This window comes from Ptychodera flava, chromosome 12 (assembly GCF_041260155.1).
Source record: "Ptychodera flava strain L36383 chromosome 12, AS_Pfla_20210202, whole genome shotgun sequence".
Taxonomy (NCBI): Eukaryota; Metazoa; Hemichordata; class Enteropneusta; family Ptychoderidae; genus Ptychodera; species Ptychodera flava.
Genome location: NC_091939.1, coordinates 42,768,144 through 42,840,232, shown reverse-complemented (window position 1 = coordinate 42,840,232; position 72,089 = coordinate 42,768,144). Strand labels below are relative to the sequence as shown.

Genomic DNA, 72,089 nt, shown 5'->3' with positions numbered 1-72,089 from the left:
ATACATGAAATTCCATCTTTTTTATCTACACACAGGAAGAGAACATATTAAATATAATTACAAACTGTTGTTGACTGCACACAGAAGGTCGTTCCTGAATTAGCGGACAAAGCAATCATCATCAGTGTTTTGCCCAGAGTGCGTTCTTGCGTCTTTTGACGCAAAATTAGCAACAATGTCCCGCAAAAATACCGGACATGGGTCACAGGGACGCACTAAAATCAGGGCTAGAATTGTAAGTCCAGCGTCCACAGAGAGACTACTTTTTTAGCTACCAAATTACACACTTGATAGCCCGTACAGTTATTGCTTCTCTATTGAGACAATGAAACATTTAAAATTTAGTCTATTTTTTTCGTCACAATGTAAACACTATTGGAAAATCAGTTCGTTTGTTACAGTTTACGATTCAGGGTATGAGCAAGGCGATGTGCGTCCACTGAGCCCTGCAGCCTTGGGGACAGACTCAAATACCAGGCCACGTACGATCCCGATAACCAGGCAATGATTTCGGAAGCGGAAGGCTTGTAAAAAGAACAACAAACTTTTCACAAAGCAAATTTTATTGACCACCAACTTTGAATGAAACTTTAACTTGTAAATACATGTATATGCTAGTACAGTGAAGTACGGAGAATCAAATTTTCAGTCACTATACTAGCCCGGGCACATGGCATCAAACGGAATTGACTGTACGTGTATTTTGGTGTACTGGAAGCTCATGACTTCACCTAAAAATATCATCAACCCCACAATTTTGTTGAAAAACTATATCCCTGACTTTCAAAGTAGTACTTTGCCTTAAATTTCCCCAGAAGGAATCTCATACAACTCTCCGATCGTCTGCAGGCAAGAGAGATCGAGGTCACCATGCTGAATTCCTTATATAGTCAAGACCCCCTAGCTCGATTGTAGCTGATCTTAACAAGAACCACCTAGCTTGTCAAAACAGCATTATGGCAATGTGCTGTTGCCATCATGAGGATCAAGGAGTTCTCTCAGATATTTGTGTTTTCAAACTTTATTTTTTGCAATTTTCAGGGAAAATTGTCAGTCATTGGAGCAATTATAAAAAAGAAGAGAACTTTATAGCAGTAATGATAAAAACCCAGGTTACAATGTGCATCAAACAATTGTCTTCAACCACTTCTAGTGTTCTGGAGTCATAAGCGTAATGAAACATCTTCTTTATTTCTGTTAAACACATGTAATGCAGTCACTGGCAAGAATCACCATAAAGAAAAATGTGCAGAAATTGATTTTATCATGATAATGTTTTTTACAATTCGAAACTGTAAATACAACGACTTTAAAATGACTTTGCCACAAACCATTATAGGAGACGTCCAGCAATATTAATTTTAAAATGAATGTATACCTTTCTGCCTTGGTGACTTGACTTTGCTTGCGTTCTTCGCTCACACATTGACCCCTGTTGTAACTGAGTGTCCCCCTATTTTGACAATCATGGGACACAGTGTCCCACCTTTACAATTCCTGGGCAAAACACTGATCATTAGGGATAAATATAAACCTTTATTCTCTTTGTTTGCTGCGTGTCACAACATATATTCTTTGTCATTAGGAAACTCAGTGACAAAGAAATCCATCTTCTTGGTGAATGATCAAATAATTTCTCTCTTTTGCCTTTAATAGGGATTCATACTGATAATATTTGACTAACCATGTTGCATGTTCATGTTCTTAATTTCATTTCTGTTCAATCAATGTTTTGTTCATGTTCTAGTTTCTATTCGTTATTACAGATGAAGAGTTCAATGACAGAGTTTATAATGTCAGCAAGTCACTGTGTTGTTGTCAGCTGAAACATGTTATACAATATAAGTATACTTTTTGATTATTTATTTTCAAGAGTTTGGACTCTATGTTATTATACTTCACAAAATACTTCATCACAGCTCTGACATGTTCATGTTATAAATTACACTCTGTGTCAAACTGAAAGGGGACAGTTCTCCATCACAAAAGATAGACACATTTCACTCAGTAACCATATATATAAAATTTAGGTATGAAATTTTAGAATGATAGGGAACGATCGACGGTTGCATGATAGATGAACTTGCTAATTTTCACAGTGAAATTGGACACGGAATGTGACATGGCGTGGTTTTTATAGCCATTCTGTTTCCAGACTTGGGTTGTTTCTTGCTTCTGTACACTCGTTTATGGGGCGAATAGTCCCGGAGCTGAATAGCCCACGAGGGACTGTGATTGAGTCGAACGCCTGTGATAGCTATGGCCAGAGACAGTAGAAAAACGTTTCTCTACTCTCTATGTTACGGCCAACAACATACACATAGCTGAGCTCCGATCTGCACTTACAATTAGAGCGCGGGGTACTAGTCGTCGCATTCTCGCGAGCCAGAGCAACAATTTCCGCTCCGCTGACCCACGCTAACGGGTAGGCTAAGCTGTTGCCGTAAAGAGGCACGTGTTTTACGACGATGTAGTCGTCGGAACTCTGCGCAAAGATTGCCACGGACACATGACCAATGTAAACACTGTACGTTGGGTACGTTGGCGATTGATGAAAGTTAAAACATGTTTGTTAACTATAAATATCGTAAAATGTAAATTTTGCAGTCATGTTGACGCGATGCATCTCCATATCATGCGTAAAATACACCGTTTGTAAAGTCGCACGCGCAGTTCCACAGCATCTTCCTAATAATATAAGCAACAGTCATGGGGCCATGTTCCTGCGAAAACGAGCCCTGCCACTCCTTGACGTGTTCTGCTGGGAGTGGGGGCTGCGATGTGAAGAACTGAAATGTCGCACAGGATAGTATTACACATGCACTATGCCGATGCGCACGGAATTTTGAACGGCGCGAATTTGAACGCAAATTTCCGATCTTTACAGAAATAATGTCCATACACTTGGTCCACAGTCCATTTAGCATCTATCCATTGGAAGATGTCTAGGTATTCCTCAAGTTTACCTACTTTTAACGGGGTTTTTCAACTGTAACCGACGATTGCCTTGAAATCACCGCCATCTTGAATTTTAGCTGCTTGACCCATGACGTCATGCAAGTCTCGCACATTCCCGTTCTAGTTCATTTGCATTCAGACGTAAACAAAAACATGTGCGCCCCACCATCGTCTTTCACTCTTCGCATTGTTGACTATGTTGTGCGAATTTTCGCCAAAAAAAACGGAAACCGACCTGCAAACTGTATTTTTAAATGTAAATATTGTAAATAAAAGAAATTATTATACATCTACCATCGAGAACAATAGAATTTAGCGTGCGCTAAAAAAGCCGTACGGAACGCGCGTCCGTTCCGTAACACGTACGGTTTCAAGGCGCCCCATTCCCTGCGGCTGTATCTGCGCGTTCACTGTAGAACGGTTTCAAGGGACCCCTTGGACGAGTGCCAGAACAAGTCTCGCGCGCGCTCTGTACGTACGTGTATAGTGCACACACTCCAAAACTTACAGAAGCGCGTCCGAGGTAGCGTTCCACACTTGCGCTATAAATCGGAAGAGAAATTGTTGACATTGCAAGAAAACGGTCACTACTCCGACATTTTGATGCCCCGATCAGGAATGTAAGATGTATAATAATAAGGTTATTACGAAAATACCGCAAAGGATGCACTCGGACATTGGCGCCGCGCATCGCCCGACGCGAACGCTGCGCCAATGTCCTCGTGCATCCTTTGCGGTATTTTCGTAATAACCTCATAATAACAGAAAAGAAACTGGGAATGAGTTGTGTTTTTGCACTTTTTTTATTTTTTATTTTTTTTTAAATTTGGCAGGGGGAGGGGATATTTGACATGCATATTATAAAAGAGTCTTTTGTTTTATAAATAAACATAGTTGTATAAAAATAGTTGTATAATGCAGGCGCATATAACATCTTAAGCGGTCCTTCATTTGAAATTTAGTAAGGAGTTAGGGTGTTGGTTCAGTTCAAGTTAAGAAACATGGAGGCCAAATGTATGAACTGTGGAGAAGCCTTTGAGGAGAGAGCAAAAGGTTATAGACGAGTCTCCATTGGAAGGCAGATTCATAAAACAGAAAATGTGAAAGATGCACTTTCTGATATTTTCTGCCCACTTACTCCATTGGGAGTAAAACGGGTAGAGAAGCAGTCTCGCTTTCTCTGTCAAGTATGTTTTAACTTGCTCCAAAAAGCACGCAACAAGAAAAGAGAAAGTGAGGATGCAGAACAAGAGTTTTGTGTCCGCACTTCTGAAGATGCGTTGATGTTTGGAAAACGCAAAAGAAGTACCACTACACAAACGCAGACACCAAGAGCAGTTAAAAAGACCAGAGAAAAGGAATCTCCAAAAATTGTGAAGGTAAAATATTTACATTAACTGGTTAATATACTTAAGTCACATGATCTGATCACGTGATCTATTGTAAACTTTCTACTCATGTATTGAAAGCCCCACTAGCTCTATCTTGAGTATCTTTTAACATTATTTATGGCTTGTCCTGAGAAATTATATAAGTTTGTGAGAATCTTCTCATTGAGGGGTATGCACACACATAGCATTAACTACTTGTTGGGACTAAATGTGCAATTTTTAACAAGGTCAACATTAAAATAGTGCTCAATAGTTAAATGGCATCCCCCATATAAGTAATATAAGTCATGGTACATATCTCCTCAAGATTTTCATGAAATTCACGATTTTAAATTTACTCATCAAGTCTTTCACTGAGAAATGTTTACTAATGTAGTGAATCATAAATCCCTTCACTTGATAGAATTCAAAGAAAACCAGAACAAATAGGAAGATATTTTGAGGTCAATGACATCCCAAAGTTACTGCTAGTAGAGTTTCAATGTTTTGTTTCCTTGCCTTTTATTTCTCTCACTATTAAAAACCTCTATTTCTTACTTTTTACAGAAAGTTACATTTCTTGCAAAGGCAGTTGCTGCAATTAAGCGGTATGATTATATAACTGCTCTGAATATTCTGTACAAAAACAGTGTTTTGCCCAGGAATTGTAAAGGTGGGACACAGTGTCCCATGATGGTTAAATAGGGGGACACTTAGTTACAATGGGGGTCAATGTGTGAGCGAAGAACGCAAAGCAAAGTCACCAAGGCAGAAGGTATTGTAAACATGTAGGGCTAGTGTTTTCCATAAAAAAAAATGATATCATGAATACATACATTCATTGTAAAATTAAGATTGCTGGACGTCTCCTATAATGGTTTGTGACAAAGTCATTTTAACTGGTTATATTTACAGTTTTGAATCGTAAAAAAGACATCATCATGATAAAATCAATTTCATGCGCATTTTTCTTTTACGGGATCCTGCATTACATGTGTTTAACAGAATAAAGAAGAATATGTTTCATTACACTTATGACTCCAGAACTAGAAGTGGTTGAAGACAATAGTTTGATGCACATTGTAACCTGGGTTTTTTATTACTGCTATAAAGTTCTCTTCTTTTTTATAATTGCTCCAATGACTGACATTTTCCCCTGAAAATTGCAAAAATATAGTTTGAAAACAAATATGTGGGAAAACTCCTTGATCATCATGATAGCAATAGCACATAGCCATAACGCTGTTTTGAAAGCTAGGCGGTTCTTGTTAAGATCAGCTACAATCGAGCTAGGGGGTCTTGACTATATATATATATATATAACGAATTCAGCGTGACCTCGATCTCTAGGTAGGCTGGCTTGCAGACGATCGGAGAGTTTTATGAGACTCCTTCTGGGGAAATTTAAGGCAAATTACTACTTTGAAAGTCAGGGATATAGTGTTTCAACACAAAAATGGGGGGTTGATGATATTAAGTCACGAGCTTCCAGAACACCAAATACACGTGCACTTTGCAGTCAATTCCGTGTGATGCCATGTGCCCGGGCTAGTATAGTGACTGAAAATTTGATTCTCCGTACTTCACTGTACTAGCATATATTACATGCAAACGTTTCATTTCAAGTTGTTGGTCAATAAAATTTGCTTTGTGAAAAGTTAGTTGTTCTTTATACAAGCCTTCCGCTTCCGAAATCATTGTGGTTATCGGGATCGTACGTGGCCCGGCATTTGATTTTTGTCCCCAAGGCTGCAGGGCCGAGTGGACGCACATCGCCTTGCTCATACCATGAATCGTAGACTGTAACAGACTAACTGATTTTTCAAAAGTGTTTACATTGTGACGAAAAAAATAGACTAAATTTTAAATGTTTCATTTTCTCAATAGAGAAGCAATAACTGTACGGGCTATCAAGTGTGTAATTTAATAGCTAAAAATGTAGTCTGTCTGTGGACGCTGGACTTACAATTCTAGCCCTGATTTTAGTGCGTCCCTGTGACCCATGTCCGGTATTTTTGCGGGACATTGTTGCTAATTTTGCGTCAAAAGACGCAAGAACGCACTCTGGGCAAAACACTGCAAAAAGAGTTTACAGGCAAGAAAATGCCTTTTCAATCTCGTGTATAAAAAGGTAAGTATTTCAAAAGCAGACATTACTGCTCATTTCATATTATAATCTCCAACTGATAATTTCTTGCAATATCTTCTTTTGATGGAAGAAGTCTTTAGTTGATTATCAGCTTTAGACTTTGGAAAATATAGAATCAACACTGTGATAAAATCAATGAAATCATAATACCATGTTAATATACACACAAAGATAAATGCAAGGATAGTGACAAGTGTTATTGGTTAATATTTCTATACAATAAATATATGAATATGTTAAGTACCCTTTATTAGCACAGACTGCATATGAGGAATGTTGTGCTCCACAGTTTGAAAGTCACTAGGGGTGCAATTGACATAACTATTTTTTCATTTATAAATTCTTTCGTTATGACACCGTATCTTTTTTGGTTTGTTAGCATATGAATAGATTCCTCAAAAACACAAGGGTGACCCGCACCTCACATTCCCTTGAGGAGAACACTGATTAATACCTTTGTAATTGTAGAAAAGTGAATGCTAGTCCAAGTTTGAGTTCCAGTTTCAATAATAATGCTGAATGTACACGTATAGCTGTGATACTAGGTATTCTATCTACATTCAGAAAAATGCTGCTGATACACAGAAAAAATTCTGAAAAAGAAACGTCAATATAATTGCAGCTTTAAAGTGATATGATAAGGCCGTATCCTGTGCGATATTTGCGTATTACTGCAGGGGTTTCATTAAGTTTTGAAGTAGGGGGCTAGAATAGAAAAGTAGGCGGCTTGCAGCTGCCATGACCACAAAGCGGTCGCCGTCGGGGGAGGGTCCGGGAGGGGGTGTTCCCTAAATATGATAATTCATAATTAAAAATGATGAAAATGTGGTAATGTTGACGATAATTTGAACAAAGAAAACAAGTCTTTAGAGCCTCTATGCTTTAAGGAGGTAAACTATAATAATTCACTATTATTAATGATATAAATTTGATATGTAGATAATATTATACAGTGTTACATCTAGACAGGGGGATAGGGGATTCCCCCTCTGTTGAAATGTTGGCACCCCAATTAATTTGTCTAGGGGACCACTCCCCCTTCCATGAAATGGTGCCAGTCACACCTTAGAGGTTCAAGTACAACACATGAACTGGTGAAATGCCCCCGAAATTTTCTGATTAAGGGGGAAAATCCCCCTTATTGATGCCATCCTGGATGAAACACTCATAATTATATGCTTAAAATTAAGAACTCTGATGTTTGGTGTGGAAATCTGTAGATGAAGAACTTTGATACCACTGGAGAGGTAAAAAGGATAATTTATATAGCGAATAATGATAAAAAATGACAATCATTACCATATTTCGCAAATAGAATCAAAGATCCTCAAGGTTATTTGAATATATGGGTATGCAAAGTAAGAACCTTGATATAGGATATGGAAATTTGTACGTTCAGAAGCGCAAATTTGGATTTAACCTGACGATCGCTTTTGAAGTGAATTTAGAGGTCTGATCGTATTATAACCACTCTGGGCGACGTTCTTAAGTGTTGGCGTCGATAGACCGAAGAGCAGTACATATCATACATCCAGCTGGTTATATTTCTTCACAATTACGCCTACCGTAGTGCAACGCACATCGGCTTACTAAAATTCCAACTGTAATCGGAAAGTTTTTTCGTGAGAAAAAAATCAGGTCATTGCCTTCGAAAACAGTTTAAATCCACGTAATTATCCTTCTCTTGTTTCTTGGTCCACTTCAAAACCGAGGATCGTACAGCGAAGCTTGACCTTGCGATCACTTCCGTCTTCATTTGTTCATCGACCATTTTGAGTTGAGCTAACGACGGCCGACATGTGTAGTATGCACGTTTTCATTAGCGTATATAAGTGTCACCAAATAGGAATCAGCCAATAGAATCGTCAATTGCAATTCCGATTTTTATTGAGGCAGTATACGCAAAACCGTATTGCATCGTAGTACAAGGCGATCGTAGTAGTCGCTCGTCTTCTAAATTTTGTTTCACATAAAAGCCGTTGAAAAGTTTGATTACACAGCTTGTGAAACTTGTCCGTATCATTTCAGAAGGTAAAAAATATTTTAGCTATGAAAGAGTTCAAATTTCCAAAAAAGTAGCCGGCGAAATCGTGAGAGTAACCGGTCAATTTCGCCGGCTGCCGGCTCTTAATGAAACCCCTGATTACACATCGTAGCCCTACCAGTGTCACTCTAATGACCAACCTACCCGAGTGGCAGAGGCTACGGATTCGCAGCAAGGGGCCGTGTACTTGCTTTTGCTCAGTGTCGTGCAATCGTGTCGTCTGTTGTTGCGTCGTCCGCGGCCCAAAGGCATTGGCATTTGGCAAGCCCATCAATGGCTGACACGAAAGAAGCCAGTGCACGGCCCCAGCAAGGCCCCTCTTTGATATCATTTTCCAAGGCACAGCTGTTTGTTGAGGTTTTGAAAGCACTGCGTCAGTATCACAGTCCCTCTATCCTATAGTACACTTACTCAGGAGCTTCTGTTGCGTCAAAATATTGTATTAAAGTATTGTATAAAGAAGGCCTACATACCGAGTTCCAGCTCCAAAATTTACGATTCCTTGAAAACGAAATGATAACACGACTATTAAAGTAGCACACCGTGCCGGTCCACGGTAGACCAGGAACTTGAAACTTTCACAGTAGACCAGGGAGCTTTGCACTAAAATACTTGTAACGGAACAGTCGAAAGGCTGGGAACTCTTTCAATGTAAATTCACTGAAGAATCGACAATTAACATTCTCAGTCCTCCAATCTTGGATAGCGGATTGGGATAGCGGTGACGCTCTTCTTCCTATATTATAGGTGTGCGACGTGATAATGAGACATTCACACTTCTGAAATCGAAACGGACGATTCAATGACTAGAGAGTTTGTTAATGTTAGTGTACCAGCAAACAGTGTGGCGCATGCGCTTTCAGCATTCTTTGGTCCCTAACCACTTTTTGTGAACGCAGCCTTCACAAAAATGGTTGGGGATGGGGGGATGGGGGTGGAAGAGGGCCGCTGGAGGAATTCAGGGCGAGGGGGACTCGAAAACTTTGGAGGTAGTAGAGGGGGGACTTGAAACTTTTATTCTGCCTGTAAGGGGGACTTCAAAATTTTTTGGTTCCCTTTTACGTTTTAGATTTTCAAATTCCAAGTTTTTGAAGGTAATTAAGTGAAAAATGAATACCATTTTTCTACCATTTTTAATGTTTGTAATAGTTTAACAAAATTTAGAACCATTTTGTCACATTTCATTACTTTTATCTTGAAAAAATCTATGTATGATTTGTCGTAAAAAAACAAACTTGAGCCTAGTAATAGGGCAGAAGCTGCAACTGTTGATGATTTTTGCAATATTTCTGTGCAATATATCAACTACAGTTTCTTGCTGTTTCCCTACAGCATCCTCAAACACACAATATTCAGTTTGTCGACAAAGCCTGTATATACAAATATGTGAGTGATAATTTAATTAGAGTCCAGACTGACAGTCAGTTCTTAGTGATGCAAATGCATGGTAGGCTACACATACACAGGCTGTGATAGCAAGCTGAATATGGGCAGTTCAACATGCTGCAGGGAGTAGGACAAGAACACAGTTGTATAAACTGAAAAAACATTGTCAAAATAATCAAAGTTAATACAGCTACTGCCTACGAGCAACATCACTATCAGGCACTGCCCTGCTACTGCAGTGTCACTGTTACTGTCACTGCATACACAAGATCAGGCCAGATAGAAACACATGGAAGGCAAGGAGACTTGAAAAGTTATCGGGGAATTTTGAATTCTGGCATATGAGAATAATCAAATATTAAAGAAATAAGATAGGGTCACCATGCTTGATTTTCTGAATTTTCACATTCTCATCATAAAATGATAAAAAAGAAAAACTTTGAACAGTAAAAACAAAATGAAAATATGTCACTAAATGGAATTGTGTATTTATTTATGAACCAAATTTGCCATTATTACACCCAAGATTTCAGAGATGAAAACATTATTATTTGATGGAATATTTTAACCTTCCAATATTGTCAATTTTGAGTAGTATCTAATTCTTATATGTCTTGTACTTTTGAAACAAATTTTTGGTGGGTCACTGTGCTGAACTTTTTACAATATGACAATTAGCCAGAATTCACGACTTGCCCACGCTCTCATGATCGTCATTTTGTGTGCTCTTCGGCAGGAGCAATTGACCTAGCCAGAGTTGGATTAACTCAAGTTGGCTTAGGCTGATAAATCCAAAAAGTTCACTGATGAAATGAATCAATTTAAGAACTTGCCTTGGGAATATGACTTTACAAACTGCTAACAACGTTAAGGTAGGCCTAGTGTTGAACATTTGCGAGCAGAACGGCGAGATACGTGTATATTTTTTTCTGCGCGCACACACTTTACTGATATACGGGCTTGTGATAGTTGGACGGGGGTGGACTTGAAAAGTTTTAACCATATAGAGGAGGGATTTGAATTTTTTTTATGTTATTGAGGGGGGATCTGAAAAAAATGAAGATTCCATCCCGATTCCCTCAATCCCCCCCCAATCGTTATTTGTGAACGCAGCATAACTTTTCCTAGAAGTAGGAGCAGAAGGTGGCAATATAAATCGATATTGACTTTGGGACTTCCCTGCTCACATGTTAATATACCGATGGTAATATACCGTACGAATTCAACACATATGAGCAACCGGATTTGAATGGGATCACTCCAACAATGTTTCTATGGTGATTTTGATCTGCACATTTAACTTTTCAAGGACCTCTCCGCAATTATGCTACGCTTCGGTGGGACCGTAGAATAGAGTGTGGAGAAAATAATGCTTCATCAGCAGTGATTGGTTTGAAAACTTAAAAATTTCGAGTAATAGGCCTTCTCAAGAAGTACACCTTTCTGTACGTTGGTGCGCATTTTCAGCATAACATTAACAAGAACATCAGGATCTTGTATTGTCAACTTTTTCTACGATACGAAACGACTTTAGAATCTATTTGCCGAACTCAGAGGTTGTAAATTGATGTGGTTAAAATATAAAACATTCACTTAGTTCCTGCCATCAAAGGGCCAAAACGAGTTACTAATTATAACAAATGTGTAAAACTGATTTTGTTGTGAGTGAGGTGGACATCATGATTTGTGTTGTGTTTTCATATAAAACGTGTGAGTAAGGTGACGTGACCGCTATTAGGCCTATATATAATGCCTGAGCGCGATACAGGGGAGTTTCACCCGGAATCAGTACTGCGCAGACTCAAAGGTAACGCGTCCGGCGACTCTCAGATTGATTCTACTTCTTCGGAGTTCTTTTTCTCTCACTACTTAAATATAAGACCAACTGCTGAATGAGAATTTCTGCAAATGAGCCATCAAAATTATCTTTTGTCCTCATATATGGATTAATATTTCACGGCATAGAAAGCATCTATCCGTTCGGGAGGACATAGACAACACATCAGCATGACGGAAGACATGGCGCCTAGAAGCGTAAATAACTTTGAGACTTTAAAGATCCACTCGACTCATTGTTCGTTTTCATTAAGTCATTTTCGGCGAACAGGAAACGTTCTTACTTGATAATCATAACCGTTTTAACAGCTTTCGCCGTATAAATATGCCTTAACAGCTTTATTAACTTCTAAAGTGAAGTAAAACTTACTGACAGATATGCTCGAGCCTTGTAACGTCGTCATGGTAGTACAGCGATACATATACTTTCTTTCTGATTTTGTTCGTCAGTTAATCGACATTATTTCATTTCTTTTTATCGTCTTTGTCTCTCTGTCTTCATCGATTGATCAAAGTATTTTCATCTTCGATGTCCTGTCCTAATTTGTCCGATCACTGCACGGCATAGCCTCTTGTGACGTGTTCAGACCAACGCACACACAGACAGGTAAGGCTGATGTATTGCACACCAAAGTAGACAATTTTTAACCTTTAACCACTAGCTAATAATTTACATGTTAATAATTTATATATTTCATAATTTCAAATAAAACCTTGAATTTATAATACAAAGTTCCCCTAAATAAGATATGCCGTCATTCACTCATTTTGGTTCCTTATTCACGTCAACTTTGCGAGAAATTCAATTGCAGAGTTCAAAATGTCGAAGTTATCTTGTATTTATTCAAAAAATACGTATACATCACTCAGTGTAAGTTACCATGACGTAAGAACCCGGGCCTTATATCGATATCCGTCGTACTTTTCTGTCATTTGACGCATTTGAATTGACAGTTTGACTAGACACGTATCAATTTGCCCCAACAGCTTCATTTTTACTTGGAAAAATTGGCCCTGACAGAATATATTATTACATTGAAGGCAATGTGCGATGTTTGTGTCTTGGAGAATTAAAAAAAAAAGAATCATAAAATGTGCAACTGTCGAAGTCACATGAAAACCATTTCAAACCATTCTGTTACAGGAGAGTGAAAAAGATGTTAAAAAAAGCAAGCTGTTGATGTTCGTATCGCGACGTGTCTCGTGCGTGTGCTTATGACCGTATGCTTCATCTTGTTGATTCATTTCTAGCCACTACCTGGACGAGATGCTCACTAATAGCAACCAAAAATGTAACTTTTGTCAAACACAATCCATCGACCAATAAAGTGTATATCCTTCTTCTTCAGGTAGTATGCGCCTCGAAAGTGAAAGACTTACAATCCTGGGCTTGAACAATTGTTGTCTTACTTTAATATTTATAGCTACGCTTCGACAAAGATGTTTAAAAACATCGTAATGATCTACCAAGGAAACTAGCAAGTTAAAAGGCAAGGATGGTTTGACTTTTTTCTTATTCGATCACCCCTTGCTTCCCTAATAAGCTGTCATCGGAGTGCACTGCTGTACCGAAAACATTAGGGCCTACACGTTGGTCATCATTCGTGTATGCCGCTAGACAACCGTCAGACCTACTCGATGTATTAATCTTTTCGAACACAGCCTGTGTGCAATATGTTTATTTTCATTGTTGATATGTGAAAGGGACAGTAACTGCAATTTTTGATGTTTTTCAATATATTTGTGTTTAAAGAGATTCTTGTTTTTACTCTTTAAAATGAAGTAAGCTTATTTGACTTTTCAACAATCGGTATGTTATATGGTTAGCACCAGCCTGGACAGCAATTAAGTTGTTGAAATAACATTACATTATACCAGTATATTGATGGCGCAAATACTACAATCTGATTCGTCGAGACGTGAAAATAACCGTGCTATATTAGCAATATGGCACGGTTTGAGTAGCCACGAACTCAGCTGGAGAAAAATTACCTTTCTGTTGTTTTCATGAAAGAATTGCAATTTAACATAATGATATTGATATATAATTGCAATAAACCGCCTAAGCAAGGGTTTTACAACTGGCTTTTGACCAGTTCACTCCATATAAACACTCGCTATCGCTTGTGCACATATGTCGTTAACTGGTCAAAATCTGAAGGGTGGTATCGGTGTTGTTTCAATCTTATTTTCTGACGAAGTTAGAAATACATTTTGCAAAATTTGTTCAACATACATATTTAGTTGCTTTCAAATTAATTTGTTCATAGATCTCACCTTGGTCGCAAAAGTAACATCTCTATACAGAAATACAGACTGTTTGTCTTTGTCTGTGCCTCTATAGGTAATTCTGCGGCCAAGGAAAGCACCGTCAACTGTACACCTGATAACAGCTTGAAGGTATATTTTGAAATACCGGTATACGGCGGGTGCACAGTCGTTTGTGGTTAGGCACACGATGAAGGCTCCTGCTGCATGTCAGGGACCTTTGCCATGTTCTCACAACCACGGTCCCTCCACAAGACCGTTTTGTGGAGAGACCGTGCCACAACCTACTGTGATTGATGCACGCATAGTTAGCTTCGAAGCCGACAGTTTATTCCTGCAGGAACACTCCCGGCGCTGAATTATAGCCAAGCTGTGCGGACCGGATGGTGTATATTCAACGCTATACATACAACGACAACGAAAGTAAAGCTCATAGATATAGTTAATATCTGCACTATCCGTAAGACAATCTTGCCATGTTCGGGTTTATCCAAACAAGACAAGATTGTCTTACAGACTTAAAAGTTAAATTCAGCGTCTTCAAGCCCTACATTTATTTCGAAGCCCGTTTAACGATGCATGACAAACTATGGTGAGATCCTCGATAACAGTACTGGCTATTTTTTATCGACTCTGCTGAGTTTTGGTTGAAAAGCTCCCAATTTAACTTACGGTAGAATGTGCCTTGGCGACAGATATTCACACTCTCAAACTTTTACAATTCTTTTCTGGTCTACCACTCGTGGGGGCTCATTTTAAATCATTTTCACCGTCTTTAATTGTTTTTCGAAAAGTTGAAAATTTTTATTTTTCTCAACAGAGTTAACACGGGGATGGCGGCCATTTCTCTAAAGCCAAAATTTGATAGTTGACGCCCGATTTTATCCTTTATTTTGAAAGAGAATTGTTAAAGTTTGAGTGCAAGTTTAAATCTTTCATTTTCGAGGTGCATACTACCTTACAATGGGACCCGTTGCCCATTGGTATAGACTGACAGAAGGCTTTGCTAATTCATTTCACTCAAATTATCCATTCCTGAGCAGTGAATTAATGCTTTAAGACATCAATGTCAAGTTCCAGTCACGGTCTCGCGAGCTCGAGCTCCTTGTAAGGAGATCAAGTGGATGGTCAGACAAATATGAAGGTAGTTGGGTGAATGGAGTTAGACAGACAGACAGAATTTCACAGACAAACAATAAGAGAGAGAGAGAGAGAGAGAGAGAGAGAGAGAGAGAGAGATGTATACATCACATAACTCACATATCACGCCTTGAATTTAACATAAAGAAATAACTCGGGAATGGGGAATGATTTCATACTCACTCGCAGGCAACTTTTTCAAGGTCAAATCCAAAGTTGCTGATTTTTTTAAAGATGATGACAGGCATCTTTATTTATGCTACGTTTGTAAGTCGATATTTACAGTGTTGCTCCATTGTGAACACTCCTTGTTCAGCTTATTCAAAAGGATACATTAAATGCTGACGTAACGGACCTTGTATGTGGAAAAGGTGAAATTTGGTATGTCCATTTCTGTGCAGATTACGGGCATGGCTTCCGTTCTACCTTTGTCCATCCGAGTTTCAGGACGCATGACTTTTTTCATCAGGATAGAGGTTGTGAAACAACCCTTTTTTGAAGGGAGAGCTCGATGTACGAATATTCAGCTCACATGTAGCTTTCATGATGTAATGATCTGTGCCAAAATGCTGTGAGCAAATGATCAAGGTCATACGATGCTACGGTCCTGTATCGTTCGCTAGCAGTCATATCATAAGACTTAGACTCAGAAAGAAGCAGTGGCTGCTGTTAAAGGCGCAAATTGTACATGACAAAGAATATAAACTTTAAACATGTAGAAGGAAAAGAACGGATTAGCACTACATAAACAGTATTTGTAAACAAGAACTGAATGCAATATTAATGCGAAAACCAGGGATTAGGAAATGCAGCTTTAAAATCTGTTGAATAATGAATGAGCAAACAGTTTCGTTTAAAAAACTGTCGTCATTTGAGAAGTCTTTACCTCAGTTGCTCGAAAGAATAAATTCGTGTTGTTGTTTTTCCTTCGTATTGTGAATCTCAAACTTAATCGATGACAATTTATTTAGTTTGTTATTCAGAAGCAGTCCCGATACTATAGGCCCTAACAGAAATTATACAACAGTAGGCCCTATACACTTTTTTCATGTGCAAAATTTTACAGAAGCTCGTCGCTAAATAAGTTCAAGTCATGAATTTTGTAAAACAAAGCAAATTAGGCAAGTATTTACGCATTAACGTTATACGTTTCATGCTTACGTTAGTAAACAGTCTTTACCTATAGTCATATGAGGGCGTGCCATCTGCCCACGTGTTGGTTGAAGCGACTGCTAAGTTTCAGCCCGCAATAACTCCACTATAGGTGCACTATATTGTGACAACTTTACTGTACATCCATTACAACATAGGTTTATTTAAAGACTTGCAATAAGTCTAAAAAAGAAACCACCTGGCACTAGCAAAAACAAGGCATTCAGATATATTTCATGGAAGCTTGGAGACGAGTTTAAATATTATTTTATCGTTAATTCTATGAATAAACAAAACGTGAATAATAAATAAAAAGGGCAAGCCTAAGCCTTGACTGTTGACAAATTGCCTTTAGCCCTCTTCATAAGAAAACACAGTCTTCTCAAGTAACGAAGGTGAGGGCTGACTTCAGCAGTGTCAAGTGACAATGAATTGTCACTTATGTGAACTATACGATTCTTGCCAAGGGAACTGATGACAGGATACGTAAGGTGATTGGCAAAATATGCAACCCAGATCACTGTGGTTTCATTCCTGAACGGGAGCTCGGTGATAGCGCTGTCTTCACAACCTATTTATTGCATACGTGAAAATCACCAATAAACCCCCTCTATTATCAGTCTACACCAAAAACGAAAGCTTTTTACAGACTCAACAGAAATTCCCCTTTCCAAGTCGTTGACAAATTCAGCTGTGCCACTGACTTCATCCGGTAGATAAATAATACAGGTAAAGTAATAAAGAAAGTGCAATGACTTTCTATCTGGCAGTATTTAAGTTGATAAGGGTGTGAGATAAAGCTGCCCTCTATCAACATTATGGCAGCAGAAGTGGTTAAGTGCTAGAAAATATTCGAAATGATGACAGTATTAGGTTTCATATCCTGCGAGAGAAACAAGTTTTGCAAATGATACAAGTTTCCTATTTTTTTCTGGAAATCCGTGATGATGGTGTCGATGTTACTTTTCTAGCCATAAGTGGCGAGCCAGTGAAGGGGTTGACAGGGCACGGGTTTACTCCTTTGTCCGCCGGTTTTCCTTTTCTTGCCATAAGTGGCGAGCCGGTGAAGGGGTTGACGGGGCAAAGGTTTGCTCCTTTGTGCGCTGGTGACCCTGATGAAGGGTTTTTGACAAAATCACCCTGTTGACACCTGCTGTCATATCCGACAGAAAAGGGGTTAGTCTCGTCAAATTCGTCATAACCGACAGAAAAGGGGTTGGTCTTATCGAATTGTATTTCATCAGCTTCTACTCGTCTACATTTCAGTAACTTTTCTTCTTCGTCTTTGTCACTGAAGAACGGATTGTAATGACCGGACGCGGAGGGCACTACTGGTTTAACATCAGTGGCGGTGCCTTTAAGGCCGGAACTTTCACCTTGCTCACATCTGTCGTCGTAGCCGACAGAAAAAGGATTCGATTCCTCGAATTCTGTCTCTTTCTTTATGTCATGTTCTCCTTCTCCGTCAATAGACAATGACTTGATGTAGTGGGTTGGTTTCTCTGTTGTAGAAGTGTCAACATTAACAGATTTTATTCCGCCTACCAAGTTGTCCTGTACAGATGACTCTGGTAAACTGGCACAAGGCCTTTCATCTGTCCATGGACTGACCTGTCAAACAAACATATTCATTCACTCTATAAGTCGTATGCCTTTCTTCCATTTCGTATCTATCTTTTATGAAATGCAAAGTCATTTACGGTAGAATACTCCTCGGGGACAGATATTGGACTCGCAAATTATTACTAACAGTTTTTTTCTGATCTACAAGTTGTGGGGTTCATCTGGAAGCCTTCCAAGAAAGACATATTTAATTTCACCCTTTAAATTTTTCGAAAATCGACAATTTGATTTTCTCCCTAATGAATTTCGAATATCAGTAAATGTTACGTAATTTGTTTCTATAAAACCAGATTTTGAGCAGTGACCCATGATTTTTATTGTTGATTCGGTGAGAATGGTTGAAAGTTTCATCGAGGCACGTACAACCCCCGGCGGTGGCAGTCTCTGGATGGATGGGTACCCACGCTCGTTAGCAGAGTTTGAAATGTACCCCTTTTCCCAGAATTTTTCTCTGAAAAACACCCCCTTTTTGGGAAAATCTGGGAGAAAATCACTGCGAAAACACCCCCCCCCCCCTTTTTCCGATATCTGGAAGATTTTACCTAAATATTTGCCAAGACATTTGAATACCATAATTTACCAATTTCAAAGCAAGTGTGCTGACTCTTGGTGAAAAAGAAACACATAATACACTAGCTTAGCATGGGTTGACTTTGTGTTTGATGTGCACAGTAACAGACTGCCTTGTTCAATGTATGCTTAGTAACATAATGAAAACTTGAAATACAGTGATCGTTCAATGTTTTGTCTTCACCATATGTTCATCAGTCACACTCATGACAATCACTTTTCTGATCCGTTTTGATCTTGTATTAGTTGATGGCTCTTGAGTTATTAGACATCGTCCGTCATCTGTAGCTGCAACAGATACATGTGGGGTACGCTTTTTCTTTGGTCTGATTCTCGGAGGGTGATCTGAAAAAGTACCCCTTTTTCTCGATTTCACGGACCTAGATGTCTCCGTGATGTCTGACGAAAATCACCCCCTTTTCCGCGAAATTTCTAACGAGCGTGCGTACCCGGCTGCTCGAAGACTGCCACCACCGGGGTACAACCGAAAGACAAGATCATGACAAACGAATTACTACATAACATCAGGCTTAAATGACGATATACGTCTCTGTGTGGCTATATGTCCCTGTGTGTCTATATATGTATCTGTGTGTTGACACTGATAATCCCTTCCTACCTCATCTTCAACATCATCATCAAGGGTAGGCCCAGCACAGCACCATATCAATTTAAACAACTGTCTGAGTAGTATCCTCTGACGTGCACTAAAAAATGAACAAAAATCAATGGTTCGTTACTCATTCTTTTTATTTGATTCCAATGGGCGAGTAAAACTAGGTAATCTAATGTACCTTGTCTTTTCGTTTTGTTTTGTTTTGTTTTGTTTGTTTCAAAAGAAGGAAGTGTAAGAAACATGTCATTTTTATTTTCCTATCTAATATTGCCGTTCAGCGGTTGGGTTTTCCATTCTTTCGTTTTAGCTATTAGTTGCTGATCATGGCAGATCTTATCAATAGATTGTACGCATTACCACGGTATCTTGACAATGCATTACGATTCCATACTTACGGTGTTTCTGTTAAGACTTCAGTGGTATTATTCATCTTCTTTTCATCTACTGTATTCATCTTGAATTATTCCTTGAAAAAAATACATTCAAATAAAAAAATGCCGTACAATCTTTCCAATGATTCTTGCCTTGATAGTCAATGCGTGTTCGTGCCTAAAACTGACAGCCCCCGAAAAAGATCTTGAAACTTTTTGCTTAAGTTATACACTGTTGAGAGCCGCACAATCATGATCTATGCCTTGTATTCCAAGCAGTACCCACAGATGCTGTCATGTTCGAAACGTATAACACTCATACAACATTTGTTACGGCAAAACATTAAAATGCTTCTGCGCGATACATAAAGGTAAGATGCTTGACTCCTGAATCATTACAACAATAGTTTTCAAAATTCAGAGACAGCAAAATCATTATGAGAGAGATATTCATCGAAAGAACAGCTGATAAATTTTAGTTGCTTCTGTGACATTCTTAGAGTGGCTTTCTTCCGACAACCGTTTTATGCCAAAAATTATTACCATGTGAGATTAAAGCAATATATTGCATTACAACAAGTTATGTCCAACTTAAATCAATAAAGTCGGCTGTTTCCATTTTTAAATAAATTCGATTGTTTTGCCATAATAAAGAAAATACTTACTGACGCGTTTCCAGCACTGTTCACTGTATGGAAGAACCAAGCAAACTGAATGTTCTCGTCAGCGTCTGTGACGTAAGTTTGTATGACAATCCACGGTAACTATGGTTCCCGCGACTTTTTGCCGAATCACCATTGTTTACTGATCGCGCAGTAGAAGTTCCTTTTTACGAGATCCCGCGCGAATGAAGCCCGTTTTGTTCCTTTGGAGTCAAAGTTACCGTGAAATTTGATGATGGCATATATCAAGACCGACCCTGGGATCTTCTGATTCATATTGCAGACGAAATTCGAAATTGTTAAAACCACTTTCACAATCAAGATAGGATATGAAAAATCGTAGGCCTAACAGTAATTAATATTTGAAAGTTGATCATTATTATTCTGAATTAATGAAATGACTGAAAGACATAAATACACCATAGTTGGAACTAACAGTACAATCCTTAAATTTATTTCTACGATATTTTATTTGCCCTTACAGTACAATGACAAGATTTGTCAACTTTTAACAAATTTCAGGGTTTTCTTCCCGACAAAAGTTCAATCAAATGTTAGTTTGAAAGGTTTATAATAAAATTTCATTTGGAAATGTTTGTCACCATACGTTTGCCACAAACGTCGGTTTGGAAATCAACATAACCAGGTCCGAGAAAGTAGCCAAAGGGACTGTACTGGAAATTACTACTCTTTTGAAAGTTTGTGGTAGATTACTAACGAGCGTCTTCCCACCGTACGAATTTCTGTTGGTTTTCAGTGCAAAAATAATGCTCACCACATTTATTCCCCTTTATCTTATACTTTTGTTTACAGATTCCCTGGAAATGTTTCAATTCCGATTACAGAGGCCTATATCATGACAGAACTAGCAGTATTGCCTTTTAAAGTTTGCATTCACAAACACCGGATGGATCATGAGCGACTGAGGATTCATACATGTTCAAATCACCCACTATATCGCATGGCCAAACATTTATTACGCCAACAACGTTTATAACATTCCGTTGTTCCAGTAATGATTCAGTTTTCTCTGTTGTTTTGATAAGAATGATTACGGATACTTGTTTTGTGAAACAATTACACAGCATTAAAATGTTGTTTGAGAACATTCTGGACACAAATCATACTTAAACAGAAGTACTTGCTATGCTTCCCCATCATGAAAACTTATCTTTCTCGAGGGACACTTGAACTTTATTTTGTAATCTCTACTGAAATCAGGCAATGGTGATACAGGTGTTATACTGTTAAGAGTGGTCATCGCGTAATTGAAATATACGTGATATGTCCCCCTAGAAAAATTGTAGCAAAATCAGGGGAAATGCACAACTAAAGTGATATCAAAAGTCAGTTTGGAGACATACACGTACCGTATACCACTACGTAGCTGCGGGTCCTTAGCTGTCGTGTTTTCAGACGGGATTTCTGCCGTTTACGGGTCGTTTTGTTTTGGAGGGATTAGAAGTCGTAGAAGCAGATAAGGCAGAAAGTTCCCTCTGAAAACACCATAGCTAAGGACCCACTGCTAGTAGTAACCCCTATGCCATTCGACGTGCGAGTAATGCAGCAGTCATGTAATCCCCGAGGGGACCCCACCTCGGGCAATATGGGACAAATGTGGGGATTAGACCGTGTTTGCAATGAAACTATGCCCAAGGGTGAGGCAATTTCTTCATATTCTTTCACCAACAAGTGCGGAATTTAAGAATGCCCCACCCGTTGGGCTGGCGATTTACTTGTTTTAGGTGGGAATTTTCCAGATTGTCTTGTCAAGGGGGTGGGATATTTGACAAATTTCATAAAGACTAATTTCCAAATCCCCCGCTATGCCCCGAGGTGGGATGGGGGGGGGGGACATTGACTGCCCCACAGTACTTCATCGAAACCTCTCTTCCCCACCTACATATCAACAGATGTTGCAGCTATCGGATAGATACTATGGGACGTTTCAAGAAGGCCACACATCGATCAGAAACAGAGACCAATACATGGGCCACACTTTAAATTAAGTTCTTATGGAGTCCGGGCCACAAATTTCCCGGGAGGCGTTTCCTAGCCTGTGATCCGGAATATTTTCCAGTTAATGTAGTTCATGCCTCGAAAGTGAAAGACTTAAACATTTGTTCAAACTTTCTTCAAGAAATCTTCCAACCATTCTCTAAAATCAAGATTAAAAATCGGGGGTTACCGTGCAAATTTTAGTACTGGAGAAACAAATAACCCAAGATCTACCGATATTTGAAATTCAAATTGGCTTCCATCCCTGAGTTACCTCTAAGGAAAAAATAAAATTTTCGAATTTCGAAAAAAACTAAGCCGATGAAAAGTTTTCTTACTCAAAGAGATTTAAAATGAACCCCTACAAGTGGTATATCACAAAATAATTACAAAAATTTGAGCGTCCGAATATCTACCCACGGGCGCATTCTACCGTAATCAACATATTCTGGTAAGCTTTAGTGTTCTCGACGCCCCAATTGTAGCACCGTCTGAAACTATGGCAAGGGCAAGTATATATAAACTGACTGGTGTGTTCGTTGTTGAAATTTGTCTGTGTTCATACGGTGATAATCTGGTGACAGCGTCCACATATGAGTCACGTTACTGTTGCTTTGGCACATTTGGAAATCAATCACAGTGACGGAGAAAAAAATCTTTGCAACACCAGTGTTAAACCTAAGACCAAGACACAAAAAGGTTGGTAGTACAAATCTTTGTTGGCAATGAATATGACAGTCAACATACTAAAATTAAATAATAGCAACAAGAAACCTGTGCTGAGACCAGGACACCTGTAATCCCACCCCTGAGGATGGCAATATAAACTGTCCCCTACGGCCTATGGTACGGATAGAAAATGAAGAGATTGCTGTCTAGCGCCCTCTACGGGCAGCCTGAAATACCGTGCACTTCCTGATCATGTATTTTCCGGTTTTTTTCCCACAGTTCTTGACTTTTTATCTCTCAAATTCGGAGACCATTGCATAAGTATGCGTGGTGTCTTTGGTCACTTCCCTCAAATTCCATGATATTTTGATAAACTTAAAGAGTAGCTTTGAAAAACATACAAAGAACCAACACAAATACTTCCTCCCATGTTACAAAGCTTTTATTGAAAATATGCTCTATATTAATGATGGTCATTCTTACAAGAGAGATTTCAGTAGTACATCTTGAACAATACGTTTACAATCAACAAGACTATGCTTTGAAGATGATCTTACTTTTATAGTTTCTGTCACAGTCCGTGTGGAGGGACTATGTTTCTGTCAAGTTGAACTCTCCTCATAAAATGTACAAACCTTCAAATAAACATTTGCAATTCATCAAGGATGGGGTAGACAAATGATTTTTTATTTCCAACATTGAAATGTTGAAAAAGGGAATTGTGTGACATCAAAATTACTGAGTTTCTAGTTATTTTTAATAATCAGTATTTAGTTTAACTTATGATGTAACCATACATTAATATCCTGAAATTTGAACTTCAATGATATACTTTAATAGAAAGGAAAGTCTAAAATGTATACATGTAATTAAATCAGGGAATAATTCCATATTTCACACACTGATGAGTGTGGAGACATTGAAAATATTCACAACATGCAGGGAGGATATCTGAACAAATCATAAGACTGAAAGAAGACTCAGAAATCAAATTGATGGACACATTGTGTTACTGAAACTTCTGATTGAAATCAAACAAAAATGAATTCCACAAATGAACCAGAGAAAAGTTGTGTTTTCATAGCAACAATTATGAAAAAATGGCAAATTCTTTCATGATGGAAAGTGGTAAAGTTTGTTGTGAAAATTCATATCCACATACACTGTAAGATGAGTCCTCTACAAATAATCTTTTCAGTGTCATAAGAACGAAGATGACGATGGAAGAGAATCAACCTAACACAAATCAACTAGTACAAATATCTTAATAAATAGTTGATATTACTGATAGTATACAAGACAAGACTGGCAGAATAAATTTCCCATTGTTTTATCACACTGTCACTGTACTTGAATGATGTAGACTACAGTATCTGCAGAAAACAAATAAACTTTATGCTCCTTAGAGCATTTGAAAAAGTACAGGTAAGTTTTGTGAAATGATGCTTGACTTCTAAATGATAATTTTTCACTGTATTTGTTAATTGAAATGATAATTTTTCACTGTATTTGTTAGATTAAATGATGATTTTACACAGCTTATGTCTCTGTGTTATTACTTTCTTCAGTTAATCAAAGCTTACAGGAGGAAAGAAAGCAAACAAACATCAAGTTAAATTCTGAGTACTGTACTAGTTTATCTACATTATTTAGCCAAACCTTTCTTGTAGTCACAAACTGCTTTACTTTTGAAGATCTCTGCTCCACAAAACAGTTTTATACAACAGTAATGTTACACTGCAGTGTACGTGTACAACTTACTTCTCCCAGTGACTATATTTACATTATTGTCCAAAGAGATAAACGTGACATTTTGTGTAAAATTTGTCTCATGTTTGACCAATGTAGTCCGTTCCTCAGATAATTACACGGAGATACCCAAAACCAATCACTCTGTACGTTTTTCATGTTTACTTCTTCAGACTTTTTGATGAATTCCTGGGTCAAGATATTGTTCTTCTGTGTAGATATTTGAACGCTTTACAGCTGTTGCAACTTCAGGTCTGGTGTCCATTGGTCTTTGTGCATCTCCCACTGACTTATCTCCCCTTGTACCTGGTTCAGAAGTAAATATAAATTTTAAGAATGCCAGTTACATCAAAATCAGTGCACCATCAAAGCTTATTTACTCAACAAAGAAAATTTCACACATACTGCTACAATAATGCAATGATATTTCCAATTGACATTCAGAGTTTCATAAATGTTGCTAGTGGCAACGCTGACTGCAAAATAAAACATGTACTAACACAGAAAACACATGATAAGTCTTTCAACTGACAACTTTCAAATAAGACCACAGTATACCTGCTGTACAACATGGTTACAATAAACTTTTTATTAACCTAGCCAAAGTAAGAGTAACATAATTTTCAAATTGTTACTTTCTAAGTTATTAAATATCAAGTAAAACCAATCATATTATTTCAGGCACATATAAGAAATTTCACATCTCCTGAGAATCTCATGAATATATTTGACAAAACCAATACACTACAAGTCAGTCTGAGTGGTTGGTTAAGACACAAATTTGCATTGGCCAAAATTGTGTGTGTTAACTGTTTAGTTCAGCCCAACTGACGCAGTACCAGTTGTAGAGTGGGGTGGATCAGTGACTGAGAGATGGGAGACTCAAATGCAGTGTAAATGCTAACCAAATTTTTTTCCTGTCACAGTTTTGGTATGCCAAGAGGCAGCCCTGGGCCTGAGTGTAAACCTCTAGAGAAAAAAGTTCTTACATCTGCCTTGCGTTGTCTGTATGAAATGTTTGGGGGAATATTTACTATTTTCTTAAAGATGGACGTTATTCTAAATCTACAAGATTCTTTGAAGAAATCTAGGAAGAAAATAATCACAGCTTCTGAGAAACTGTAGGGCTTGTGATTCATATTATTTAAAGATATGACAAAGTTCGTAAGTATCTTCATTTGTAAAACCAGTGAAACACAAATATTTTGGCAAGTAGATTGATAAGGTCTTAAAACAGTTCCATGGTAGATTTGAAGATGTAGTGGCTAAATATAAAACAACCATCATGATGATAACATGCCTATCTTTGCCTTGATGAAATGATTCATTGGCTTCTGTATTACTCACAAATTTGATAATCTGTCACTCAAATGATAAATGACAGCATACCTATCTTTGCCTTGATAAAATGATTCATTAGCTACGGTATTACTCACAAATTTTGATAATCTGTCACTCAAATGATAAATGACAGCATACCTATCTTTGATTTGATACAATGATTCATTAGCTACTGTATTACTCACAAATTTGATAATTTTAGACAAATCCTGACAGGTGTCACATGCTAGCAGGGTGTGCTAACCTTTTCCAAACACATGGTATTGCACAACCAGGTATCACCTGGTAACACTTTGTGGATCAGTATGGATGGTATTGCACAACCAGGTATCACCTGGTAACACTTTGTGGATCAGGGTAGATGGTATTGCACAACCAGGTATCACCTGGTAACACTTTGTGGATCAGGATGGATGGTATTGCACAACCAGGTATCACCTGGTAACACTTTGTGGATCAGGGTAGATGGTATTGCACAACCAGGTATCACCTGGTAACACTTTGTGGATCAGTATGGATGGTATTGCACAACCAGGTATCACCTGGTAACACTTTGTGGATCAGTATGGATGGTATTGCACAACCAGGTATCACCTGGTAACACTTTGTGGATCAGGGTAGATGGTATTGCACAACCAGGTATCACCTGGTAACACTTTGTGGATCAGTATGGATGGTATTGCACAACCAGGTATCACCTGGTAACACTTTGTGGATCAGTATGGATGGTATTGCACAACCAGGTATCACCTGGTAACACTTTGTGGATCAGGATGGATGGTATTGCACAACCAGGTATCACCTGGTAACACTTTGTGGATCAGGATGGTCATTTTTAATACTGTTAAGAATAAATGTCACATGGATCTGGTAATATTTTAGCTGGCAATGAACATAAATGATTATTGGACTAATTTCAACATCTAAATTATCATGAGCACTTCCACCATTAAAAATACATGTACCGCTACACTGCAATTTCCCACACAGGAAGTAAATCATTTGGTGTAAATTTAGCAGGAATGTGGTTGAAATTGTATTTTCAAGGAAGTTTGATTAGATGGAGTAGATGCATATATGCAGCTGAAGCAAAATTACCGTATTGTGCAATTACTGAAGATGTGATACAGACCTCAGCCTCAAAACTGTTAGTTTTGAATTCAACACCAAATGGTTATTGTAACGTCTGGTTTGTGTTCAACTCCAAGGTAACATTTCATATCTGTGTCACATTTTAAAAGACAAAGGCATCATCATATACACTTCAGCTACATGTGGTACGGCTGCATTAAAGTGATGCAGACTTGAACTATTAATACTTGTGATTATGTCACATCATTGCACAAATACTCAAGCTGCTAGTCCCAACACATAACATGAATGCAATCAAATTGGGATAAATTTAACTGAGAAAATCTTTGTAGCACTGACAAGACATGTTGTGGATTAATTGCAATAGAAGTGATTTCATAAAAACTGTTTTGCCAAACACTATTATGCAGGGAAAGGTGTTCAGTGCACCTATCACCTTTCCATCCTGACAATTTTGTGTATTAAAGTCTTCCTTGTAGCTTTTGATTTTTCGAGTAAACCTACCCCTCAATTTTTCTGAAATCCCTGTCAAACAGTAAATTATGACAGCTCCATCAGGTTTTTACTGTATCAATACTTAAAATCCTGTAAACTGCACTGTTTTGATTAAAACTGTCTGATCAATTCACACTGTACAATTTCTGCTCAAATCATAATAAGTAATGGGCAACACTTGCTGATTTTGTCAGATATGTTGCTTGAAATTTCACTGTCAAGGAAATGTCATGTTGATTAATTAACCATGAATCAAACATCCTTTCTCAAAAGCAATATGACAGAAATTTGATGCAATATATGGTAGTTTTCATGTGATTATCTCCAAGACCTAATCAGACAAATTATAGTTACTGAAAAGTTATGGAAGCATATCAAGGAGGCACCATCTTGACACTAAAGCAGATGAATATTTAAGGGGGTGTGGATTTAGCAGAGTTGTTTTGACTGTGATGTCTTCACTAAGTGACTCCAGGGTGCCCTACATTGTGAGTTGAAATCTCATCAAATTCCCTGAATGTAATCACAGATGAGCACTAGCTTGTAATGAAGGGAATCTCTGTGTGCATTAAGTTCATCATATATATGAACTTGGCAAGCACATGTCAGATAATGATCATATGATATAGATCATGTATTTTGATTAAAATAGTCTACAAATGACAATACTCTGGATTAATTCAAAAACTGGAATTCAATAATCAGTATGACGTCACAACCTCAGTTTGATACAAGCAACAGAGCATGGAATTTCGAGAGACTATAACACTGTTTGAATACATGTAAATCCTACCTGTTGTAAGGTTACTGCATGGAATTGTGATGCATGTTCTGTTTTGCACTGCCAAGATGTTCAATGTAAGGATTTCCAGTCTAAAATCTGAAAGGTGGAATAGTCTAATTTTACTGATCTGTCACACAATCTTGAAGGTTTTAACTATCAAACCATTACAAGGCTTACAAACATAATAATCAGTTGGTTTATGTAATACAACTTTTAAATGCAATTATTTATTGACATTGAGATGTATATGGAATAAGAATAAATGTCAATACTTGTGAGTTTGATAATATTGTACAGTATCTTGTTAGAACTGAGGAATTACTTGTAATACATCAATTATGGAAATCCTTGGTTATTCATTTTCATCAAAAGTAACATCACTGACTCAACATATATATTTGAAAAAACATGCCTTAGATTTTGAAAACATTCACTCACAAAAATAGTCAATGCATATAAAACCTACACTTCTTTCATCACACACAGACACTTCTTTCATCACACACAGACAGATATTACATCTGGTGCATACTACATCAAACTGGTACTAATTGCACATTACACTAAGGGTATCTGCACACACATTGTACTGGTATGTCTCACTTATATTTCTAGTAGTAGTTGTTATGTCCATGAATACTGTCCAATATTCCAACAGACCATCACTTACATTTAATGTTTAAATCTGACATAGAGAAGACTTTTAGCCATTCCTTCTGGTGGAGTCACATCACACCATGGTTGGAAAATAGCCATTCCTTCTGGTAGAGTCACTTCACACCATGGTTGGAAAATAGCCAATGGGATCACTTGCTCTATGACAGAAGCATCTTCTGGTATCTTGGCAATTACAAACTTATAAGCCAGGTTTTTGTCTTTCACCATCTCATCACCATGAAACTATAACAAAAGTGAAAACATTAATTAAAGTGAAAAATTGATATTAATTGCTGTTACAAATAGGATATGGCTCTTACAAAGTATGTTATAATCCAGGTATGTAAGGGTAGCTCAAACCCCTAACTGGGACCAGCCAACTGGGACTCCCAGTTGGCTTAAAATGCACTCTGGGACCGGTCCCAGTTCACTTCTGGGACCGGTCCCAGAAGCGAACTGGGACCGGTCCCAGAAGCGAACTGGGACTGGTCCCAGTTGGCCTCTGGGACCGGTCCCAGTTGGCTTCCAGGACCAGTCCCAGTTGGCTTCAAAATTAACTCTAGGACCACGGCCGCGGTCCTAGTTGGCCTCCAGGATCAGTTCCAGTACACTTCAGGGACAATCCAATTTGTAAACTGGGACCACTATGAAAAAACCCAGTTACTGGTACTTAATACTAACAATCTGTTAATGTTTTCATCTTTTTACTCTGCCATAATTGTAGGTATACGCGACATTTAATAGATCCCAACTATTAAAGGCCAAAAACACCTTCCAAATTAATTTAGCAATATTCCAAAACATTTAAAATCATTCATTATGTTTTCAATTACCAGCATGATGAATATTATTTTATATACATATAATGTCATTAATAATACACTATCTCCCAATACCAAGTATTGTTTACTTAGCCCCTCCTAAATTTTTGAAAATCATTTGTTTAATCATGTGATTTTCAAAAATCACATGATTAACAGTGAGATTGACAAAAACTCCTCAGAACAATCACGTGATTCAATAATAAAATCACATGATTTTTTCCCAACACTTTTTTAATCATATGCATTTACTCTTGATTAATCACTATGATTTCTTGGCATTCATTCTGATTAATCACATGATTTTTTTTTTAAAAACACAAAGCCCCTGTGTGTGCAATTTTTGTGTTTTTGGCTTCATGTTGAACAGTGACTTCAAAATCTTTTGTAGACCATGATAGCCCAAGTATGGAGTTTACAGAAGTCACTACTTACGTTTCATTGCCAGATATCAAGTTTTCGTGGTCAAATGAATGTTTTCAATGATCGAGTCAAACATACTCCAGTCTCATACACACATACACAACAAGGTGATATACTGATTGGTTCTAATTTTAACATTTTATTAAGCTCACAAAATTACCATGCCAAAATGACAAAAATATCTTCAAAACAGCCATTCTGCTTGTATTGACAGCAAGTCCACATTCATTTTAAAGCTTTATTTCACACTAGAGGATCAGAAACTGTCACCTTTGATTATTTTTATAACTGTCATCACTTTCAATATGTCCTTCTAGAAGGGGTGACCTTTTCACAGATGTAGCCGAAACCTACAAAATTAATTCCTCAAGATTTAGAATCAAGTAAAAGCCATTTTCTGCTACTTTGCATGGTATTCTTTTTCATTTTAGTGAGGTTTCTTTTATATTTTTTACATATTTGTGATCATCTGATTCTATCTTCCTATTTTGCAACACACAATTTTACCAGAGGAAGGGGCTTATACTGAAGCAACCCAAAGTTTTCTGTCTCACAAGAATTTCTGCACGGTTTGTGAACACCACTCAACTTTGTACTTACGTTCAAAGCATAAATATTTACACCTAAAGAAATTGTGAGAGACTAAAAAAATACTGACCAATGACTTGATAGAGTTTTCTATCAATCTCACAAACTGCATTGTCACACAAACAATCAAATTGCTACTGACAGTGTAGACAAACATTTACAAAAGAAGCAAACTCAGCGACCATTTCTGAGCCTACCTTAAGCAGTACTTTACAGCACTTTGTAAAATCAAAGTGATAACACAATCCCTGGATACCAAAGTCAAATTTTGACCAAAAATTGCCGCAAAATACAAAATTGCAGATTTTTTCATAATTTCAATATTTCACATAGAAATAAACCCTATTACATATCAAAGCTAGCAGACAACTTGTTTTTGGGAAAGAAATTGTTTGACTGAAAATGTGAAAAATTACCCCAAAAATACAAAATTGCAGATTTTATCGTAATTTCAATCTATCACTTTACGATAACCCTACAAATCTATATGCTAATATCAAAACTATGAGACAAGTTGTTTTGAAGAAGAGGCTTGGAAAGTAAAAAAGATGACAGAAGGCAACACAGGACAAAGGATGCCGCCACACATCCACCCATTAGATAAGGTCCACTGACAGCAGAGCTAAAAACTGGGCCGTAGAGGGTTGCAGAATCATTTAGGAGGGTTACAGAATCCCTTAGGAACTGGCAAAACATGACCTGTATCCTGATGTACCTGTCAAATGTGGAAAAGAAGACATATTTGAAACTAATTAAATACATTGTAGCTGTCCATTTATTTTGTGCCTCTTAGAAGATTGGGTGGCCACCAATAACTTTTTGAATGTGATCCACTTTTGCACAAATGAAGACAAATTCGTATTTATTCTTTGAAAGCACTTCGTCTGTTTTTGCTACAATGTATTTTACTTGAGTGGGAAAAATGTCTTCTCTTCCTTCCTTAAAATCTCTGAATGTATTGTCTAAAATGTACTATAGACCATTTGCCAGCTTCTTCTCAATTCTGCCTAGGTAGGGATAGTCAATAAATGCCGTTACTACCCAGTCACCATGGTAGAAAGGTTCATTTTGTAGAATATTTTTCTCATTATCCTGTTGAAAAAATAGAAAATTATTTTATGTTAGCTTATCAGTTTTCCATGAAATGTATGAGCTTTTCTTAGATATTTTGTGATTCCTTTGGATATCTGTCAGCACAGTACTTTGACATGGATATTAATTAAGGACAGTATGCAGTGGAAAGCAGAACTCATCTTGTAAATATGACATTCTTGTATTTACTGCAGTAGATATATAATTTTTATATAATTTCTTGCGTATACAAGAAATACATCTAAGTGTAGACGAAATAACCAGAGTGTCACAGCATGTCACTGCAGGTGCACTTTGTATGAACATTAGACCATAACTGTCTAAACAAGCATTTTGTTTGACCAAAGCTGGCAAATATTCAAAAAAATATAAGTATGCAAGTCTGATAGTCATAATTATGACAAATCTGAATTGGGTCATCCAAACACACCTGCATTCAAAAGCAATCAAACAAAGAGATTCTGAGAACTTTGATGATACTTGGACTTTATTGACCAAATCAGCAAAAATTGCCCAGAAAAGTTTTTTCTGATATTTTCTCTATTTTCACAAAACTTATACAGATAATTCCAAATGGACCCTCATTTCAGTGCAATCTAATGAGCAGTTTAAAAGAAGATATTTTATGAACAATGGAAAACTTGCCCCAACAGTTCAAATATGTAAAGACCAGCATGCTTTGAACCAACCTTACAGAAGCATGAATACCAAGTTTCAAAGCAATCAAAAAAAAGTTCAAGAGAAAAAGATTTTGTGACTTAGAACAGGCAAAATTGCCAGAAATATAATAATATGACAATGTCACTGACATTTGAACAGACAAAGGTCACACAACCTAGTGACCAGCATACAAACTTTCAAACCAACTGGAAACGCAATTTCAGAGAAAAGGTTTGAATGTGAACAAATGACAAACGACCGGCATCAGACAAGATGAAAATGAACGACCACACATTTTATTAGGTAAGCACTGCGTCGCTGACAGTGGAGCTAACAAGTACAGCCACCAACAATGAAATCCAATTTATCAAGACATAGCAAAGCAGACAAATAGCGAATGCAGCTGAGTAAATCTTACTTGTGAATCACAGCCATAGAGTGGTGTGATAACAAAAGTAACGGGAAATTACTGTATTGCCTGCCATTTCAGTCACAGAGACTTTTGGAGCTATGCTAGGGTAGGGGCTAACACATTGATATATAACATTCTTCACTATCTTCGGAAAGCTGGGAAGGGTTTGATACACAAGCAAAGTCTCATGGTACTCACCTCTGTCTTTCGTCCACACTCTGTTTCATTTGTAATGTCCATTTCAGGTGAGACAGTATATTCCTGATAACTGTTCTCTCTACATTCTGAGTTGTAGTTTTCTCCCTAAACGAATGAAATTACGCAAATACCATAGTGTGTTATTATTTCACCCTAACTGTAATTTCTGATTTCTACATGTATTACAAGTTCTTGTAACACTATGCTAATATCTACCTTTGTTACAGTTGTAGTTTTTGTACAAAAATTAACAAAGGGTCAGTCGGTTGAGTGCCACTACAGTATTTGAATAAAACTACCCGGTACATATAACAGCTTTTCAAGATGCTATGCTGCAAGAGCAATCAAATGTAGACATTCCAAAGGGCCTAACCAAAACAATAGACCATAGAGGGTCTATGCCAAAACCAAACAAAAATTCAGACATACATTTTCTTTGGTTTCCAAGGACATCAATAGCAGATGAAATCATACCCCCTCCACTGTCTATGATGAAATCAAGCAAACCCTGATACCTCTAAGCTAATTTATTCAAAGCGCATATCACTGAAATGCTCTGTAGCAGACATTGTTAGTGCATCAGTTGATGTATAATCTAGAGTTTTGTTTGGCAAGTAACTCTTATAAACTTCACCAATAAGTTCTGATGCAGGTATTGTATCTCACAATTTTGATTTAAGGATTTACTTCATGCTGTCAACACTGACATATTTACTCTCATCATCGCACACAGGACAAGGTCAAGTGTCTTACACAGCACAAATGCACATAAATACAGCTACAGGAGAAGGACCATGGACGTTAACACTATGCCCATCCCTGCATATCCTATCTATAGTCTACATCATGCTACGGTACAAATGTTACAGCACTTTTGTCACTTCTTCCACATCTCAATGAACACTGTATGATAAGATGACTACCAGGGCTCCAGATTTGTTTAGGAAGAACTAAGCTTCATGGCACAATATGTAAATTGTTACAACCAATCCACAACTCTCACCTGCTTTCAAGCTCTCCTGAATTTGATTGCACTCAATCATCTTACAGATTGTAATCAATCATGAACTGAGAATTGCAATGCCAACAGCCAGGCATGGCAAGTGACATCATTGTCACACCATTCACTAACTACCTGTTCTAAGGAAAGCCATGCACACTGTGTGAAAATGGTAATGTCCTTTTTACTTTCTGTATGTAAAATGACAAGAACTTTTTATGGAACCACCACCGGCTGACACTGCAAGATTCAACATATTGTTACAATCTCAGATGACAGTCATCTGAGATATCAGATAACAATATCAGATGTGTGCATGGAGATGAGTGATGATTTACAAATTTATATTGTTGTGACAGGTCATGATCATCATGACCTTGTCACAACAATATAAATTTGTAAATCTGATATTGTTTGCTTATAACTTTCAAGTTGTAAATGAAAAGGAACACTCCAAAACTGCTCACATTTATCAATTATATCTTGAGGCTTTTGAGGCTGCCCTGATATCATTGCTGATTTAAATACCATCAGTATTATAGTATCATTACTGAACAATTTCCTTTTCAACAAATCTTGACATGACAGGTATACCAATAGATTATTTCCACAATTCAAGAGAGAGTTAATGCAGCAAAGAAAACAAGCTGTGTATAATATATAATTATGATGCCTGTAGTTGTTTCAGATTATAATGTGTTTTCTACTAGATGATAAAGACAAATTGTTAGAAAGACAACAGAAACTCTTGTCTGGAGAAAGATCCTTTTATACTAACAAAAAAATCCAGTGGATGTAAGTGGATTGCCTACGGAAATGCACGATAATCTGATTGTGCAACAAATACAGGTGTCACAATAGATTCTGCATGGATGACATGTTTTCATCAGAAATTCTTGCATGTCGTTCTGTTGTCAGTTGAATAAATTCTACAGAGAACATTCCTAAGACACTTAAATAACTGTTTTGCTCTGTCTCAAAAAAGCAAGACCTCTTTCACATATAATCTGCATATTTGAATATCATTATACCTCGCATCTTGCACTAATAGCTCTTTCATAACTTACCATCACTCATCTCCATGCACACATCTATTATTGTCTCCATCACCTCCTGTCTCTTGGAATTCCTCATAGTCTTCCACAGTGTTCTTTTGCATAACAATGGTGAAATAAAGAAAGTGTATACAATGTTAAAAGAGTGTAAGTGACAGCAATGCCATGTAGAGCCAGAAGTCTGCTATAGATCTAGAATTATCTCAACCCGAGTCAGTTTGCCACATTCTACCATAGATGTACAAAAATAGAAGGATACAGGACAGCCCGATATCCAATTCATGCCTTATCTATCGTTTATTATCTCGCTGGTCTTTGAAGCTGTGGCATGGTTGCCGCAATCAGGGTGGCTCAGGCCATGGATGTATTTTTACATCCATGCTCAGACACACCCACTTCACTCATAATATTGTGAACATCGAAATATTGTCCCCAAATTCATAAAAAAATTCAAACTTGTGAAATTTCTTGCGTTGAATGCCCAGACTGAACAAATCTCAAATAAACCAATACTGAGAAAATCGACGCATATTTGACCAAGTTATTCTTTCCATGATGAGGTACGTAGTAAGACTAGAGACTTCCTCCATCCATGATCCATGTTCTTTTGAAGCGACTTGGATAAAGTCCCCTTGGTTGTAAAATTACTCTCGCTTACAAAGTATCTAGCCGCCGCGGAGTCTTGATTTTTTCTTTATTAGGAGGTTCAAGGTATGAACTCTTAAAAATGTTTGTCCTAAGTGCCGGTTCGACTGGCCGTTGCAGTTATCGTATTCTAAAAAGAATAGGCTATATAAGTATATTTACGGTTCGCCGATAGTTCGTCCCCATAGGATTGCGTGCAAATGCGTTCGTCGTTCATGCTATGGTTCAACCGGTTGAAGTCACGTTTCCAGACATTCAAAGACACCGCTGATAGAACTGTTATGCCCAAAATAAAGTCGTATATAAAGGCTTTCCTGTCTGGTAATCTTTGGCGATCTGAGTACCTGGCCGAAAATTTCCCTGGTGATTTTTTCGCCGAAGTCCATTGCGTCGCGTCACCATTTCTGCTCGGGTTGAGGTATTGTTCAACATGTTCAAGAAGGGGAAAGGTTACTACACATGCGCAGTTCTTGTTGTACTGTGTTTACGTGAGACAGAAAGTGAGCCAGGAGGTAGATAGTCGATTGTTTCCTCCTTGATGAGCCGCATATCATCGTTAAGATAGAAAAAGGTCGTAGTATTGCGACAACAACATTACTGGTCTAGAGACGCTGTCTGTGGCAATGCACGGAAAGGCTCGACGTGTTCCGATGACAACCCGAAGGCACGGCTATTCTCGCCCGCGGGCTATCCGGGTACTTTCGGATTCTGACGTCATTTTTTCCTCACAGAGCCGTGAAAACTAATAATTGAAGTTCGGATTTTTCAACCACCAAAGCAATATTCAAAGTTTCAATATACACAAATGATATAACTTTTAGTTCTGCTTTTTTTCCACACAAATTCTGTATCATTCGCTCTATTAAAGTTCTGTATCGTCTGATCTCTCATTCACCTCGCTCGTATGCGTTTCACCTACTGACGTCACTCCGCGGTCGCGAATGAATAAAATAACATGCTCGTGCCATTACGGGATTACTACATTACATAATCAGCGGCAGCTTTCCTTTGAACCACGGTCCGAACCGTGCTTGAACAAAGGCTTAGATGAGCTTTCTGTATCCTTCTATTTTGACCGTGATTTTGAGCAACAGTTCTACCGTGTCAAAAAGTTGTAAGAATTTTCTTAAAGTTATCTGCTTTTCTTTCCTCCCAACTATAATTGACAATAAGTGCTGTTTTCCTGCTTTTGGTTCTTTTATCGGCGATTTACTGCGCATACTTTTCATTTAGCTATAAAACAGATTTTAGCTCCATAGTTTGTTTGAACGAGCCCGCCAACAACGCACAGTAAACTTCTGGAGTTTTCTCAATAAGCTTATCGCTCAAAACTAAGTGGCGCAGAGTTAGTTTGAATCGGTATAGTAGCTTTCGGTAAAGCAAACGACAAATATCTTGCATCCGCCCCTGTGGTGGACTTCGTCGAAGTATATCTACCGTGCAGATTTCGGTCGAGAAAGCAGCTATGGGCGGTATTTTAGGCCCTACCGGACGCTTGACGCAAGCTACGTGTAGGCTGTGTCAATCATAGGGGCAAGTCATCGCGTTGGGCGTGTCGAATCTTTCTACCTCCACAAGGGACCGTGTGTTAATGAATATGAATGATGTTCTTTGTTCTTTGCTTGATGACTATTTTGCAAGCTCCACAGAAAGTTCCTTTTTGTCAACCATTTGCGCGAATCTTTTCGTATCATCGGTGACAAATTCGTCGATAGACAGCTGTACTGGCTGTTTTCCAAGATGACCTGATGATGTACAAGTCATTACTTTAACTTCGAAAAATGCAATCGATCGGTCTTCGGACCACGTTTTTTGACATATTTATTCTCGTTGCCAATTATTTATATACAATCATTAATGCTTTGTTTTGAAATCGTAATGACTATACTGAAGAACTTGTATAAATGCGCTATGTTAGCGGCGTACATGCATTTAGATATCTTTTCTACTACAATGGCATAATTATAATGAAGTCTTACCGTTACTTCGTCCTCAGCTACTGGTGTGCGTTAAACCACTTCCCCAAGGGGAAAACGGAAACACTTCGAATCTTCCAAAAATGTAGCTACGAAAACCGTCGTCAGTCATGTTGTAACAAAATCTCCAGTACCTTCTGGTGATATATCTTGGCGCGCTCCGAAGTATAAAACTATATCTTAGACTGTGTAGAGACTTACTTCTCAACAAGCTGTCGCTGGCTGCTATGGCCGATGTCTGTTTTCAGCATCGCCTTTTACAGAGCGGGACTTACGTCATTTACAAACAGAGAAGGTCAGGGTTTTCTTGTTTATATTTAAGCTTACATGCAGGCAATAAGCCGCCAATGTAGTTAGATCGACAGTTCCGACATGTATAAAGTTAACGTGGATTACACAACCCTCTACTACCTCCATGCACAATCTGAAGGTGTGACCAATTTTAGGGGTGTCTACTGCTGCTACTGATCCACAGCCATCATTCAAAAATTCATTCACAGACAAGGAGAAGAAAACAGTATTGAATTTGATTATTATGATGTTACAGAAGTACAGTAGTGATCGTGATTTTATTACGAAATTCACAGAAGTCTTGCAGAGTTTGGTTGTTGCCAATTTTATTATCAAACCGACTATCCATATCATTAAACGACATCTCTCAAACAAGTGATCCCATGAATAAAATTCTCTTGGATATTGTTGAGATTGTTGCTATCAACATGAGTACAACTTAGCTGCTGCAAGATATCCGATGCGATCGCGCTAACGTAAATCATTAGATCTTTTTGTCTCCAGAAAATGCAATGTATAATGTTGCCGATCGTGTATGCGGTACCAGTGTGACAAATGTAGAAAACCAGAGGTCGACTTTATAAGAAAGACACGATAGCGTCAAGGGGCTACCGTGTCAAAGAAACGAAAGATGCCGCCTTGTATCATAATGGCTATTAATTTTTAACACCAAAAGTCAACACATTGTACAGCGTCATGTTTACAGCTTGATACATAGGACCATTTGACAAACTTGCTCCTTCATGAGAGTAACATGTGGGTAAACTGTGATGAAGTTTATACTTGATTACGGCAGTGTTCAAATGTCTGAAATTCTGAGAAAAATCGAAACTATCTCGCACGTCAACGATTTATCATGGGTCAGAACACATGTCACATGATTACTTCTTTTGTTAGCAAGTAATTCTCAATTGCTCAACTTTGCTAATTTTTTTACGTTTAATGTTGATTGACAAATGGATTATACTTGATCACATTCTATCCCACTGTAGTGCTATTACATTTGACGTGGCGATGCTTCACTGTTACACTTGTTCAGATCAGCTGATAATAACAGGAACATTAAAATATGTGCAGAGCTAAGTAGCATGCCCGATTTCGATTGCTGGAGTAACGAGTGGTCTGTCAAGCTTGGCATGCGTGAAATTTTCCGAGTCCATTAGAGTCAAATTATGGAAGTATGGGATACCTCCATGGTCCAATTCACGCCACGCAAGCGCTGATGCAGTGTGCCCAGAAAAGTTGCCTCTTGCACGCGCGTGAAAGCGTAAGCTCCGACAAAGCGCCTTGACGACGGGGTAGGATCATAATAGCGTACGTTTCGCACTAGACTTGGCTCAAGTCGGTGAATTTCTATAAAAAATATTTTATAATACCGTAGTTTCTCTTGTCTCTCCTATTTTATACACACCTATTTGGACTTTGGCAGCCTTGGCCAGGTTTTCCTTGCGATTACTGCCGGATTCACCATGAAGGCGCGACTTTGCACAATTTTTAAATATCGGATATTTACAATATCTAGTATCCAAGTTTGACATATCGACGATTTCGGGACTAATATCGATACTGACAATACTAGAATGAACTATACGCTTGTCCCATGGGAAGCCGGGTCTATGAAATCGCCGATATTTACCGGCGATTTGGGGACTCTAATATCGATACTAGGCGATACCAGAATAAATTGCTTTATGCCATCATCATGGCACGCCCGGTCTGTGTAATCGCCGATGTTTACCCGATATTTATTTGCGACTTGGGGACTCTAATATCGATACTAGACGGTACTAGAATGACTTGCCTTGTGTCCCAGCACGTCGGGTCAGTGGAATCGTCGATATGTACCCAATATTTTTCGGCGATTTGGGGACTCTAATATCGATACTAGACGAAACTAGATTCGGTTCAATCGCGGGAAAATATCCGATATATATCGGAGATTTCACCAGCTTATGCAGTTCTGGTCAAACCCGACTTCCAAGGACTGAATCTAACTTCGATACAAGACGATACTAGATTCTGTCAAATCCCGGGAAAATATCCGATATATATTGGAGATTTCAGCACCTTACAGATTTTGCCAAACCCGACTTCAAAGGACTGACTCTAGCTTCGAGACTAGACGATACTATAGATTCTGTCAAATCATGGATAAATATCCGATATATATCGGAGATTTCACCACCTTGCAGTTCTGGTCAAACCCGACATCCAAGGGCTGACTCAAGCTTCGATACTAGACGATACTAGATTTTGTCAAATCGCGGGTAAATATCCGATATATATCGGAGATTTCACCATCTTACAGGTTGTGCAAAATCCGACTTCCAAGGACTAGCCCTGGCTTCGAGCCTATAGACGATACTAGATTTTGTCAAATCGCGGGTAAATATCCGATATTTATATCATACCAGTATATTGATGGCCGAAATGTTGCGATCTGATTGGTCGAGACGCGATAACAACCATGGTATATTGGCGATATACCATAGCAGGCATGCGCGCGAGCTCTCAGCTTGAGTAAAAGTCCGTTTTTGACGTTCCAAGCCAGAATTTCAATATCCTGTTATGATATAATAGCCTCTAAATATCGGAGATTTTATCACCTTACAGTTCTGGTCAAACCCGACTTCCAAGGACTGAATCTTAACTTCGATACTAAACGATACTAGATTCTATCAAATCACGGGTAAATAGCCGATGTATATCGGAGATTTCACCACCTGTAGAAGATCTAGCCAAGCCAATTTAACTTCGATACTGTATAGTCTCAGAGTAGCCGTAAATATCGGATATCATATAAAAGTGCAATGTCGCGGTGTCCTCGGATTCACCGGGAGAAACTCCCCTGCATAACGTTCACCCCACTCACGTGTTTCACATGAAAACAGAACACAAATCATTGTGTTCACCAAGGTCAAACATTCACAAATCACAGACTTGAACCAAGTCTAGTTTCGCATAAATAATTAGCCTATAACAACTTCCTGTAATGACAATAAACCACTGAAACAAATCTTTATCTCGAAATCCAAAATGAGCGCATGAAAAAGAGAACTGAATAATGCTGCAATGCGCTTGTTGGTAGACAAGTTAGATAGGCAAAATTCACTGTGATAGCAAAATACATCATTTTGCAAAGGCCGCGGCGAATGACTTAGGAATACCCGAAGTTTCACCGGCCAGACTGTACGTTAAAGCCATTATGAATGATAGGCTATATTTTATGTATTCATCTCTTCGGAAATCTTTAAGATACTGGATCAAGTCCCATTTACAGGTTCCTCGAAAACTCAAAAGAAAGCTGAAATAAAACGCTGCAGGAAAGTGAACGAAAAGTAAACAACAGTAACAAAACCAAACAAAAATAAAAAATGTTTACAAAACTAAATTGAAGTCGAGTGCAGGATACACACACAAAATAAAAATAAAACAAACAAATCAACAAAAACAGCCATCAAAAATAACATGTCTAATGTCAGTCTTAAACGAACCACTAAAATATCGATATTATCATGATTGTTACCAACCAATTCATTAAAGTTGCTCATGCATCTTTTGAGCGGAGAAAATTTTAAAACATTGATACGGCTACGGGGTGGTCTGAATGTAGGACAGGAGTGCAAAATTTTTCCCGATGCATTGCATTGGATAGAGAGGTTGGCATCGTTACGATGTGACTTTATTAAGTTTTTGTATTATCTGTACCCGTCTTCGATAAGAGATTTGGCGTTTGCTAAAACTTCAAGCTATCTTTAACTGCAGCCAATGTACCTTGCTATGGTTTGTCTTTTTTACCGAAAAAGATGGGAGAACTAGTACAGTGCATCTACTTGGTAAACGCCCTCTCAATGAGTGAAGAGCCAGAAATTGAAAATACCGCTCTAGCACCTGTGACGATGGGGTGAATGATTGTCCAAAATCACAGAAATCATCTTACGGCAACCGAGTTTCATTCGTATATTTACTTTTAATATTTCGACTTCGCAATGTAATACTTGAAAATGCGACTTAACCCTGTATTTCCAGCCAACCAGTCAATAAATAAATAAATATAATTGTTATAACTTCAGTAGTACCAGCAAAGAAGCCGTGGTTTCAGAGATAGCATAACGTGTTAAGTTTAATGTCCTTGCAGAAAGGCTCAGACAAGACAGTTGAATTTTTTCTACATACCATATCAAACTATATTTGTTTCATTGTTTGGTCTGTCGAGTCTTACATTTTGACAGATATGAACGTTTCTACTCGCTGTCAGTGAAGTCTTACTTTGTTAGGACGAAACATTTCTGAGTCACTAGGACTGAGTACTGATTTTAGTAGAAAACCCTCGCCATTTACAACTAGTAACTCATACTTCTAGGAGAAGTGAATGTATAAGACATGGTCTAGATGTATCCACGTTCGTCCTGACCTCGACCATAAACATGTGGTTGCTGTAATCACTACAGAAAGCCAGAGTGAAAGGGCATTCAGTTTCGGTTTGTATTCATATATATTACGATAATTTTCAAGTTGCATTTTGCATCAAATCTGTTAGACGCACCGAATTTGGCGAAATCTTGGGGACCAGTGACAAGTTTAGATATTAAGTACAGATTAATCTATATATCCATTGAAAGCCCGCGAGAAATCATCTCTATCGTACGGACTCTGTCGACGTGATAGGTGCGCTGTCGTCGATCACACTAGTGCTCTAATTGTACATCACTCTTTCATAATCTCAAGAGCAGGTTTGACGCAGGCTGGAAAGTCCACAACCCTCACCGTCCCATCAAAGTGCAAACTAATTTCGATTAATTTTGTCATGTAACTGATGAAAATATGATATCTTTTGAAGAGTACGCTGCTCTCCGGCCGGGCGGTAGTTGAAATGGCAGACTTATATAACATTCAGTTCTCTAATTTTCGCGATCGCAACGTTTCGTCATTTTGACTTTGTGGACGAGGCATACGCCGCAATAATTCATATTTTCCAGACAACCACTCATAGATCACTATTTGAAGGTTGATACCGACGCGTCATTGAAAATCACTACAGTACAGCTTGCCCGAAACCTATTATCTGCGTACCCGTGATACTGAGACAAGAAGTATATGCAAACCTGGTACTAGTACCATATAGAGCGTGAATGAGCAACACAACCATATTCTCTTGTCATATAAATGACTCAAATTGCACAATTTTTCACACCAGGAAAAATTTTTATGACATTCACGATGAATTTCGACGGCTATGGAAGTTTGGTCGCCGCTGCTGTATTGCCCGTTTCGAGAACGAAAGTGTGCCAATTAAATATGAACCAATCCGTACTTGCAGACTTTCCATTGGAACTAGCTTTACAACAGAATGACTGCGTTATCTCTGGAACTTTATTATACCAGTATTCCTCTTTATATGCAGACGTCACGTAGTGGTACTACCAATCTTGAAGGCCGGGCTTTGCACATTTAATAAACGATATTTACTGTGTAATCTCTTGTAATGGAGTTTTATCACTGGCTCCTGCAACCAAAACGTCAAGTCTGCGCACGCCAATATAAATGTGCAGAAATATCATTGATACTAGATTTTCTATACCTTTAACTCGGCAGGCGCTGGTCTTTGAAAACAATGATGCTTAATCGATTTATACTTGCAATTGAGGGATCATGAAATCGATAAAATATGATACTACTACAATAACGTAACACAAGTTGTACGTTGAGTTCACTAATTACTGGGTCTGCTGAATTCACGACGTGTACCTGATACATGCCGAATTCCAATATTAACACAAGAAAATACTAAAAAACGTCGATAGCAATTTTTTCATACTGGAAACTACAAAATATGTCGACATCTCTGGAGCAGCATGCATTCCTATATCCGACACTAAACTTTGATACTGGATGACAGCTAGACTCATGAAATCACCGGTAAATATTTGAAATCTATCGGTGGTTTGACGAATCCACAGATTCGGCCCATGCAACACGACTTCCTCAGTATGGCATTTACTCGGATTTTAGGCGATACAAGACTTATAAAATGGCAGGCAGATAACAGAGTTGTTCAACCGTGATCGTGACTTCCTCAAAAGACAAAGGGCAATTTGACTTCGAATGTATACTTTATTGTGTACGCATAAAGTGGCAGGTTCCTGCCCTTTTTATTGGACGTATCGTCACCTTCCGCAGCTGGCCCTTCAAGAATTCCTGTCTGATTCTAAATAACGTAATGAATAAGAATCAAACCTTCTAAAATTTCGATGACTTATACAGTCTTACTATAGTAGCCGTAAATATCCGATATCATGTAAAAGTTGGAAAAAATACTCGCTTTCCTCACTAATATGTAGTGTGAATCGTAAAATTTCCTGGGTGTTGACAGAAGTCGCACAGTGCACTTGACTAATTTGACGAGCGAGGAGACCATATATACTTAGCCAGCGATCACGTTTAACCCTGCCTTCAAAAAGTTGAAAGTCTACTCCTCTTGAATCATGCAAAAAAGTTTTGTAAATGATCGGAAAAAAAACCCCACAGACGCTAAATTTATAACGCCTGGTATCCATCAAAAACATTCACTGGCGCTTTACACAGTGTAACATAGATACGCTCTCTCGAAAAAATCTGGATTTAAAAACTATAGTAAGGGTACTTGATACAGAACGAATATGACCAAGTCCCCATTCCAAAAGCATATGAAAAGGCAGCGTTCACCATATGACTTGAGTTGTGTCAGTGGAGTTTTCAGAGATAATCCATTTCCTGAACGGAGAGATATCTTGAAAGGTTACTGCTTTCGGTGATTGCCGTAGAGCCGTAGAACCGTCCACAGCCTAGTCGGTGAGGACTAAAATATTGACTTTACTTCTGTACAAGACTGACAGCCAGCGGAATTTTATCACACAATAGGAGATATATGTTTTTGTTTCTTCACATGTGCAATTAAACGTGCAGCAGAGTTTTGTACTCTCTGTAATAAAGTGATGTTGGATGCCGCTTATCCCAATCCATGAAGGCAAGACTTTGCACAATTTTTAAATTTTACCATCTGGTATCGAGGTTTAAAATAACAACAATTTCGGGACTCTAATATCGATACTAGACGATACTAGAATGACTTGCCTTGCGCCTTATAGACATGCCGAGAACACAGAACTGACCCAGCCCAACTTCCGTAGCCCGACTCTAACTTCGATACTAGACGATACGATACTGATTCAAACGTCGATACGAGACGACACTAGATCTCAAGTTGTCATAGCGCGGGAACATATCCGATATATATATATATATATATATAGGAAATTTCACCATCTTACAGATCTGATCAACACCGACTTCCTTAGTCCGACTCTAATATCAATACTAGACGATCCTAGAATGACTTGCCTTGTGCCTAGACACGCCGGTCCTGTGAAATCGCTAATATTTACCCTCAATTTATCGGCGACTCTAATATCGATACTATAGACGAAACTAGACTTGTCAAAGTGCGGGTAAATCTCCGATATCTCGGCGATTTCACAACCTTACATATTCGCTACCGAGCCTGACTTCCGTAGTCTCAATCTAATTTCGACATTGGACGAGTCAACATTTCTCAAATCGCGGGTAAATATCCGATATATATATCGGCGATTTCACAACCTTACATATTCGCTATACCGAGCCTGACTTCCGTAGTCTCAATCTAATTTCGACACTGGACGAGTCAACATTTCTCAAATCGCGGGTAAATATCCGATATATATCGGAGATTTCACCCCTTACAGATCTGGCGAAGCCCGATTTCCTAAGACTGGCTTAAACTTCGATACCAGACGATACTAGATTTTTCAAATCGTGAGTAAATATCCGATGTATATCGGAGATTTCACCTCCTAACAGATCTTGCCAAGATTTGTCGAATCGCGGGTAAATATATGGTGACTGTGCTGTGCTCCAATATATGGGAGATTTAACCACCATTAAAGATCTGGTCAGGCCAATCTAATTTCGATATATCCGTAAATATCCGATATCATAAAAGTGCAATGTCGCGGTGTCCTCCTCTCATGATGACTGTGGAAACTGTAAGGTAATATATCAAGCTGCTTTTGGCGAAATATGAAGTCACGCTGAAGAAATAACCGAATAAAACACGCAAGCTGCTTGTCAGCTAGCGTAGATTTTTCCATCAAAAGTGTATACACGGAAGGACGCTTCCAGATTCTGCAATACAGATTCTGTTCCAACATTTTCCAAGAGGATAATGAATCGTTCGGAGATCGCGTATGTCTTTAGCTCGACTTACTCGTCTGCTTTCAAGAGAGCTGAGAACATTTTCGAGATTTTGGTAAGAATTATTAATAGACCTGCATGTTGGCATACATGTTACTACAGTACAAAGGGTAAATATAGTTTTATAGGCGGTAATCCTGGGAGCTATCCGTGAAAACTGTAACGATTAATATTCTGCAAACGATCTCAAACAATTTGAGGATGGTAGACTTGTTGATCGTATCTTCGAATCGGACACGTCATGAACGAATGGGCAACTTGCTCTCTCACATTCCTGCCAATGCAATAAGGTTGCAACCCATTTAAAATTGTGGCGCAGATATAAGTTCCCTACATTGCTGAAACATACAGTACCTAAATTGTGCTGATGCAAACAACAGACAGTGAATACACATTCTATTTCGTTCTCTGTACTTTTTTGTTTTTCCATCTTTGTAAATTTCTTTGCTTTTTTTCGAGGTTTGTGCATTGTGCCACAGTCACTTGTGGTCTTTATGTGCCCCATAGACGTGCGTATGCCTTAGAAGACCTTTCTCAGGCATATGTACACACGTCTATGGGCATAGACGCAGAACGGAATAGACAGGTGACTGTGCTGTGCTCAGAACTTTGACTGGCCTCGCGATCGTTCTAAATTATGTACACATAGCCTCTATTCCCCCCCCACCTTTAGGTGTTTGATATCTTTTTGCATCAAGTGAGTGTTGAAGTTTGCAAAAACAGGTCAAATCCACCCTGGCCCGCACGCCCTCAGCTGACTCCCTTCCCCCGTGGACGACATTGATTGGTAGATTAGAGCGACGTTAGGGCTTCCTGAAAGCTACTTGATCTGTTCTGTATGTTGCATTCCACGATAAGCTTATTGTAGAAAAAAGTAATTTCTGACGAAAATCGGGACTTTGCTTTCCTCGTTGTCCCAGTTCACAACTCTTACTGCCGTCCTTTGAGTGTAATCGGGATGACGTCGAGGTTTTCGCAACCATGTCGGACCATGCGACCAGGGCCGATGTTACGCGTCAAAGCACGGCAATCGGGACCAAATCACATTGTCGTTAGGCCATAGACCTCCTCCGATCGGGATACTTTACTTGTAGTTCATTGCCATTGTTCGACACCGAGTGTTCATGCTGATGTTTTAAATCTCTGTCTTGTTTGCAATCCCTTTATGATATCACAACCCTTACGGGGTCTGGATTCTAAATTACGATGGCGTGAAGACTTATAGGCGTTTAAAATAGTAAATGACAGAAAAGTAAATGAATGTATGTATATATGTAAAATTACATAAATATGTGAATGCTTGACATGTTTTGTGACGAAATATGGGTGAAAACATTGAGACGGGATATCATATTCATGGTTTTCTCTCGACTGCGCATTTGCGCAAATTGAGCACTGAGCTATTGTCTTATCTGCCCGGAAAAAAGTTACTGACAGCGTGGATGATCGCGCACAAATTACACATCGAGCAAAGATGTCCTCACATTTGATCGGGTGAGCAAGTGTATTGTGTAGCGACCTGTGAATTTGCTGTTGTTTCTAGCATAGACCCCGTTTTTTTGGAGGGTATAAGTTTCTAGTCATCAACACTCCGAATATCGCCTGCCATTCAGCTTTGGTGACATGCATGACGAGGAGTGTATGCATCGAAAAAAATAGCCAACGACGTAGTTTTTGTTCAGTCTCCATGGATACTAGCGCAATTTTATGTTCATCAGTTCATGTTTTGATAGCGATAAAGTTTGAAAGCAAAACTTGAAATACTATATCAATGATGGAACTTAGGAAAATTCCAGCTTCAGCATTGTGTAAAGCGTATGCGCATGCGCTGAAGTGACGATCGATCTCGATCGCAATGACGATCGTTCGTTCGGCGACCTGGGATCGGCGCATAATTTCATGGATTTTAACCCCTAAATTCAGACCAAATTGTGTAAAAGGAAGAAAATACGTCAAATTGTGATTCGGGGGAACCTGCGGATAACAAATCGACAGCACCCCACAAGCTGACAAACATCATGAGGTCGAGTAGCCTACGGGTCCTGCATATGGAGCTTAGACAACCCAACTATAATGATACGGGGAAGCGCTCCTAGGAAGGTGCTATCAACATCAAAAGTGACTGCCCCCTTTTGATGAATGGGAACAGAGTCTGCAGCAGAGTGCCATGCCCTTTCAATGAAAATGCAGAGAAAACACGATAATAGGCATGCGGACTTGGATCTCTTATTGTCTTACAGCTTTTTCTCTCATATTGGCTCCAGTTGTAAAATCTGCTCTCTTTGAGCGGGTATTAGTTTCCTGCATGCCTCCAATAATATTTAATGCAAACATTTGAGATTGGTCGTTTGATATTGACTTTCTATTCCGTTGACCATTCGGGCGCGCAGCACCGGAAAGACCCAGGTTTATATTTAATCCGAACCACAGTTATCAGCATTGATAATGAAATGTTTGAACGAGATGAAACACCGACCAATAGCGTACCGACAAGAATGAGCGCCACAAATCAACTGCTAAGGCGCCAAATTCAAACATACGGATCATCAAGAACAACCTGTTTGCTTCGAGTGCATATCAGCATTTGAGTCTAGTTTCTGTTGAATAGTTTGCTGTACTTGAAACGGAACGTACCTGTCAGCATAACTGCAGATGAACTTCGTGCGCAGCAATGCCATTCATCGGCTGAAGGAACAGTGGTTTGTGATATGCGATGCAGAATATGCATGACCCACAGCTAGCTAGCTAGCTAGCTATGGTGAAACATTCGGAGACATTTTGCGGGTGAGTTGTACTTTTGTTATAGCACTTAATTTACGCTAGTTGATCGCTTTGAGTAAATTCATTTCATTCAAATTTAATGAGATGCCGGGCGGAACCTTACTTAATTTGTAAAATCTATGAGATTTTTTTTGCAATGTAGACTGTCGGTGATAAAATGAAATTTTGAAATCAAGAAATCCGTAACAAAGGAGCTACGGAATCACCATAAAGAGTTGTTTTTGTAATTGCAGTGAAGGAAATGTAAATCATTGTGACGTTATTAATTTATTACAAAAAAGGCTAACTTTTGGGTACGACAGGCGTCGTCGACGTGGTGGGTGCGTGAACAATAGGTTTGCATACAAGTTGTACGTGAGCGTGAACGCGTAACGTCACGAATTTCTTAGCCATTGACTTGTGCATACCTTCTCGACGGATGCCTACACGAAGCTGGCGTCGCGTATTTACATGTTGACAGCTGTTTTCACATAATTTTTAATCGTGTGAATTTATTCTCATCTTTACGTAGCAGAACGTGATATAAACTTTTCTCTATTTATGCGAGGAATTAGCGTTCGTATCCGCCGCTATCGTTAATCTCATGCCACCCATGACAATGCATAAACACTCGGGCGAAAACCACTGAAACAAAGGTCATCACAATAGGTCACTGGTGCTGCATGATCCAATCAGCAGTAGAATAAATTACGTCATATGGTAGAATCGTTCTGCAGAACGTTTGGCCTCAACACACGGCCGATTTCTTCAAGACGATGCAAGTACCACGTTGATCAGCGTGATTTTCGAGAAGATGGTTAAATTTCTGATCCAACAAGGAATGTTTTGTGTGAGCACACGGCCAGTTGAAACACCACCACGTCATGTGTTTTTTGAGGGGTTGCTGTGGCGGGCATATCTACTACGGGATCGATAGATCATGGAGCTAGGTCCATGGATATGGATAGATCGAACCGAAAATCGATCTACTTAGCAGACCACCTATCGATAATTGAGCGCATGTGCTATTGAGCTATTCCTGTGATGCGGAAACAGACTACGGGAACCCGAGGCGAATCACTTTTTACGAGTGCCACACGAACGGGTGACGTAACGCGTAGCCATACTGATATTTCCACGTGAACGTGTACGGCAACGCTACTGGATTCTTCGCGTTCATTCACCCGGGTCATTCACGTAGTCAAACCAGTCTAATTACGGGGATTCACGTTCATGACATTACAGCATCACACGTGACGTGCACGGCAGCACATAAAGATAAAATCCCCAGTAGCGCAGATAGGTTAAAAAGGCGTGTAACCTCAAGTTCATGTGACGCATACTTTTCTACAACTGAAATCAGTAAGTTTTGCACAATTCAATTTCAAAACACAGTTTACTAATATGTCGACCATGTTAATCACTTTCAAATCTTCGTGTTTCTTTTATTGTTATTTTGAATGCATAAATTGTCATATTCCGATTATATACTCGCGGACGCTCCAGATGAATTGCAAGTACTCAACACTGTCGCTCATATTAATTAGGTTTTAGGTGATACAGAATTTACCATGACTGTGTATAAATACCGTTAGGAACATGCCAGATATATTATATCCACATGATGGCATCATCATAAACGACCAACAAAAATATTTAAAAAAAACGCGGCATTTAATTCGTATAAAAGAAAGAAAGTACGAATCCCTCTTATCTTGTCTGGTCTTGCTTGTTGAGTATTAATACACTTTGATTTCAGGGGACAGTAACCAAAACGAGCTCATTCTCACATGCAATGAAAACAATGAATGAACATGGACAACAAGAAAATAAGGCTGTGCCGGATGCTGACGTTTATGAGTTTGGGTTTGACACTGAGGAAGACGCAAGACATCCCTTGGTTGATCTGACTGAGCGACGAAAATCCTTCAGGTTGGTTTGTGCACTTGATGTCATGTATTGGTGAAAAATCAATGACAAGTAGATAATATTATAGAGGTTGCACATACGATCATCTTTGATTATGTAGTGTTGTTCATATTCAGAGTAGGAATTTTCACATTTTATTAAATGATAACACCACAGAAGTTCCAAGCGGACTGTACCATTATTTTTAGGGGTGGCTGACAGTTGTGAGGGGCTGAATATGCGTGCTAAATTGAAGGGGGACTAGCAGTTGTGCGCTTGTGGCAGTAGTTATATCTCTATAGGACAGTTTGTTTCTTCTATAAAGTTCAAAATTCTTCAGTGTAATATATATATATATATATAATATTACATGATGATTTCTGAACTTTATAGAATATATATATATTCTATAAAGTTCAAAAATCTTCAGTGTGTAAGATATATATATATAATTGAATTTACATATCACCTTGTTCTACCTTAGTCAGAGAGGGACGTCACCCTGCTTTCAAAAGTTTGAATGAAGGGGGGAGGGGGAGCTGTCAGCCACCTTTCGACATCGGCAAAAAATAATCCAATTCCTAGCCCCCAGGGCAAAGAAAGTGACCAGTCTCTAAGTTTATGGTTCATACTGTATGTAAAATATGCTGGCTCTGATAATGTTGAGTTGTGAATACCGAATTCCACTGTATGTTATCTTGCTGTAAGTGGCTATCATGACTTTCTCGAGCTATTTCAATCTTTGAATTCCACTGTTTTTCAGAATTAAATTCAATAGTGATTGTGTCTATATTTCATTCTCTAAACTGTATGCATCAAAGAAAGCGGGGTATAATTGAGTCGAAACAACAACCCTGGGAAACTACATCAGGGTCAAAGAGTCTTGAGAGGTTATCAAAGTGGAAGTCCCTTTAATTTCTTACCTCTGTTCTCTCATGATAATTCATGTTGAGCGCCGTCAAGTAGTAGATCTCTGTGCAGTTCCATGACCTCAGACAGCTTATTAACTGTTCACTAGACTCTTTGGAATAAGTGTTTGAAAAAACTGCACATTGTTTCAATCACAAACCTTGGTACCTTTTTTAACCTTTTGACCATCAAAAAGTTTTTCATGTTTTGCCTAAAACTGATTGAACAATGAAGTAGTGTTTATGAATGCGTGATAAAGAGGGTCTATGAAAAATGTATAAATCATGTGATGATTTAAACAGGAACTACTTTTGCAATAACTAAATTAACTATTGATCATATAATATATCCTGAGATATATAGACATACATGTATGCAGCTGAATTTCTTTCAAAGACTTGGGTGTCACAAACCACAAATATGATAGTTGAGGACGTAGTTGAAGATATTGAAATATCATTGACTAAATACTTTTTTACACATTAAAGGCTGCAATGCAGTCAATGTTATCAGAACATAATACCACAACTTCATTGTTTAAATTCCACTAATGTTGTCAAACTTTATTTAATACAGATCACTGATGAGGAGAAATTTATCTGGCAGACCTATATTGAAGAGTTGCGCATTACTTTTGTTCAACCATCATACAGAACATGGTTGATGAATGACTTCAAGCGATGGCATGATGAATGTGGAAGACAGAAAAGAAAAATAACAGATGATGAAGAACAAAGGATAAGGAAACTATATAAGAATCATGAAAAGATGAAGACATTGTCAAAGGTATGAGGAATAAGATACGTCTTGTGATATTCTAATGGCCCAAGCACATCAAGGATGGAGAAAGGCAATTTTATGAGCAACTAAACAAGTTGACCATCCCAAGTCTAGTGACATGCAGGTGGAATTTATCTGTAATGTTGCTAGACACAGTAACTAACATCAGGACTCTGAACACATTTTGTTTGTATTGCCATCAAAACTCAGACTTTCTAGATCATTCACAGAATGCATAGACATACAACAATGCTAATATAGGCAAAAATGCTCCAATTATGCATATTATATACATACATATATTTATTAATATTATTGGACCTTCAGCCAGCAACAGAGTTCGTGAAAAACGGCAGATAGAGTGGGGGCCCAAATCAAAATTATTAATGCCCAAAGCATTTCATCAAAAGTATCCTACATGTTCAAGTATGAATACATATTAAACTACTAAACCAGCAATATTAATTTGTGTTAATTTACTGTACACGTCTGGTCCTAACCTTCGCATTTTTCATGTTTGACAGCTAAAGATCAAAATTATGAAAAAAAAAGAAAAATTGATTGATAAACAGTCAGTTGTACATATTCTTTTTATACTCATCCAAAAATTTGTAAATAGGGGATATTATGCTGACATGTTATACCTGATAATTTAATACAACTTGCATGTAAAATTACGGAGACTCCTTTGGTCTGAATTTTTTTTTTACATAAAAACAATACATTTGACATTGTTCTTGTGACCAACCAAATGTATACAAGATAATTTCACCATCCTTCCATTCCATGTAGTTTTGCAGGTCAAAAACACAGCAGTTTTCCAGAATATTTTTTTCCTAATTAATGCAGAATACATTTGACAAAACCATCTCAGAGATCATGAACTGTTAGTTTTAAATTGATAGATTCAACTTGAAATCATTCTGGATAGCAGAAATGTAAGCTTTCATCTATCTGTGGATGACTTTCTCTGCTACCTGGTTTCACTTTAGGCTATAATATGAACAAAAATGTAAAGATCCTTTCAGTCTTCTTGGCAAAATGGAAATTCAGGTTTTAGAACTACTGTGATGTTGAACTGAGATGGGGAAGTTCTATTTTATTTATGTTAATAGCAGGCACATGACCCTAAAAAGTACAGAAAAAGTTACTATGTTGATGTTGTTATCTCTATTTTATCTTACAGAATGATAATGAAAACTAAAAAAGTAGTGTCACATTCAAGTTGGTATTCAGTCTACCACAGAAGCCCTCATTTAGAGATGATCTGGTTCCAGCGATTTGATTGGACCTTTCGCAGTAACAATCACTCTTGTGCCTTTTTCGGGGATGTTCTAGCTTTATCACATCAATGAAATAGCATGACGGATCTCTATTAAAACTCATGTGTATTCAGTCTCAAATATCAGAAATATTTGTGCAATTATGTGCCAGCTATACATGTAATACCAGTGGTGGGAAATTCTTACATGTCAATGGTAGACGCTCATTAATAATATCACATGACACACTTTGACGATGGCCATTGGTTGACTATTCCCTACAGTGATGTAAGACAACATCATATGAATGACCATTTAAGTGTCAGTTTAGTAGCACTGCGCTCAAAGTGTGCTGTTCATCATCATGTAGGCAATCGTTTTCAACAGTGTATGTTTTTCTGATCAATTTACAAACTGTGAAAGATTTGTGTATTTCAGTTAGTACGTGATCACTGTTAGGTTCATCCTATCTAGCATCGAGTGCCATCAGCTGATTTCAGTTGAATTTTTAATCAGGACCTGTAGAGGACCTTGCACAGCAGCAAAAATGGCTTTTGCTTGATTCTAAATAATCTCCCAAGGAAACCTTGAGGAATTAGTTTTGTACATTAAAGCCTCATCTGTGATAGGTCTGCACCCCTCCTAGTGGGCTTCAGGGGGAAGTTGAAACCAAATGACATATTGAAAGAAATGCTTGAAATGCTTGAAAGAAACAGCTTCTGCTCCTGTAGTGTTGAATACAGCCTTAAAATGAATCTAGACCTGCTATAAATACAAGGAGAATGGCTGTTTTGAAGATATTCTTGACATTGAACAACTTTTTTGAGGATGATTTTCTTGTGAATTTAATAAAATGTAAAAATTAAAACCAATCAATGCATCAGTATTTTATTTTTCCTGTGTGTATGAGACTGGAGTATGTTTGACTTGATTGCAAACACATTCAATTTAAACTCAATTTCTGGCAACGAAACTTAAGTAGTGACTTTTGCAAATTTAGTACTTGAGCTATCATGGTCTATAAAAGATTTTGAAATCACTGTTTAATCTGAAGCCCAAAACACAAAAATTACACACACAGAGGCTTTTTGTTATTTGAAAAAAAATCATGTGATTAATCAGAATGCATGCCAAGAAATCATGTTGATTAATCAAGAGTAAATGCATATGATTAAAAAAGTGTTGGGAAAAAATCATGTGTTTTTATTATTAAATCACATGATTGTTCTGAGGAGTTTTTGTCAATCTCACTGTTAATCATGTGATTTTTGAAAATCACATGATTAAACAAATGATTTTCAAAAATTTAGGAGGGGCTAAGTAAACAATACTTGGTATTGGGAGATAGTGTATTATTAATGACATTATATGTATATAAAATAATATTCATCATGCTGGTAATTGAAAACATAATGAATAATTTTTAAAATGTTTTGGAATATTGCTAAATTAACTTGGAAGGTGTTCTCAAAGTAATTTAATTCTTTGTTTTGTCTGTGTGCACATACTGGGGTTTTTCTACTGCCAATGGTTTGAATAGGATTTTACTGAGCTTTCCTGTTTACAAAATTTCACATCTTGTGGTATAACTTATGATGATCACGATGAAAGGAAGTTTCTGATGATTTTTGTATAGACACTTATGTTGTTACATGGAAATAATCAAGAAAATATAAGGTGTGTGTTTGATTTTCTTGTATGTGTTTTAGTACTGCCTTCCCGCTCATGTTTCGAAACATTTGAGTGGGCGCGCTAAACAAAGAATTTGATTACTTTGGCCTTACTGCGATGTACTCATTCTTAGAACTAGTAATTAGTCCTGTGCTATGGTGTGTGTTGAAATCTTACTGCACGGATCACGTTGATAGAGAGACTGTGTACTGAATCAGATGAAAAAGGAGATGAAAATACCTGTGCAAGACTAGCAATTAACTCATCAAGGCTTTCATTACATTAAAAACAGCAAGCAAAACCTTTAATGAAAACCCGCTGTGTTTTAATAGAATTGCAATTCACTTGCAGTATATGACTGATATCTTAATTTGGACCTAGTTATATTTCTGAACAGATAGACACAAATAGGAGAGGGGCAACCATTAGTGCATGCATGTGCTGTTACAGCAGAATCATTCATTGTTATGCGAGGAAAAAATAGACATCAATGAGGTGATAATAGTCCCATTACATTTTAAGACTAAGGGTTTTGAATATACAAGTCAACAACATGCACTGCTTCAAAACTTCATTGACAGCTAGTAGCTATATGTAGTATATGCTGTCTCAGTGTTTTCTATTTCAGTCTGTATGTCTGTCATAGCTCTATGGAGCTACGAGTCCCAGAATTGAAATGAGACCTGACTGTCCTTAAATGAAACTGGGAGATGTTAGCTTTCCCACACAGAAAAACATACATAATTTTCACAACAGTACAGAGAATATGAATAAAACAAGTGCATACAATTGCTACAAAAGGCATATAGTGGGATGGGAAACTTCTTTCCCATTAATATTATGGTTTCGTCATTACAGCATGGAGGTACCTTACCGCATGGTACAGTTCATTGACACAAGTGTGTTTCCCCGCAATCATAATGGTCCCAGTTACGTCGAGCAAGTACGCTTCTGGGACTGGTCCCAGTTCGCTTCTGGGACCAGTCCTAGAGGCCAACTAGGACCGGTCCCAGTTCGCTTCTGGGACCAGTCCTAGAGGCCAACTGGGACCGGTCCCAGTTCGCTTCTGGGACCGGTCCAGAAGTGAACTGGGACCGGTCCCAGAAGTGAACTGGGACCGGTCCCAGAGTGCATTTAAGCCAACTGGGAGTCCCAGTTGGCGGTCCCAGTTGGGGGTTGAGCTACCCTTACATACCTCTATATACTGACATATCTGATCAAGTATATCACCCTTTAAACTGTTCATTTTCTTGCTCTACTTGCTTTGCACTCCCTTATTATTTTCAAAATGTTCAAGAAGGGAAAAGTCTGATATATTCTGTCATGTGTCAAGGAAAGTGAAGTTTGAAGTTTGAAACAAAGCAGTTTTAATATGTGACAGCATGTGTATTGTCTGTCTAACGGTTTCATGCCTCAATTCAGTTCCAACCTCAACCAGATTGAACCAGCAGTGTATAAAGACTGTGGCATTACAGCTTCCATTGAGGTACAGTAGTTTGTGACTCCATTGAGACTTTTGATAACAACACAAAAATCATTTATTTCACCACTTAGGGACTGTCTCGGATTGTTGCTTAAGTTCTAAAAGCAAAATTCGTTCGTTTACGGGGGGAGGGGGTTGGACCTCCATTCAGTTAGTGAACTTCACGGTGGAAAAGTTAAATAACTGTAGCCATGCACAGTGTACAGTTCTGAATGATGCATGGTGTATGTCCATAACGTTGAGGATAATTATGCTGATTTCCATACAAGTAATGGCAAAGTCCAAATTAAAGTATTAAGACCCTTCAGTCTAGTCAATGTAAATGCCCAATGTCGTTTGGCAGAAGAGTATCAAGAATTCACAAGATGAGTTTTGTTCACTGGCGATTGATTTATCCTACCAAATGATAATGACCAGTGCTGTGTGGAGGTGCTCATGTCAAAGGAGTTGAATGGAAAGTTCCAGAGTGTACCATTAATTAACGGCGAAAGTTTCTGACTGCTTAGACTTTGGCAAGTACTTTCAGTGTATCATGAACAATGATGAACACCCAACAAATAAAAGTGTTGGACCTACAGTGAATGCATTTAACGTACTGCTTCATTCATGACATGAAAAAGTGGGGCCAGCTTTCCAAAGTATAGATGGACCAAATGCAAGATTTCAGCTGCATAATATGCACTGGTAAGGTGGCTTCAAGGTCAAGATCAAGGATAGCAAAAGCAAAGTAAATCCCTGGGAAGATCAGTTTGTTAATATTCTTGGAGACTGTTTGTGGATCACTGACCTACATCGACACACGTTTTATCAACGATCTTGCCCGATACCAGAGAACTTCCAGGGGTACAATTTACCACAATCTCACAAACACGTACCCAAGCCATTGAGTGCTGACAAACTCACATCTATAAGAAAAGACTGTGTAACACGTGTGTTGCCTGTCAAAGTCGTGTTCAAATAGCACTACATAGTGTGTTACATGTACACGCATTTCCAAACACACGTGTAGACTCATCATTCGCGTAGTTTACCGAATCATAAAACCAGCCGAACGATTAATTGCTATTCATTGATGTGATGAAATAACTTTGAAGTGTTTACAGAGGAAGATGAATGCTGGGGAGTCTCGACTCCATTTTTATTAACCATGGTAAGTATGGTATAATCTTTTCCTGACATCCAATCGAGTCTAAACCCTGTACAAGTCAGCAGACTGACCGGTTTCAAACTGGGTGTCCCTCCAGGCCTCTTCAGGACCATTTAAAATAGGCTTATGAATTGCCTGCTTCTAAGGCCATGTTTTTACCAGATATAACTAGCAGTAAATTTGTTCAGTCTCAAACTTTCATTGGGAAACAAGTCTGCAGGCTGACCTGTTTTAGACTGGGTGTTCAGGGGCTCTTCACAGGTATTCAGAGTACATTAGCTTACAATTGAAGTTAAAGTCCCATATTTAGCTGCATCTTTTTGCTTTTTCTTCAATACAATTGTATGAAATCAAACGTGAAGTAAACATGCATACTGAAGTTTGACCTATGAATGATTTCAAATGTTTGGTGAATAACATATAACTCAGATTTTAACAAATAATTTTTGACTTGCAAGTAAAATATGGTCACTGCCAGTGGGTACACATACATCTAATATTGATTAACACAACCAATGACTAAGGATTGAAATAATAACTTTTCTAGGGCAATATGGATTAATGATGAGAGGTATTTATTGATAGCAAAATGCAAAACAGATAGAGCTAATTGGACTTTACTCCTGCATTGACATGACAAGAATATCTGAGTTTCAAGGGTGGGGGGAGGTAGTATTATCAAAATTTACAAAGTTTAACATAGATTTCAGCTTGCTCCATCTTTTAAAACCATAGTTGTGTTACTTCTGTAAGTTAATGTTGCAAGTTCTGAAAACACTGAAATAATTGTACATGGAAATTACATAGCATTAGGAATGCAAGCTACATCTTCAAGGAACACTATAATAGCACACTGGGACTTACAGTGTAACATCACTGATGAATATATACTGTAACATTAAAGCTACAAGCAGCGTTGACGGGGCCCAAGTAGTTAACATGTTTTCAACTTCTTGCACTGATGAGATTATGTGGAAAATTGAGGTATTTCGAGGTATCAAAAACGGAGGAGTGAGGGACAAAGTGTGGGACACGCAAACTGTAATTTATGGCACTCTGAAGGACGTCAGTGCAGGAAGACTCATGTGTTTCGGTCTGTAAATGTAGCAAATTGAATCATTGTTTTCCATTGTGCCCATGTATGATTGTGATTAGTAAATATAGTATCTAGCAGGAGATTTACAGTGCATGTGTTGTAATATTGATGAAGAGCCAGGAGTATAGCCACTTTGAAATTTGGACTGAGAGAGTTGTAGCATTGGGTTGATACTTTGAAGAATGATGTTTTCAATTATCTTCAGGATGACTGAAGTGACTGTTATGCCTCAATAATTGTTCCGAAGGTTTTGAGGACCTTTTTGTGGATGGGGGAGACAAGTCCTAGAGGGTCCTATTTTTAGAGAATCAGGTATCTTGGAAGACTTGAGAATATAGTTGATGATTGCTGTAAGGTTAGAGGTCAATTTATCACCTCCATATTTGAAATGTTCAATCGATAATCTGTTGTTATCAAGCGCTTTATTTGATTGCATCATATATAATATCTTCTGGACTTCCTTGGTAGAGACTGGGTCAGGCATAGAGTAATTTTCTCCTGCTAAAATTTCAATCAGATTTGTGTCAAATTCCACTTGGTTAGCGTAATGACTGTCAAATTGTTCCATGTCTTTGGGTAATGCAAGAGAGGAAAAATAGGATTGCCAGCCTTCACAGATATTGTTATTTGTAAATATCTTGTCATTTATAATGAGTTCAGTAGTTGAATTTTGAGATTGTGTTTTCCTTTGCTGTTTTATGAGTTTGTAGAAAGTTCTTTTATGCCATTAACATCAAAATATGTTCACAGCTATCGTTTTAGATGACCATGCTTACGGATTCCATTTCAGCAGCTATATGTTGACATTTTGGGCTCTCCCCCTAGCACTTAGTGAACAAGGGACAAGTACCAGTGCCCCATGAAATTACATCAGTGACACCAGAGAGATACAAACACAAACAGGGTGGAACCCCCACCCCAATATTCTGGCAAAGGGTGACAATGCCCCTTTTGATGTTTTCCTGAATGAAACACTGGTCTGTGTGTATTTTTGTCAACTTCAAAAGCTTGAGAACCACCGCACCTTTCAGCTTTTGTAATTAGTGTGCAGAAGCATGCTGTGCTGTAGATGGAATTTTGTTCAAATAAAGTGACAGTACCAAAAATATACAAACAATGTGAAAATTGAAAAAAAACCTCAATAACTATAATAGTCAGATTGCTTAGAAAATGGGTATGCAATTCAATTACAAGTACCTCAGGTGGACATACAGGGTATGGGTTTACTCATGATATCTGGGATAGGTCGCTCTGCTCTTCTCAGAATCATGGAGAACAGTGAATTTTTGTGAGTATCGTTCTTCTCAAATGGCTTGGCCTTTAACCCTTAATATTTCAGTTGCAGTGTTTTTGCAATTGCATGTACATAACAAAACTTTTTTGTTTGCACAGGCAACAGTCAAGCAACGGCTTTGCAATTGGATCCGTAACTAGCGAAGAAAATACAAGAACATCTATTTTAAGGACACATCTGCTGTGCCTAAATATGGGGTCAAAAGAACTCATGTCCAGGCAGCATCTGTATGTCAACAGGCCGATCAAGCTTATGCAGGTAATTTCTTTAGATAATTTTGACAGGCACTACAAAACCTCTAAATAATCATAATCATACCCATCCATCATCCAATAACACTAGGTCAAAATTCCTAATGAATGGTCAGGCCAAATATTCCTCACATGATTGGCCAATGATAAATTGGGTGTTGCTCATAAAGTAGCTCATAAACTGAACCTTCTCTGGCTAGTTTATGAGCAACACCTATTTAATCATTGGCCAATCATGTGAGGAACATTTGGGCTGATTGAGTTTCAAAGGGACGCCACTGACATCATCGTCTCTCCTGGAGACCATTCACTTTCAAATGAGCTGTTTTTTATGCTACGGTGCTAAAAATAGACCTCGAGGCTAGATGGAGTGGGGTCGGAGGCATTGAGGCCTTAAGCGATGTATAGGGTCTAGGCAAGTAATATATAGGCAAACATTTAGTTAATAGTAAACAGCTGTATGGCATCCTTCAGCAGATGGGAATCTTGTATCTCTTTTACAGTACTAGTGGCTACAGATAGAGGATTATATCAATGGTGATGTTACACACAAACAGTAATCATGGACTGTAATCCAAATAAATACTAAAATCTTAATTTTAAACCTCATTGTACAAGTAGGCTACATGTCTGGCATTTGTAATTATTTGAGGGAGGATTGGATTATAGGGGATTCGCACAATGGTGCACCCTGTAGAAGGCACTGAGCCCCTGTCAAATTTAGACTGACTCAGCTCAGGGATGAAGAAAAAACTAACAAAAACAATGGGCGTGTCAGCACAAATTTGCTAGACATGAAAATCATTAGTTCAATGAAAGGTCAGGGACATTTTGCACTAGTATAATGTGCTCCCTCACCAGTTGTGCAAACTGTATCCCTGTAGGTTACGAATGTCACGTATTTGGCTAACAAATTTCTTCAGAATCACACACAAAGGGGCAAAGCAAATGGCTAGTGAAGACTGTCAATAAAGTTTTATGTCTAGTTACAAACTGCATTGCACTAACCTCTGGATATCATCTTTTTATTACACTTGTAATTATGGATTAATTTATCTGCATTGACTTTCTTGATCATAAGGCTGCCATTGATTAAAGTTACATTACATGCAGCATATGTGGTAAGTGATCCTAAAGTTATATACATGCAGTAAGGCTCATTTACAAAATCAGTTTTCTTTCTATGTTCCACAGATACAATATGAATTCAAGCTAATAATGGGATGTGATATGGTGGATGAAATGACTATTCATTGGAAAAAAATGATGTATAGCATAGACGAAATAATCAAGTGCAGGGAAGGTTCATCTTGTGATGATGATGCTGATAATGAGCCCAAATATTCTACACAACAACAGTTGAAAATGATGGACATTATCGAGGCTGAGCTTGCGGTCAAGCCAGAGAGGCAACTTGTGAAACTGGTCTCTGTAAGTTAGCCTTTCTTAGTGTTATGTAACTATAGCGTCCGTGGTTGTAAGCCATAAAGTTATAGCAACCCAGCGATGTTAATAGTCATAGAGCTCTATATATTGTTCACTGGTTGTAGTGAGGGACTGGTATTTTATATTATAGATGTTAACACTGAAATTACTTGAAGTGACAACATTACATCCGTCCATACATACTCAAGTGGGGTTCACTAATACAGAACCAAATGCCTGTATGACACACAATACTACCGGGTATGTTGCTGATTGTCTGTCTGGCTTCCAGCAACAACATCAGTGTTATTGCTAGGGTAAATAAGGGAACATTGGTAAATGATTTTGGAATCAAGGTAATATTTCTGCCACCCCTTGATAACACTACATTGATATACTGGTACCAAAGAGAACCATGGTGACATTTACCTGGGTTTACATGCAAGTTTTAGCCATATTTTGCTAATTAACCCCAAAATAGAGAGTGAATTTAGTAACCTTGCATAGTATTATACAGTGGAACAGCTAGCACTTCCTATTATTGCAGGTAGGACTTTCTGATATTAGACTCAAACATTTTACTTTTTCTACGCTGAAATGCATCAATGATATGTAAGAGGAAAGATGCAGAAGTATTTGTTCAAATATACCAAACACGGAAAAACATGTCTGCATTTAAACCAAACACTTCTATTCCCTATGAGGTGGACAGTAAGAACTGGAGCTATCAATGCTATTTTTAACAACTATGATGCTCTCTTATGGCACAGGTCAATCGTGACCAAAATGATGAGCATGGTCAAAGGACTGGTGGTGTATTGGCACAACTTGTACGATTTTCGTCATGCTTTGGCCTCAGACTTGCCTACGCAGTGTTTGGTGCAACAGAGCAGGTATCTATTACACTTCAGTCAAAAGATCTAACTATTGCTGAAGCAGTGACAGCAAAGGAATTGACAAAACATCATCTTGAAAGGCTAAGAAAGGTAGGAAACATTCCACACATTCTACAATGATGTGGTTTCAAAGGCTGCAGATGGTTTTATTTAATTTGTCTAAAAGTGGGGTGGAATATCTGCATGGTTACCCATTCATTCAGTATCTTTCAACATGTCAAACAATATAAATGGTATCTCATATCAAACAAAATTCATGAAAAATAGCTGACTTTAATTTGTCCCTCTAATACACAAAACATAATACTGAAAGAATTGCCAAACATTAGAGACAGTGATAGAGCTTTCATTATTATATTTTACACTTAATATTGATAGTTTTCTACCTATTTGAATTATTTATCTAATTTATTCATTTTAATCTTTTATTGTAAAGCAATCACCAGAAAATAGTTAACGCTTGCCCCCCCCCCCCCCCCCCCATGAAAACAAAAACAAAGAATTTCTTCCCACACCTCTGATCAGGTTGTGCCATGCTGTGCTGTAGCAAGTTTGCTATAGAGTGGATGCTTAAGTGGTGAAATTTTAATGAAATCATTCATATTTACCATTTCTATGCAATCTTATTGTCACATGGAGGGCAATAATCAGTCTGATCAGGTCTTTGTCACAGACAGTGGCAATAAATTCAAATGATACAGATAAAGAATTATACATTTTACTTTTCAGCATTTCTTTCTTTCCAATGACAGTTACACAGGGGACATTTCCATTTATTACCTGATGCAAAGCTTGACTGTTGGTATCCACGTTACTTGATTATATGGAGAATTTTATCATACCATTTGACAAACATAAAATGTGTTAGAAAATTTCAAAAGGTTGCAAAGAATGGAAGTATTTAACTTTCACTGAGAGAAAAAAGATGCAAAACTTTGACTGACCAAAAAGGTGCAAAGTCTAGCATGCTTATAGGCAATGCAAAGTAAAATGAGAAATTTGAAAAGTTTGATGATATTGTTCCTTCCAATTACAATGGGAAATTATAAAATATGAACAGACTGAAGAAGCTTGTCTGTGCATACCTGGCCAGTTCTGGGTGGATGCATGGAGCTCAATTCTGGTCTTTCCAGGTGTTGTTGGACAGAAACCAAGCAGCCTCTGGTCTTCCAAGTGTTATTGGACAGAAAACAAGCAGCCTAACTCAGCTTCAAGTTGCGACAGTGGAACTGAGAAAGAAGACAAAAAATGAAAAATGAAAATAAAGACTACTGTATACATGTATGATTGCATCTCTTTTATGAATACAAGAAATGAATTATAAAGTGAAATTGAAAAACAACAAACTATATCTGTATGTTTAAAAACTATCTCAAAGAAGCACAGGCATGTGAATGTAGGTATGTGATGATGCAATGTTTTCAGTCATTTCAAGTGCCAGAATCTTAATTGGTACTGTACCTGTCAAATATAAACCAAACAGGACAAAAAGTTGTTAAAAATGCAATTTGAAAAGTCTAACCTTATTCAAAACACTCTAAGTCAATTTACTTTTAATATCAAATCCTCACAAAATGTAGAGGCACATGTTCTAAAGTCTTATTTAACTTTGATGGTGACACATTACTGCTCTTGGCACTTTAAAAATAATCCGAAGAAAATTTTGTAAGGGATGAGACAGTTGTTCAAAGTAAAGAAGAAAGAGGTTATTTGCCCAAATATGGCAATAAATCCTAAGTTGGCAAGTATCAGAGTTTGATATTAAATGTTGGAGGTATATCGAGCAATTCAATTGATGAATGTGGTCTATTTTGATCCTATAATGGAATTTAATCAACGAGTGTCTGTGCCATTGAAAAGCTTAGAACACTATCAAAAATACCACATTATTAACGTTGACTGTATAGGCTTTGTGCTAAGAGAATATGGATGTGAGCTAGTCTGTGATACATTTCAGCTCCACAGAGTTTTCCACCACTCAATTGTTGAACAAATGTGTTTTTAACTGCTAAGATTTGAGTGAACTTCAGTTTGCATGCTAACACTGCACGTGGCCCTCAGAGTTTGGTCTACAGCTCTACATGAAGGCTGATGAGAGCTGTTGCAGTTCCAAATCAAAGCTGCAGCAGATAAATGAATTCAGATGTCTTAAAGTTGCACTGGTCTTCTTTGTGCCAAACAAAATTAAGCTGAGAGTGGCCCTGCTTTCTAGCTGGAATTGCAAACAAGCCATGGTTTCATATTGCAATGCCCACTGAAACTAACTTTGCCATCCGTTTGATGGTAGATGAGTGTACGGCAGATATTAGATGCTGTCTAGCAAACAAGGCAATGTGATAAAATCAGAGAAATTTACATGTTATTTACTGAAACATGCATATTTTTTTAGCTTGACATATAACCAGAAATTCTGCACACATTTCCTGTCAGGAATTGATCTCCAGACAAAATAGTGACTTTAAGTATACCCTGCAAGATATTCCCTACCAAAGTGTGACAACCAAATAATTGAATCACATTCAATATCAATTCATTTTCAAGTAACTGCACATTGTACATCTATAATAAAGCAGAATGGTTTCACAGACATGGATGTTTCTTGTTATTTGATATGAAAAGATCACACAACACATATTATCACTTACACTGAAGGGTTTTTTTGAAGCTGAACCGTATCTGATACAGGTTACAAATGACAGGATCATGCTTGATAAACACTGGTGCTGCTACTTACTGTTTTGAATAAATGATCTTTTGACCTGCAAAAGAATGAAAACGTCTCATACATTTCAATCTAAGAAAGAATGCTGATAAGATAGTATGTGCCTTGAAAGTAAAAGACAAACTTTTTCTCAAACTTTCCTCAAGGAATATTTCAACCATTTTCTTTCAAAATCAAGAATATATATCAAGGGTCACTTTGCAAATTTTGGTACTAGAGAAACAAATTACCCAAGATTTTGTGATATTTGCAATTTAAAATGGCCACCATCCCTATGTTAACTTGTACGTGGAGACAAACTAACACGTTGAAAATTTTTCTTACACTGAGAGCTTTGAAGAGCTTTGAAATGAACCCCTAGAAGTGGTAGATATAAAAAAATTGTAAAAGTTTGAGAGTCTGAATATCTCTCCCTGAGGTGCGTTCTGCCTTAATACAGAATATAACTTGTAATGTTGAATCAAAAGGTCTGACAAAATGAGGTAAAACTTTTCGACAATCTTACAAAGATAGAATGTAAACCAATAGGATACTGGCAATGTACAGCTGTCAATCATTCAGTTGCCGCACAAGTTTCAACATTCAGAACAACAGAATGCGATCACAATAAGGTTTTACCGCAGCATTTTTGAGGTGTCAGTGAGTCCCCACAAACGTGTTGCCGCAGTGTTTGCGGCAATAAAACAATGGGAAGTGGGCATGAGACAATAGATACCGCAGACCTTGCAGCAGAGAACAATGCTACCGCACAGTTACCGCAGGTTTGCCGCATACCGTAAAATGCGGTTACAAGTTATGTGATGCTGGTACTGTATCTGCTCACATTGTCATTGAACTTGACCTGAACAGACTGTACAGCTTAGTGTTGCAATAAAACTTACAATAGTGAACAAAAAGTTGACATCTACGGTCTATGACAGTTAGAGAGAGAGGAAACTTCAACAAATCTATGACATGGGTGGGTGCCTGTTTTGACACCAGGTAAGCATCATCAAATACTTGAAGTAGACTATATCCATAGTAATATGCAAACCAAACTGGAAAATTAAAAAGTACCTGTACTCAGAGAATGAGCTATGGCTATATTTTAATTACAGTGAAAAATGCAAAATTTTACCAGAAAGGACAAAATTTGATAAAGTTCATTTTGAAATTCTGGAGTGGAAAAGAGATATGAGGAATCTGCTGAACTGATTTCAATCAGGATCCATAGTAATATCAGTTTTACAGAAATGCTAGGGTAGTATTGGAGTCCCACTAAGAAGACTGGTAGCCATTTTATCAGATAAATGAAAAACTTATGAGAGCCAGTATTAGAAATGGAGATGTTTTATCAACAGTGTGAACAACTAGGATGTTTAACACACAATAAAAGTGCAAGTATATACCGGTACTCGATGATGGTGACAAAGTGTATTTCTCTCTCTCTCTCTCTCTCTCTGCCTTCTATCTAAAGATACATTTTAAAATACCACATGGTCAAATATACACTCACCCGATATTGATGATCCTGCATAAAACTATATTGACAACACCTCCATGAGGTCAAATGATTGATGAAATAATGGAATGGTGTAAGAGACTGGCTTGGTGGGATCTAAAGGCAACTCTTTGAATTCTTCTTGGATTTCAAAGTTGTCTTGGAGAACAGGATGACAGTGTATCATAAAATCCTTCAAAAGCAGAATAAGATAACTGAAAGTTAGAATCAAATTCATCACTTTATTCAATCATATTAGCTGGAGTTTGGTCTGTTTGTAACAAAACTCACTTGTCTCTCTGCCAATTAACACTAAATCCTGTAAATTTATAATCAGAAATGAAATTTTCATTCTGTTCATATCAATTAAACTTCATGGAAACAAGGGTCTGATTGCAACTTGTCTCCTCATGGGTGTTAACTTAAACAATAGGTTATTCACAAAATATATACTGAGATTGATGTTTGAATACATCTTACAACACAGAGATATAGTCAGAGACATGTAGAGTCTAGGACAATACCAAAGTGTATGGTATACAAGGATAAAAGTCCCATATTTTGTAAATAAACCTTATAATTAAACCCCTTTTCAACTTTCACATGGAAAGTTAATTTAAAAGTTTTAGATTGCCTTGTCATACATTTTGTTACGTGAGTGCATGTAGACGAGACTCTGACTATAGAGAACAAAAATTCAATGTGTGTATGTGCAGTGCAGCTAAATTCAAAGGTTTGGACTGACCATCATCAATGAACAGTGATTTCGTCTTGTTCTCCCAATATTTATAAAAAACTGAGGTCAAAGGTCAAAAAGCACCCAATAACAACTACATGTAGAGGGACCGTGACCTAGAGTTATTGGACTCCTCATGAACATAAACTCTACTCTGCAGTCATTGATACTGAAACTTACTGTTCAATGAATCTATATGATATACCAGTAGGTTACATACAAGTACATGGGTCTATTAATTGAATGCTCATCCAATCACTAGTTTGACTTGTAAATCAAGAATATTAGCAACACAATGCCCTTTCATAGTTAAGTTCTTGCTAAGCTTATAGGTTTATGTGCCCGAGAGCAGGTGACAATATGCCTGAGCCAGGAGGGCAAATTGTCTCTTGCTGCGAGGACACTTAAAGCCATATATGCAGGCAATAATATTTTTATTACTTGCCTCTTCACAGTTAATGCTATATGACATTTAGTTACATACAGGGCATTTTCAAACAATTTTACCATTATCGACCAGTATCAAACAGATTTAACAAAAGTCAAAATAGCAGTGCAAGCATGAATATTTAACATCTAGCATTAAGTGTCTACTTTGACGACTAAAACGTCGAAGAGCTTCACAGGCCCGGGTAACCATGAAAAGCGGTCAGTAATTCATTCACCAGCCTGCTACCTGCCCAGATATTCCTATTCAAATGAATGCACTGATTTGCACTCACATCGAGGCATGTAATAAATAGGCACCACTTTGTTCCAGCTCTAACAGAATATTCTATATTTTGAGGATACAACCAATAGTTTTTTATCATCAATAATGAGAATCATATCATGAATGCGTACTGCAATAGTCAATTGCATACACAACAAAGATTTTAGAAACTCTGGCACAGATGAATTAACAACCTTTGGAATAGATTGTTCACACCTTAAATATTCACTGTCACACTTGACCTACCAATTTCAATTGATGAGAATTTCAAACTACAGGTCAGAGAATCTGATATTGTCAAGTGGTCATACACAGCAACCTTGATTTATTCATTGTCTTCATTCATTGTCACCATTCAACCCTTCAACCATGATAAAAACCAGCCTGCAATACAATGATCAGACATATTCAAAATCGAGGTAAATGTAAATCATTTAAAAAGTCATAATATCATTTTAATCCACTAGTACACAGAGGATTTGGAATATCAAAAGCTGATGTTTGGGTTTTTTGTCAACTAGTGCAAAAGATGATAACTTTCACATCAGGGACATTGACAAAATATATGTAGAATCAACTCTTTCATGATAAAAGGTCTATTTACCAATACTTTTCACAATTTTTCCAGCATTTACTTTAAAGGTATACAGTCACCAGTAATCTAAATATACCCATATATGGGCAAAGGGGCATTCCTTGGTATTCAAAATGCCCATGTGAGGGCACTGTTTTAAAAAAGCGGCCACCTGCTTAAAATCTATGATTGGTTAGATTTTCTCTTTCCATGGTAACTGTGGCAAAATTGGAACGGGTGACAGTATACCTTTAAATGGCCACTAACTTTACATGGCCACTTTTTGTGATGATTTTTTCGCTAGTTTTGTTCTGAATGTAAAGTACACTTTTTCACTTTACTCCCAAGTGTATGTTGAGAGACACAGTTCAGCTAGCAGCTCATCCTGTCCATCAAGTTTGTAAACTGCATTGTTAATGTTGTCCAGAGAATTCTAGTCCCAACATGACTTTAAATGTAAACAATAACAGTGAATTTTATTTACATGCAAATTTGTAGTTTTGCTGAGTTTAACCACGGGTAACATAAAATGCTTTTGGGAATAGAACATGAACTTGCATTTACCATAAAAAACACAATACTGATCACATTGTAAAATTAAACCAGTACAGTTTTTTTGTTCCATGGTACTTCCTACAGCTTACCAGTCTGAGCTTGCCAGTGAAGGATGCGTGTGGCAACATTGTCATTGTTGAGGACTGAAATCCTTTCCTGACTTGCACTCAATTTAAAGTACCCTAGTGAACATTTAGACAGTTTTTTCAGCATTTTTGTCTATATATGTCACCTACAATTTCTTTGTCTACTGACTAGGCATGTCACAACACCCATGTTCAACTTGTCAACTCATAAAATGCATTGTTGTTCTTGACTGAATGTGAATTCTGGCCCAGACTAGAATACATTAACTTTGTAAAACAAGAACAGTGAATTCTACACATATATAGATCAATGCTGTTTATGAAAGCTGATGAACAGTAGGTGTTTTAACATGTTTTGGACTGGAGTAGAACAAGAAGCTACCAAATAGTGAAATAATCAACAAAAGTTACAACTTCCAGAATAATAACAACAGTGAATACACATATTAGACAATCCTGACAAGTCTAAACCATAATCATGATAATGTAGTTCTCCTGTATCAAAGAGTGCAAGATGGGTTCAACCAAGCAAAACTGGGACAGAGCTCAGAAAATCTAAGTTTTTGACTTTGTTTCAATAAAGAAAATACAAAACCAACATTTTTGAAATTATTAATACATAAATGTTCAATTAGAATGCTTAGTTTTGAAACCTGATATACTCTACAAATACTTTTTGGTGAGTTTGAAAGGAATGACAAGAAATGTTTGCTTGTGCATTGAAAATCACTGTGAATCAAATCATTGTACAAACGACAGCATGAACCTCCAGGTGTGAATTTAATCCTAATCTGTGTTGGTTTTGTAAACAAATTCAGAAAATGCCGGGCTCCTGCTCAGAAGTCAACAACAGCAGTAGCTGTTATGTCTATGCTATGACTACATGATGCAATGTAACTGAAAATAGTTGTCGAAAAATAATATTTAGTGCTTGCCTTATACTACATAAAATAGCTATCCTTTTGCTCATGTATCAGTTTGTGCTAATCACAACCTTACAATGATGGAAATTGACATTTTGTAATTCAATACAACCTCCCTATCAGCACCCAGGATGAAGTGGGAGAGTCGACCTCAGTGTCATATGTTAACAATATCACATACCCTTTTACCCATGTCCATGCAAGCACTCTACCCGTGACACAGATGTACTCAAATAATCATGACACAGAAGTATAGTAAATGAAATCATGGCTCAATTAATTTATTTATTTATGACAAAACTGAACTATTTGTAAAAATCTATCATCATTACGAAAATCAAAATCACTCACTGTCGTCGTTGTCATAAATTACATATGGATGCATTTGCCATCGCTTGGGTGATTTTGGCGAAGATGCCGTGTTGATAGTGATGGCAAATGAAAAATTGCATCCACTCAAGGTTGCCAGCCACTGAACATCACTTCCAAAGCTGAGTCAACAGAAGCACATGATGTTGTTTGGCTGTGTTGGATGGAACTTGAAGGTACGTTTGGCCGGTGAGTAGATGCTTGCATCTGAGAAGTTGAGTCGTTGATGTTTTGGGCTATTTCATGCAATGGACGTTTGGCCACTGCCGATGTTAGTGTATCAGACATAGCTTCTCACTTCTATTTGTTCAGGGTTGCATTAATGGTTCAGGCTCGACACATTAACATGACCTGTGAGTTGGGCTGTCTCAGTCAGTGGAATACCTGCATTTAGCGGTGACTGGCAGTGTGGATGGCTGTCTTTCTACCAGTCTAAGTGATTTGTTTTCTTACCAGTAATATCGGCCACAGTGGTCATTTTCCTCATTAAACTGCCCAGTGTATTTATGCCAATTTTACTGCATTTAAACCACACAGGCTTTCCTAGCTGTTTGCTGTAGTCGATTGCAATACAATAGTCAGATTCTTGTGTTAGAGTTCGTTCGCGGTCATTGTTGTCGAAATATTTTGTACATGTTTATAGGACATCGAGAGGGGTCATCTGTCGTGAACATTACAGGTTTAAACA

At 37.9% G+C, this 72,089-nt stretch overlaps 1 protein-coding gene and 1 long non-coding RNA gene across 4 annotated transcripts; one reads left to right on the top strand and one right to left on the bottom strand.

The window, feature by feature from the left end:
• Positions 1-23,238: 23,238 nt before the first annotated feature.
• On the bottom strand, positions 23,239-37,630 carry LOC139145949 (uncharacterized). Its single transcript, XR_011555062.1, has 6 exons — positions 35,987-37,630; positions 35,192-35,274; positions 33,125-33,229; positions 28,944-31,854; positions 28,283-28,369; positions 23,239-24,867 (listed from the first exon to the last, which is right to left on the bottom strand). It is a non-coding gene; the product is annotated as an uncharacterized lncRNA (long non-coding RNA).
• A 10,861-nt stretch (positions 37,631-48,491) lies between these two features.
• On the top strand, positions 48,492-54,853 carry LOC139145946 (uncharacterized). Of its 3 annotated transcripts, none has more exons than XM_070717398.1 (5): positions 48,492-49,146; positions 50,882-51,054; positions 51,794-51,817; positions 52,602-52,725; positions 53,906-54,853. In XM_070717398.1, exons 2-5 carry the CDS (start codon positions 50,918-50,920, stop codon positions 53,921-53,923), a joined length of 303 nt encoding a protein of 100 aa, XP_070573499.1. In that variant the 5' UTR covers positions 48,492-49,146; positions 50,882-50,917; the 3' UTR covers positions 53,924-54,853. The 3 variants fall into 3 exon arrangements, 2 of the variants coding, with proteins under 2 accessions (XP_070573499.1, XP_070573500.1); XM_070717399.1 differs by lacking the exon at positions 48,492-49,146 and adding an exon at positions 49,163-50,484; XR_011555060.1 differs by lacking the exons at positions 48,492-49,146; positions 51,794-51,817 and having other exon boundaries at positions 49,174-51,054; positions 52,516-52,725.
• Positions 54,854-72,089: the final 17,236 nt, after the last annotated feature.

Excerpts from the sequence above, each read along its gene's own strand:
- LOC139145946 (XM_070717398.1), top strand. The coding sequence starts at position 50,918 with ATGAAAACAATGAATGAACATGGACAACAAGAAAATAAGGCTGTGCCG. Across the intron at positions 51,055-51,793 it reads GAGCGACGAAAATCCTTCAG|AATTAAATTCAATAGTGATT; the intron begins GTTGGTTTGTGC and ends ACTGTTTTTCAG. Across the intron at positions 51,818-52,601 it reads AAATTCAATAGTGATTGTGT|GATGAATGACTTCAAGCGAT; the intron begins CTATATTTCATT and ends CAGAACATGGTT.